At 44.2% G+C, this 59,379-nt stretch overlaps 2 protein-coding genes across 4 annotated transcripts; one reads left to right on the top strand and one right to left on the bottom strand.

Moving 5' to 3' along the window:
• Positions 1–8,253: 8,253 nt before the first annotated feature.
• LOC121330042 (G protein-coupled receptor 137Ba-like) lies at positions 8,254–18,118 on the bottom strand. Its single transcript, XM_041276279.1, has 7 exons — positions 17,610–18,118; positions 14,224–14,273; positions 12,792–13,020; positions 12,039–12,188; positions 11,377–11,502; positions 10,632–10,756; positions 8,254–10,410 (listed from the first exon to the last, which is right to left on the bottom strand). The coding sequence occupies exons 1-7, from the start codon at positions 17,994–17,996 to the stop codon at positions 10,146–10,148; spliced, it is 1,332 nt and encodes a 443-aa protein (XP_041132213.1). The 5' UTR covers positions 17,997–18,118; the 3' UTR covers positions 8,254–10,145.
• A 585-nt stretch (positions 18,119–18,703) lies between these two features.
• Positions 18,704–54,393, top strand: LOC121330041 (thioredoxin domain-containing protein 16-like). 3 transcript variants are annotated; one of them, XM_041276278.1, is made up of 21 exons: positions 18,704–18,813; positions 19,237–19,422; positions 20,155–20,237; positions 20,666–20,739; positions 20,904–20,978; positions 21,553–21,674; positions 22,048–22,138; positions 22,832–22,988; positions 23,405–23,571; positions 23,820–23,880; positions 24,529–24,667; positions 24,992–25,138; positions 25,657–25,716; positions 29,042–29,210; positions 30,665–30,801; positions 32,208–32,292; positions 34,206–34,344; positions 41,412–41,439; positions 41,488–41,626; positions 44,415–44,605; positions 52,865–54,393. In XM_041276278.1, exons 2-21 carry the CDS (start codon positions 19,257–19,259, stop codon positions 53,095–53,097), a joined length of 2,463 nt encoding a protein of 820 aa, XP_041132212.1. In that variant the 5' UTR covers positions 18,704–18,813; positions 19,237–19,256; the 3' UTR covers positions 53,098–54,393. The 3 variants fall into 3 exon arrangements, with proteins under 3 accessions (XP_041132212.1, XP_041132210.1, XP_041132211.1); XM_041276276.1 differs by having other exon boundaries at positions 18,705–18,813; positions 19,234–19,422; XM_041276277.1 differs by lacking the exon at positions 18,704–18,813 and adding an exon at positions 18,920–19,105 and having other exon boundaries at positions 19,234–19,422.
• The last annotated feature ends 4,986 nt before the right edge of the window (positions 54,394–59,379 follow it).

Raw genomic sequence — 59,379 nt, 5'->3', positions numbered from 1 at the left:
ATGAGGATTGGATTCATTATTGGTGCTGGATGAGGATTGGATTCATTATTGGTGCTGGATGAGGATTGGATTCATTATTGGTGCTGGATGAGGATTGGATTCATTATTGGTGCTGGATGAGGATTGGATTCATTATTGGTGCTGGATGAGGATTGGATTCATTATTGGTGCTGGATGAGGATTGGATTCATTATTGGTGCTGGATGAGGATTGGATTCATTATTGGTGCTGGATGAGGATTGGATTCATTATTGGTGCTGGATGAGGATTGGATTCATTATTGGTGCTGGATGAGGATTGGATTCATTATTGGTGCTGGATGAGGATTGGATTCATTATTGGTGCTGGATGAGGATTGGATTCATTATTGGTGCTGGATGAGGATTGGATTCATTATTGGTGCTGGATGAGGATTGGATTCATTATTGGTGCTGGATGAGGATTGGATTCATTATTGGTGCTGGATGAGGATTGGATTCATTATTGGTGCTGGATGAGGATTGGATTCATTATTGGTGCTGGATGAGGGATTGGATTCATTATTGGTGCTGGATGAGGATTGGATTCATTATTGGTGCTGGATGAGGATTGGATTCATTATTGGTGCTGGATGAGGATTGGATTCATTATTGGTGCTGGATGAGGGATTGGATTCATTATTGGTGCTGGATGAGGATTGGATTCATTATTGGTGCTGGATGAGGATTGGATTCATTATTGGTGCTGGATGAGGATTGGATTCATTATTGGTGCTGGATGAGGATTGGATTCATTATTGGTGCTGGATGAGGATTGGATTCATTATTGGTGCTGGATGAGGATTGGATTCATTATTGGTGCTGGATGAGGATTGGATTCATTATTGGTGCTGGATGAGGATTGGATTCTTATTGGTGCTGGATGAGGGATTGGATTCATTATTGGTGCTGGATGAGGATTGGATTCATTATTGGTGCTGGATGAGGGATTGGATTCATTATTGGTGCTGGATGAGGGATTGGATTCATTATTGGTGCTGGATGAGGATTGGATTCATTATTGGTGCTGGATGAGGATTGGATTCATTATTGGTGCTGGATGAGGATTGGATTCATTATTGGTGCTGGATGAGGATTGGATTCATTATTGGTGCTGGATGAGGATTGGATTCATTATTGGTGCTGGATGAGGATTGGATTCATTATTGGTGCTGGATGAGGATTGGATTCATTATTGGTGCTGGATGAGGATTGGATTCATTATTGGTGCTGGATGAGGATTGGATTCATTATTGGTGCTGGATGAGGATTGGATTCATTATTGGTGCTGGATGAGGATTGGATTCATTATTGGTGCTGGATGAGGATTGGATTCATTATTGGTGCTGGATGAGGATTGGATTCATTATTGGTGCTGGATGAGGATTGGATTCATTATTGGTGCTGGATGAGGATTGGATTCATTATTGGTGCTGGATGAGGATTGGATTCATTATTGGTGCTGGATGAGGATTGGATTCATTATTGGTGCTGGATGAGGATTGGATTCATTATTGGTGCTGGATGAGGATTGGATTCATTATTGGTGCTGGATGAGGATTGGATTCATTATTGGTGCTGGATGAGGGATTGGATTCATTATTGGTGCTGGATGGGGTTTTGTCTGTTAACTAGACGCTGTGTATTATGAAAGCCAAGCCCATGTTTACAGGAAGATCCTGCTGTTGGTTCTGTACCGTGCAGCATGCATTTCAGACACTGTAGCTTGTTAATGCATCACCACTGTCACTTAATGCAAACTTGCATGAGGAGCTTTCACCTCGCTGGCTGTGTTCTTTCATAAAGTCAGAAAAAAACAACATATGAATCCAAATTATATATTGTATTTACAGTATAATTGTAAATCTCGAAAAACTACTCGCTTCTAAATCTTTTGTATTCCGTCATTTTTGTAACTGTGTGTGTGTGTGGTGTCCTGCAGTTAGTATAAATACATGTTAATTTGGATTCATATGTTGTTTTTTTATAATAATAAAGACTGACTTTATGTGAACGAAAAGACACACATTTGCCCGTTTTCCCATTGGAAACAGTGATATTTTTAAATATCACTGCCCTGGTCACAAAAGCAAAGTTTGTGGGGAATAATAGCCATTTTCTATACTTCTGAGGCATAAGCAATTAGGAAATAACACTTACTACCCAGGAACAAAAATTGTGTTACATAGTGTTATTTTCCACAGCAGATACTACATTAATCAACCACTAGATGGTGCCATACACTATATAATAAAGAAAAGTAACCTATAGAAAGGGATTGGATGAGGTGTTTGAGATTTGTTTGCACCTCAGTATCATTAAAACGAAGGATCCACAAAGGTGATCTGATTGTGTACAGTAATCATTTCCCTGTGTCTTTGTATTGAACCTGTGATTAATGACGCTGCAAGGGTCTGGCAGATCCTCCTGCACTGAAAAAGCCTTCTTGGTTTGTTTAAAAAATAGTGTAGTTATCTCTGGGTTTTTTTTTGTTTTTTTTTTTGTGTATGTTGTATCATGAAAAGAATCAAATACAGCTTTTTGTTTTTTGTTACCACATGCATCCTATTTAATTCATTTTGTTTTAATAAATGATGGTTGTGGTCAGAACTTTCTAAAATGCACTGAATGAAAAAGTGGTAATTAACCAATTATTTCAATAGTAATAATAAAAGTTGTCAAGCAGTGTTGAGATAGTGTTACAAAACCAGAAACAAAACAGTGCTGTTTTAAATTGAAGGATGCATGCATGGAGCAGTACCTTGCATTGTAACTGCCACTTGTCTACTAACAAATAAATAATAATTAATAATAATTGCACATTTGCAAACTTGTGAGAATACATTCTAAAGTCAGGACAATGGACACAATGCAGAATTAAAAAGGGAAGTGATTTGTAAGTTTCCTGAATTAAAAGAATGAACAATTCATTTTAAAACAGTGCAATAAAACTTTATTGAAACACGGTAGTGCTTGCATACAGATTAGTGAACTATGAAATCTAGATAAATCTGTTACATTCCTCAGGACACACATGGTAGAAAAAAAACAATGTCAGAGATGACAGAAGCTGATGTGACAGTTAACTTCACAGAAACGAATCAATCTAAAACTTAACATTTTAAATACATAGCATATAGATTGGGAATATACTGTACAGGTTTGAGAATGTTTGCAATTTTGATCACCTCGATGATATTGTAGTACATGGGAAGCACAAGGCACAGACACCCCCCCCCACCCCACGCAACCAGAAAGGGCAGCACTGCCTGATAGCGGCATCCAGACATGGGCAGCACTGCCCGATAGCATGACAGCAGCCTCTCAACTAAGGGATTGTTTTGGCTGTACTTTGACTAGAATAAAACCAGTCGAGCTCTCTAACACTCAGATTATCAGTTCAACAGTTAGGCAAGTAAGTGGAATTCAATATTTGGTCCCTATGGCACCTCGGTAGCGGTCCTGTGAATGGGTTAGTTGAATTATTGCACTGTAAAAAGAAATGTGAAATCCAAGTTTCCACTGCCCAGGTGGGATGCCTCCTCACAGAGTCAGCACGGATTGTTATTTCATTAGATAGGGGGCGCGCAATATTACAGTTCAGGTCAGGAATGGGACACCTTTTTACTGTTCTGGAAAAACGCTACGTCATGTGCAGTCACATGACCTGCATGAGAATGCTTTAATAAGCATTCTCCACACAAGACCTACATGAGACGGATTCCTGCCGAGGGAGGGAGCCAGCAGTCACTGCGCACAGAGAGCAAGATCTGGGCAGTGGAAACGCAGCTCCTTTCAAAACAACAAATATATATATAGAAATAAATAGTTGTTTAAGGGCCAACTCAATTTCATTAACAAACACTGAAATACTGCACCTAACTTATACACTATTCCCAATCTGGAAATGGGACAAAACTTGAATCCTGCAAAATGAAATGGTCACAGTCTCTGAAAATTCAAATTAGAATGTGTTGACTAGTTTTCTACTCTTGTTTATCACATCATAAACACCGGCCTCTTTGAACAGGGGTGCCCAAACCCAGCCCCTAAGGCACAAGCTGTCCAGGTTTTTGTACCAATGAAGTACATTTTAAAGCTGCATTGCTTGCTAGTACCTGAAACCTGGAGACGGTGCCACAGCCCTCAGGCATTGCATCCAGACACCCACTCAAATTCCAGATCTAATTCAGCACATCCTCCGCTGCGTTCAGCACCATCAGGACGGCAGCTCTTTTTCTTCCCGCTGTCCTAAGTTTGGCACGACAACCAACAAAACCAACTGAAAGCAGAGCGTGCAACTGAGGACTGGATCCCCCAAACCTAGGCACGTACCCCTTTCTATTTTTTAATTTTCTAAATTTGGAACATTCTGTGCAAGGGGAATGCTTTTTTCTGCCCTCTGCTTTTCAGTTTTGTTCGCATTTTAAAATATCAAAACAAACGTACATTCTTTAAATCACAGTAAAAGTGCATTCAGATGAAAATGGGAGAATTACGTACCACAAGACACAGTACCCTCAAACCCTGCACATGTGCAGCGGACCAGCCTGTGAGAAACTGAACAACAATAAACACATAAATAAATTAATCAATAAATAGACAGCCCTACAAACGGTCTAAACAGGAACCCAGCAGCTCCCTCAGCCCGCCCGGCTCCTCCACACACTCACACATTTTTTTAAATAAACCAGGTTCTCCAAGTCACAAAACACTGGGATCAGTGGAACCCGTGAGAGAGCAGCTGAGCTTGTGAGCTGGACACCCTACTCTCCGAATTAGCCAGGGCATTTCCATTCCAAAGAGGGGCTGATAAATTTCATTATTAATAACCCTTGAATGTTATGAAGTTCTTATCCTCAAACTACTTCACTGGAAACCCAGACAACTCTGCATTCCAACCGATTCTATAAAATACATTCTCGAAATGCAATGCGGCTACCCAAGAGGAGTGAAAGACACAACCTGCAACCCCTGCATTTATTTATTTGTTTATTTTTTAAAGCCCTCAAGAGGTTTGTGCAAACACAGCTTTATCTACGCCAGATCATTCTCCAGTTTGATTCAGAACCAGCTTTAATACGAGCACCAGTCACACCCAGCTAACTCAAAGAGTTTGCACTGATTTGATCAATTCAGAGCTGTACCAGTTGCAAGGGGGGGGGGGGGGGGGGGGGGGTGTACCATGCTGAATTGTTTACTGTGTCAATGAGTTCACGAATGACAGAGACAGTAACATACGCAGTGCTTGCAGAGCTGCGAGGACAGACTGCTATTAAAGGCCAAGTGCTTATTGAAGGTGCTAAGGTTACTTGAGGGCTGACCGGGACTCTGCACTGTTTCTTTTAAGCATTTTCTACTGATCCAGGGTAAGGTAAGGAACGTAGTGATGCTGTGCTACAAGTCAGGGTCCCCAGCCTAGTCACCAGAGGATGCGGAGGATCCTGCACAGCGGCTCAGACCCCAAGGTGTTTGAACAGTGGCTGCTTTACTCTCCTACAGAAGCATGCGAGTTGTGTTGCCGATTGGCTCCATGATTTCATAAGCCTCGAGACATTACTGAGCCGCCAACAGAGAACATATTCTGATATCATAAGGCAGGGGTGTCCAATCACAGCCCTGGAGGGTCGTTCCACTCCAGGTTTAACAGGTACAATGAAATAATGAACGGCTTCAGGGACTGGATGGAGGTTTAATTAGTTCAATGAAACGACTTAGTACAGGGTTGGAACAAGGACCAGAAGTGGAAGGGTCCACTTTGGCCAGCCCTGGTGTAAGGTGCCCATCAGAATGTCTTTCTACGTCTCTAATACAGGTTAGCTAACATGGCAGTGCAGAAACCTAGTTTTTGAAAGAAGGCAACATCGCTGCCCAGAGCTTACTTGAGACTAACCGAGCTGAAAGTATTATGATTCTTCTCCTCTATCTCAATCTTATGATTGCTCTCCTTTCTCATGTATAAACATGGCTTCTCTTGACCGAAATGCTGACATCACATTTCAGCCTCAGGGCACGGTGGCCCGTCACCATGGAAACACAGTATTTAGGGGACAGAACCACACCCTTCTTAGCCCTCTCAGGCTAAGAATAAGATAGGCTAAGATATTTTCACTGTGCATTGCATGTTGATATGTTTGTTAGTACAGAGTTATTTTCGCTTTTTATAGGAATGAAAACATTCTTATTGCGTCCTCAAAACCCCACCCACCCCCATGTTATACACCAGAGCTCAATACCAAACACCAGAGCTCAATACCAGACACCAGAGCTCAATACCAGAGCTCAATACCAAACACCAGAGCTCAATACCAGAGCTCAATACCAGGCACCAGAGCTCAATACCAGAGCTCAATACCAGACACCAGAGCTCAATACCAGAGCTCAATACCAGACACCAGAGCTCAATACCAGAGCTCAATACCAGACACCAGAGCTCAATACCAGAGCTCAATACCAGACACCAGAGCTCAATACCAGAGCTCAATACCAGACACCAGAGCTCAATACCAGAGCTCAATACCAGACACCAGAGCTCAATACCAGAGCTCAATACCAGACACCAGAGCTCAATACCAGAGCTCAATACCAGACACCAGAGCTCAATACCAGAGCTCAATACCAGACATCAGAGCTCAATACCAGAGCTCAATACCAGACATCAGAGCTCAATACCAGAGCTCAATACCAGACACCAGAGCTCAATACCAGAGCTCAATACCAGACACCAGAGCTCAATACCAGAGCTCAATACCAAACACCAGAGCTCAATACCAGACACCAGAGCTCAATACCAGAGCTCAATACCAGACACCAGAGCTCAATACCAGAGCTAGAGCAATACCAGACACCAGAGCTCAATACCAGAGCTCAATACCAGACACCAGAGCTCAATACCAGACACCAGAGCTCAATACCAGACACCAGAGCTCAATACCAGAGCTCAATACCAAACACCAGAGCTCAATACCAGACACCAGAGCTCAATACCAGACACCAGAGCTCAATACCAGACACCAGAGCTCAATACCAGAGCTCAATACCAGAGCTCAATACCAAACACCAGAGCTCAATACCAGAAACCAGAGCTCAATACCAAACACCAGAGCTCAATACCAGAGCTCAATACCAGACATCAGAGCTCAATACCAGAGCTCAATACCAGACACCAGAGCTCAATACCAGAGCTCAATACCAAACACCAGAGCTCAATACCAGAAACCAGAGCTCAATACCAAACACCAGAGCTCAATACACACAGAGCTCAATACCAGAGCTCAATACCAGAGCTCAATACCAGACATCAGAGCTCAATACCAGACACCAGAGCTCAATACCAGAGCTCAATACCAAACACCAGAGCTCAAGCCCAGACAGACACTACTCCAAATTCAATCTAGATTGGTTTAACATTTAATAGAATAATAACAACAACAACAATAATAATAATAATAATAATAATAATAATAATAATAATAATAATAATAATAATTAAAAAAACCCAAAACAGGCACACAGTTGAGCATCAGCTGAAACCCACGCTCATCGCACACACGCTACAATCTGTCAATTCTTTTAAAGCTTACACAGTGGAACGCTAGTCAATGTAAAAAAAAAAAAAGGAAAAGGAAAAAAACAAAAAGCTTTGGGTTCGGTTTGTATGCAAGGACAGAAAGAAAGAGAACCCACAGAAAACCCTAAGCTCAAAACGGGATTCTTTCTTTAGTGACTAGCTTGTCTTGTATTAAACACTGTTCAGTAACTCAAGGCAAGAATCAGCTACAACCTCAGAACCTGACCCTTGACCTGACTCTTACTCCCCAGTTCACTGGCCCTCCCCGCATCAGGTTGGGACCTGGGTCCGCATGCTGATTGGCCCTCCCCGCATCAGGTTGGGACCTGGGTCCGCATGCGGATTGGCCCTCCCCGCATCAGGTTGGGACCTGGGTCCGCATGCTGATTGGCCCTCCCCACATCAGGTTGGGACCTGGGTCCGCATGCTGATTGGTTCATTCTATACACATAAAATCAAGACGTCTAGATCTACAATAACAGAAAGGACCTTGATGTTTGGTAAATCTGCAGCACAACTAGCTGCTTGCAACAATCCCTTTTCACCAAGCTGCTGAAAAAAAGAATGGCTAGAGCTTCAGCTTTGCACGTAGAGAACATTTCTAGAAAATATCACTTCAAACAAGTTGCTTTGAAAGCTGCCCTGTGTTACAAAGCCTAAATAAAAAGGCTGCCAACCATTTATAAATGGTAATAAAGACACATTTTAAATGATAAGACAAACCTTCTGCCAGGGTTGTATTCAGTATGATATTTAGCTTATCCATTATTGTTTTATCATACAGTGCACTGGTTTGCAATAACAAAAGCTCTGTTCTAATGGCACATTTTCAGGTGCTCTGAAGTGACGGGATCAACACTGTAAACTGGAACACAAGGGAACATGGGCACACACAAGGCTTTTAAACTGGCAGGGGTGGCGGGTCCTGCCTCTCTGATCTGCGCCAGCCTTCCCCTTTGATAAGGTAGAGAGACAAATAAGGGTCTCTACTCTAATTGTGTAGGCAACATTCTTCTAGCTGATAAAAAAATAAAGCAGAAAAAGAAGAAAATGTTTTTTCTAGCATTCTTGACAACCAAACCCTGTTGGTTAGTTTAAATAGCTGCTTGAGTAAGCCGTTTCATTCGGGACTCCCTCAAATTAAATTCTGCTGCACTGCTACAAAATTCCAATTTATTACACATCTTTTGCCCACCCTTCCAAATGAAGCCTCTTTTGTGCAGCCCTGAATGAGTTAGGATGCTGTCAGCTCATTCGCGGCGGGGGCTGCTGTCAGTGTGGGCCCCAGCTTGAAGAGACTTGCATCCTTTCTCCGTTCTGCTGGAATGTTTCTCTGCACGGACACCTAGCTGGAAACACCTTGCGATTCCCTGCACAGTAAATGCAGGCTTTCCCACGCCAGAATCAGGCCTGGCTGAAACTCGGGCTATGCATTTCTCAAATCACAAGGACAACATTGGCATGTTTTTATATGTACTGTACACAACATTCCTACAAAACATGTAGAAGAACACCAGAGGGAAGCCATGAGAAGAAGGACGGGTGGTTTGGATGAGTCTGACCAGACTGAATGTGCAGGATTCAAGTGCAAATTCACATCCCGGCTTGTAAGTGTTTCTGTAGAGGTGCACAGGAAGCTCTGGGGTCAGCCACACCTCAGACAGACAGACCGCAGGGAAAGCTACAAACCTCCACACCTGCGATCAAGTACCGTACGGAACAAGAAAAAAAAAACCCTGACTTCTCTTCAGTTTAAAAACACCTCTTCAGCAACGATAGAATTCAGGTGCCTCAGAGTGGAATGTTCATTTCTCATCTCCACTCGACTCCCTGGATACAAGGAAGTCGAGTCAGCACACAAACTCTTGTCTTGTAAACAGTTCCAGGCATAGCTAACGTTCCAAAATGCTACAGGAAGTCCGCTCTCTCCCACCCCCATGCCCAGGGATGGTTCGGTGGAGTGCAATGGTACCAGTTCAGCTCCATGGTGCAGACAATTTGCAAAGTGGAGGAGAAGAAGAATGGTTTAGCAGAATTGTGTAGTTTCTGTTTTGCAGAGTGGAGTAGGTAGCCTAGCTGTATCTTCTTTCCGAGGAGTGTAGTCAGTTGACTCGGCATCACAAGTCTTTGCTGAGCGGACCAGAGCAGGAGTCGTCAACAAGCGGACCGTTCGTATGTTCTGAACGGACTCATGCAGTAACAAGTCAGCAAGGAAGGCAGACTATTATAAAAGCAGTTCTGCTAAAAAAAATTTAAAAAATATTCCTAATAAACCAAAAAAATATTCTTTAAACCTAGTGATGAACTCTAAAACCAGCAACAACATGTCTAATATAACTATTTGTGTAGCTATGTGTGTGTTTGAGGATATGGTTATAGCAGTCCATGCGAAAATATTGCTGCAGATGCTGACCTTGCTGTAACCATGAATTTTCTTCACATTAGAATCAACTACCCCTGGACCAGAGCGGCTGGGAGCGACACGTTCTGCAGAGCGGGGAGCTGGTTTAGTTTGCAGAGCTCTGCAGGGTGGAGAGTGGCTCTGCAGGCTGGGGCTGCTAGATCTGTGGGGTGGAGCAGAGGTTCTGTGGGGTGGAGCAGAGGTTCTGCGGAGTGGAGCAGAGGTTCTGCGGAGTGGAGCAGAGGTTCTGCGGTGTTGAGTAGTAGTTGTGGTGGCTGTTCTGCAAGTTACCATAGGCCAGTAGAAGCGGGGCTGTGGCAGCGGGGGGCCCGTTCAGCAGGTGTGGCACCACAGTGAAGCTGCCGTTCCTCCGGATCGTTCCGTACCAGCCAGATCCCAACTGCGGCGTAGAGGACAGTATACTGAGCAAAACACAGCGAAAACACAGAGAAAAACATCACAAAAACTACCAGGAAACTGAATACGAGGAACGCTTCCTTACAGTTTTTAATACATAAACTTAAAACAAAAAACTTTGCTGAGCAGAACAAACATAGTTTAAGAATCTCCTACCTACCCAATATTACAAATACATATTCTTTAAATAATCCTTTATACGGGTCAATCCATAAAAAGCTCTCACTTGTTCCTCTCTCCCCGGGACCCCACACTCCGAGACAAGTCGTCATCGCTGTCGTAGCGGCGTGGGTTATCAAAGAAATACGCTCTGGAGCTGAAACTGTGGCTGTTTATCATTCCTCCGGACGTCTGCAACAACAACAAGGCTTCAGTGTAGAACCCAGAAACACACATCACAGCTAATCAATGCAAATACTCTCTTTGCAACATTCTGTACTGCAGACTGAAGGGCTCAACTGGCAACCCTGTAGAGCGCAAAGGCCAACTCAGTGCACCCTGCTGGGTCCCAGAGAACCAATATTCAAACCAGCGACTCTTTTGAGAAGATGATGATGTCAATCAGGGTTGGGTCAAGTCCTGTTTATCAGTTCTAATTCCAATTCCTTTGAAAAATTGTATTTTAGACACATAATAGTGATTGTTTGACTGCTTTCACTTGAAGCCAATTCAATTGACTAACAGTGACTTCTCAATTTAAGTAAATTTGTTGCCACTTTGAGAAGCTCATTTTAACAAAATACAGCCAATTGCAATTATGATCAATTATGTGTTGAAATTGATTACAAGGGAACGGAATTGGAATTTGGAATTGATTTTAAAAAGGAATCAGAATTTAAACAGGAATTGACCCCACCCTGATCCGACTAGTCCCGCCCTGTCAGTCAGTTGGCTGGATTGACCCCACCCTGATGCGAGTAGTCCCGCCCTGTCAGTCAGTTGGCTGGACAGACCTGTAGAGTGCATCTCACCAGGTTCTGATTGGGCCGCTGCACTCTGAAGAAGACCACCACCAGGCTGGTAGGGAGGAGCTCCCAGAAGAAGAGGATGATCCCGAACACCACGTAGGCCTCCCCGCTGATCTTCTCCACATCCGCCTGCACAGGAAACAGCGGCAGCGTTACCAACACAGAACCGCATGCAATCCCATCACTGTACAGCATTATCAACACAGAACCACATGCAATCCCATCACTGCACAGCGTTATCAACACAGAACCACATGCAATCCCATCACTGCACAGCGTTATCAACACAGAACCACATGCAATCCCATCACTGCACAGCGTTATCAACACAGAACCACATGCAACCCTATCACTGCACAGCATTATCAACACAGAACCACATGCAACCCTATCACTGCACAGCGTTATCAACACAGAACCTCATGCAATCCCATCACTGCACAGCGTTATCAACACAGAACCACATGCAATCCCATCACTGCACAGCGTTATCAACACAGAACCACAAGCAATCCCATCACTGCACAGCGTTATCAACACAGAACCACATGCAATCCCATCACTGCACAGCGTTATCAACACAGAACCGCTACGGTACATATAGCCGGAGTTTCCATGGAATGCAACACTTTTGGCAGCTCCCCTGCACCCCCCCTGGGACCCACCTGGTCGGAGATGTTGTACCAGCCGTAGTTGAAGGAGCTGGGCCGGTCCTCGGGAGACAGAGCCACCACCACCAGGTTATAGCAGGCTCTGGAGGTGTAGAGCAGGATCACTGCCGCCCCTGTTGCAGTGGCTTGACACACAGATGTGCCCTGCAAACACAAAGAGATACAGCAAGAGACACTGGATCAGCACGGAGACGGTCTCTTTACAACCTATTACAGACTTAATGGGACTCAACAGGCGACCCTCATAGTATAACACACCAATTCAGCACGAGAGCCAAACCCGCGACCTCTCGACCCCGTGACTCGCTGCAGTGCTCGTTTCTAGGTGCACTTGGGGACCTGTGTATCTTTGCACCCTCCAAATTTTAAAGTTTATTTTGTATTATATTTGTTTTTATCATAGTAAATCATAGTATAACGCATGCATTTATCATGAAAAGTGAAATAAAAATGTAGCTACTATCTAGCCCAAAATTATTTAATGCTAGCACAAGGCAGCTAATTTTACTTGCCAAGTTCCAGGACTCAAGTACTCAATTTGTTTGTTACTATCTTTAAAAATGGACAGCTTTATATTCCTGTCACCAAAACCGGCGCTAGATCCATCCCACACTGAAACCTGCCTGACACCGTTTGCAGCAGTGGGTGGTTAACTACAAGCTTCCTTGAAGTTCAGGAAACCAAAAAAAAAAAAAAAAACCTAAGCGAACTGCACTACAGACAAGCTCCTGTTACAGGGGCTCTTACTTTGGACTCGAGGTAGACGTTGGCAGAGGACATCTTGGCGATCCTGAAGATGCAGACGGCGAGTGAGACAGCGCAGAGGATGAAGAGGCTGTCATTGATGAGCACCCTGGCCAGGACGGCGTGCCTGAGCTCCCCGTCCGGCACGCTGCCCTGCAGCACCATGGCACACGTCACGTTCACCACCAGGAAGAAGAGGCTCATGAACAGGAAGACCAGCTGCAGTGGCACCCTGACGAACACACACAATCAGACAGGGCTCCCAGACCACAGTCTGACCAGGCTGCCAACAGACTATTCAGACTGTATTTAATGTACTATTTCATGTATTATGCTATCATGCATTATGCGCTTTCCACTGTAGTTAATGTATTATGCTTTTTTATTTTCTATACTGTCTATGAAGTAGACAGTATTTGAAGTATTATGGATCTTGTAAAGCGCTTTGTGATGGTGCTCCACTATAAAAGGCGCTATATAAAATAAAGATTGATTGATTGACTGAGCTCTCCATGGAAAGCCGGTGCTGACAATCAGGTGAGGGTCAGTGCTGTTGATTGGACTAACTCACCATTCCAAGTGGAATGAGTGAAGAAACAGCTGCTTGGGACTGTGCTGATTACTGCTGCTTTTCAGCCTCTGTGGTGATCAGCAATCCACACAAACCCCAGCAGCTGTTTCTTCAGTGGTCTCTCTCAGAATGGTAAATTAGCCCAGTCAACACCAATGGCCCTCACCTGTGGAGAGCTGGATCTCTATAATTGAGTAATGGGTTTGTGACGCTATATATAACACAATGATAGCAAACATGCAAGCTGGACTAATCCCTGCATATCAGTCCTGGAAGAAGCAGTGTGATACTAAAACTGGACTGGGTACAGTCAGCCAGTCGGTCAGCCCATTGGACAAGGTTGCTTTTTGTTGTTATTAAGGGGGATAGGAGCTTTTAAATGCAGCTTTTGTTCCAGCCACAGGCTAGCCAGCACAGCACGCTGGAAATCAGATTTAGATGAGCTGCTCGACTCAATTAATTTGAATTTGCAGTCAGGGCAGAGAGAGAGAGAGAGAGGAGAGAGGAAAGAGAGAGAATCAGCTCCCCCAGTATCACATGCTAGCTGTTTACTGGATTTCTCAGTCACAAGCCTGTGGGATGAATGGGGCCAGCTGTTGTGAGTGCCATCTATGTGTCTGAAAAGCCTGGAACTATAGATACGGGAGAAGAGACCCGATTTAAAAAAAAAAAAAAGAAACGAAACACACCCGCCAGCTGCTGCATAATAAACAGGTTGGACCTCATTCTCATAAGCGCAAGGATAAACAGCCAGGTCTCCAAGACACATATGAACAAATCTGAATGCAAAAAGTACAGCGTCATTTATTACAGTATTACACGTAAAACATTTGAAAAATAATAACAGTAGTAATTATTTCTTACTTGTATTTGTTGAGCTCTGGAGAATATTTAGCTTTGGCTTTAAATATGACCTGAGAGAGAGAGAGAGAGAGAGAGAGAGAGAGATAAACACTTGTTAGAGGTGTAGAAGAGGTGCCCAGGGCAGTGGGACGGCAGCATCCATCTCTGCAGCAAAACTACTTTCAAAACCACTTTAAACTAGCTCTCTGACCAGCTTAACAAGGAGGCTTTTACTTTATTTTTTGGCTCACTCCAGTGGCATTCCTCAAGTGGAGGGATTACATTTAAACTCATGAGACCCACATTAGCCTCAGTACAGGACCACCCTTAATAATGAAGGAGCATAATCAATACAGAAAAACAGGCAGTCCTTTAAAAGCGCTCACAGCCCTGTTTTCATAATGTCTCCAATGGACCCTGTTCATTCACTGCTTTCATGGCTGAGATCACATGCAAACAACACACGATTTCACTTTGCATTTATATTAGTATAACGCAGTGCACATGCCTGCATTACATCAAACTGAGTGATCATTGGTCTACAACAACAGTGCAAGTACTTTACAAGCCAAGCTGAAAAAAATTAATAATAAAAAAACTACTGTTGAGAAGCTTTTGTTATCTAGCAGATATGCCCCTTATTCAAGATGATCCTGATTTTGTATAGAAAATGCTAATATGATTAAATGGGTTTATAAAAGAAAGCATCCTAGTAGACATTATATTTTTAACACTGACTGCAGGAGGTCTTGAACACGTGATCAGTCTCAAGTTCTCTTTCTATGTCTCTGTGCTGCGGTCAACACTTGTGTCAACAGGGGCTTCACTGTACTGACTGGGTGCAGGTTGGTTTCACTTCCCTTATTTACTTACTGTAAGCATCTTCAGAGTTTTGCTGTGGCCTGAAATCGGACCGCTCAGAGAATCCTTTGTCGTGGCAGTGGGTAGTGTGTAAAAAGGAAGAGTCTGCAGTACAGACTCAGGGTGCGCACCTAAACCCAACGCTGAATAGCAACACCACAAAAACCGTTCCCAATGATGACGGCTGTCGACTTGCGGGGCTGGCTCAAAGCTGACTCAGAGAACTCGCTGACTAACAGCTGGTAGTCAAAGAGCATGCCCTACACAATGATCACGAGGGATGCGAGTCACCGTGCATCAATATCTAAAAGAGCAGAGTTACACAAATCAATTCAGCATTCCTTCAGCACTCCATGAAGGCTTGTGGGCAGCTTTCAACTTGGACCCCAAAATGTTTAGGTTTTAAAAACGAACTGGATCCATCTAGCACTGTATATTAATGGACTAATTAGGATTTAAGAATGCAAAAAAACAAACACATTTGAATGAAACATTGTGTTTTTGTTTTTCTCAGCTGACACCAAAGGATTGCCAGAGATGCAGCATCACTCACATTATAAGCTCCTTTTGGGTTTAAGATTGCCAGGTGATTTGTGGTGATGTTCGTGCACATGTGTGTTGCAGTTAGAAAATGCTCTGCCTCTACTGGGATTAAGAGAGTCCACGGTGAGTGGAGTGAGGTTTAACACGGATTTAACCACGGCTGCTGTCTTAGGGTTGACTGATTGATGGATCTGGGACAGCAGAGTGATGATGACAGCATTAGATTTCATTCTTTTATTTAGAAATATTTACCACAGTAACCCCCTACGGCCCCACACCTCAATCTTCAAGACATGTTACTTTTGGGAAAAAAACAAGAAGTCAGGGTTCTCTCTATCTCTTTCTAAAATAGTCATTATATATTAGAAGCTGTTACTGTCACAGCATTTAAAATTAATTAGCTCACATCTGACCTGGGAATCATTTGGAATCGCAAAGTTGTTACAATTATTGTATAACTGTAATTGTAATGAACAAAAAATGTCCACACAGCTTTTTGAGTGGAGTAAACTCCTCCCTTACAGTATCTCCCACCCCAGTGCTTAGTCCCTCTCCTGCCCTTCTTCAATCCCAGAGGGAACACTGCAGATGTTATGTTGGTTCTCTTTCAGGCATGGAAATAACATTCCCATTGCAGAGCAGTTTGATCTATTCCTTGTTTTGCTAGGAGTTTAATACAACACATCTAAGTTTGTTACCTATAAACTGCGGCTAATCAAGCTCGTAGTAAAACCTAGAATGGGTGAAACTGCTGTGCAACAGGAGTCTTAATTCCATCCCTGTCTTTACTGGAAAACCCAGCTTTTTAATGATTTAAATTAATTAAATGTGGTAGAGATTAGTAATACAAATAAAAAGCCTCAGCTTAACTAGTAACTACTGGAGCAGGCTGCAATAATAAAAGATACAATTACGATGTTGGTGCCTGCCAGGTTCTAGTTTTTACTCAGGAACGAAATTACTGTCAGTTCTGATTTGCATCAGTAATAATGGTGGACATTTAAAAACAGAGACCGTGCTGTGAACTTGCTCCATTCATGTAAAGGTTACTTTACATAATAAAAAACCCGCAGAGATTACTCATGAAATGTCTATAAAGTACTTTACTAGCAGAGAAATGTCTGCATGAATGAAAAAACAGAATGCGCCTGCCACACTTGTGAAGCAATCTAGTGGTCTTCAGGTACAGAAAAACGTGGCATGCTCTCTGTCCCTCTTGTTTTAACCATCATTAATTACTTGTTGTAGAGTTTTTCTGTAAGATAACAAAAGGTGAGGCTATTCATAGCAGTCTGATCCATGCCTGGTTTTACTATGAGTTTAATAACACACACCTGACCTGGCTGCTGTAGCTAATCAAGTTTGTCACAAAGCCTGGAACGGATGAAATTGCTGTGCAATGGAAGTCTTCCTTTCGCCTTTGCTATTGTAGGTATGGTAAAGCCTGGTCTAGCAGAGGATGGAAGACATGACATCTGCCATGTGGCTAACTGAATCAATGCGTCAATCAATCTCTTGGCTCCCAGTCAATCATATGAGTTGCAACTGGGCAAACGAGTAATAAGCCAATTGTTTCATAGTCATGTGACACTGAAGGTATCGTTTGGTTTTGTATATATATATATATATATATATATATATATATATATATATATATAAACAGGTATGACATCACGACTTTCACATCATAAAGAAAAACACCACTATAATGTATTACATTATTAACCCTTAACTGCTGGGGTGAAACAAACACACACACGAACAGCGCCTTTCATGCCAAGGCATCGAAGCGCTGGTTACCGTGCAAGTACTCCAAAAACTAATGGGTCATTTTATATTTATTTTTTTTTGTAACTGCTGAGTATTTTGCCAAATCAACTAAAGGGGTAAAAAGTATTATTCTTATTTTTTGCAGTATTTATTCCTCCCTCCTCCAGCACTTAAGGGGCTCGGATAACAACGCGCACTGTAATATATTCATTATTACAGAAGACTCCACTTACCTGTGCAAAATAAAGGTTGAGCAGACATAAGGTGAAGAACTGCAAGCAGACGGGAAAGCAGTACAACAACCAGAAAGGGACGGGCTGCAGCTGGTTAGCCTGGACTACGTTTTTGAAATAAAAGGAGAAAAGTGTAGTCCTGAGCGCGGACCAGAGCAGGCAAAGGAACAAAAAAACGCTCTGGAAACTGAAGCGCCTGTGGCCGTAATGCAGTATCAACCAGAGCTGCAAATAAACAAATACAAACAGCAGCGAGTAGAGGCTGGTGTAGACCACCGTCAGCCCCAGCTCCACCGCCGGCGGGACCGCGGCTCGGACGGGCTCATCCGCGCTGTCTGGCACTGCTGTACAAGCACTCGAACTGACCTGGGTGTCTGTCAACAACATAGCAATACAGCTTAAAAAAAAAAAAAAAATAGAAAAAAGATAATAACGGCTATTTAAAAACGAAGAGGGCTTAACTTTTTCAATTTAAAGCCTTTTTTTTTGTTTGTTTTTGTGGAAATTAAAAAAAAAAAAAAAAAAAAAAAAAAAAACAAACTTGTCAGTATTATTTAAAACAACAACACAGCAGCAACAAAAACAACGACGGTGTTTCAAACTGCAACAAAAAAAAAGAGGTGGAGGCGAATCTAAACACGTAGAAAGATTATCATTTAATACAGGGAAATAAAAAATAATAACCTCTTCTGTGTTACCCCCAACCTCCCTGCAAAAAAACAACTGAGAGAAAAACGAGAGGGGGTGGAATCAGCTGAGAGAGACTGAGGTCTTGGGACCGCCCCTCTACACCAAAAATAACCGTGCTTAGAAACTGCGCCCTTGTGAGCCATTTCGGCTCCACGGCTTTAGAAACTACAAAGCGACTACCTATTGAACCCAGCCAAATTTAAAGAACACTTTTACCTGCGGTCTCTACCCGCCTGCCTATTGGTCCCGAAAGATCCCGCCCTTAATTGATTCATCTCCGATAGGCTTGTGATAACATCAACTCTGCGCCTCACGCAGACAGAGGCAAAACCATTGGTTAGTTTAGATGTCACATTTCCTGGCTCCTCCTTTATTATCTTCCCGAACGCCTTCTGATTGGCTGTGTTCGCCGTGTGAATTTGCGCGTCGGCTTTTCGTCTTGGATTGGGCGGTGTTGCAGGAGGTCGGGTTGGAGCATGAAAGCGGGGCTGTGTGCTGGGAATCGTGCGGGATTGTAAGTAGCGTGTGTATCGCATGCATTTAAATGAAGCATAACTACACCAGCGAGCTATTATTTTGCGAAAACTGTGTTGAATTTGTATATTACGTTGTGCAGTGGAAAACACAGCAGCATTCACTGCAAATTACACTTTGTTATTTATGACTCCGTTTAAAATAACAGACTAATAAATATAACCAAACCAGTGCAAATCTGGAGAAAACACGGTCACTGCACATCCATCCTCGCTGCTCACGCGAATCGATACAGTCAGTGAAAATCGGGTTCCTTTTTTCTTTATTGGATGGTAATTGGTTTTAAAATAGACATCTATGTTTTTTAATTTGTTTACAAGAACAAAACAACACTTCAGTTCATTTGCAAAGTTTTTCTTTTGAATTTTTTAAAGAGTGCTTGCAATATGCTGTTTTTCAGCAGTGCCATTCCACCGATTAAACATGACCAGACAAGCAATGCCCACGATGCTGCTGCTGCTGCTGCTGTGTGTGACCGGGGTGCGGGGCAGCACAGAGGCCGACTCTGAGCTCACAGAATTAACATCAAACGGTTTTATCAAAGTATTGGACTCCGGGAGGGCTGCTTTCATATATTTTGGCGATGCAGGTGAGCGAGGTCGTGTGTTACAGGTAAAGGTGGTGACTCAAGTCACTGCCCTTTTAGTTGGAGGTGGGAATGGTATAACCGTGCAATCATTGCAAGCTGTTTTGCTTTAGATTGCATTAATACCTCACTGTTGTTTTTTGAATGTTAAATCCTAACAGTGCCCCCTATTTACATGTGGACCGGCTGTGGTGTGTTTAGCTATATGGTCGCTCTTGTGTAAATCATTCATCGTAAATAAAGTAATTGGAGCTGACATAAATTAATAGTTATACCACAAGCATGACAAATAACACATGCATATCAGGAATGGAAACAAGACTTGTTGCGTAGCAGTTTGACTCATTCCAGGTTTTACTATGCGCTTGATTAGCCACAGTGTAGAGGTAACAAGCTCGGGCGTGTCTTAAACTTCTAGTAAAAACAGGAGTGGATCAAACTGCTATGCAGTGGGAATCTTAATTCTATCCCTGCATGCATATTGTAGATCTGCAACTTTCAAGGGTATCCTAGCAATTAAACCAAATAAGTTCCACAGACTATGAATTCTCAGTTAAAACTGCCATGGGAGGATTCAGAAGTTCTGTCTAAGTGTAAAACACTGCTTACATGTTTTTAAATGAGATGCCCATGCTTTGGTGGCCCCTGGCTTGGCATGCTCATTCCAGCAGGGAATCTGAAAGGAGATGTAGAGCTGCTGTGTGAAACTTAATTCACCTGTTGTTTGTTTTTCAGTCAGCCCGATCCTCGCCCTGTTCCTCAAGCAGTTAGAGAAATCAGTGGAGGTGCTGGAGGATTATGGGGTCCTGGTTGCTAAGGTACCCAGCCAGTGTTGGTGACTGATGCTTGCCCCCCAGCCTTCCCCCTGGAATCCAGTATTGTTTTCAGTTCTGCACACCTTTCCAACATTGCCTTATAGGGTCACTAGTGAGTTATCAAAGGTTTTATTCACAAGTGAAGGGAGCTCTTAACTTTTTGACCCTGATGTGGATTGCTATGCAATTGAGAAAGTATTATTTTCTTCAACAGGTTTGAGAACAACAAAGTGTAGCCTCCACGATTACACTTTAAAATAGCTTGGAATGGTTAACAGACAGATGGCACTCACAAACTAATGCCAAACTGAAAGCATGTACAAAAATGTGTTTGTCAGCATCCCTTTCATAGTGTTAAATGAGGCTGCATTGACATGCCTTGCCTGGTGCTTCTGAAATGTATTTATTTATCTTTCATTCTTGTTTTGCAGGTGAACTGTGCCAAGGAGCAAGTACCAACATACTGTACAATTGAAAAAGTATTAAAGAAAGTGTATTTATTCAGGTAGGTAACGCAATGCATAGCAATCATGTTAAAATGACATTTCCCTCATGCATTGAAATACAGAAGCACATAAGAGAACTGTCTGTGCTTGTGCAGTGGATAAACAGTCTCTAACCCTCTTCATGTCCCTTTAGTGGAAAAGTTGAAATCTTTTTTTCTTCCAGAGGTGGGGTGGTGCTCCGAAGTTTCACCACAGACACGGTTTTCGACGAGAACGCCATTGTAGCTCACGTGCTGTTGTGAGTACCGACAGCACAAGATTTCTCTTGGCTGTGCTTGGCCAGTTTCCAAAGAGCCCTCGTCTTGGATGTGGGAGACAGTTGGTGAATTCAGTTAAAATCTTTAAGCAGAGTTGAGCAGACTTTAAGCGGATTTTAGAAAGGTACTTCTTTTCATTTGCAGGACTAATATAAAAAAGGCAGGTCCTGCTGGTTTAGTTTAGACCTGAAAATTGTGTTTCCTTTTTTTTATTTTTTACTTAAGCACTTTGCATTGCACAGCCCTCTGTAAAATTCTCAACAGCAGGGGCCCGTGGAATCTTTTCAATAGATGAAAATAAGTAATGGGCAGGGATGGAAATAAGGCTCCTATTGCACAGCTGTTTCACCCTTTCCAGCTTTTACTACAAGCTTGATTAGCCACAGTGTTTAGGTAACAAGCTCATGTGTCTTAATAACGCTCATAGTAAAAACCGGAGTGGATCAAACTGCTATGCAGTGGGAGTCTTAATTCTACCCCTGCAGCATGCCTGCCTCTTGATTTGCCTGTGGGCTGGTTTTTATACACGGTCTGTATGCTTTGCTCTGACTGCAGCGCTCTTCTGTTCAATGAGGTGAAGTATGTGCAGACACCCGCAGAGCTGCAGAACATCGAGAAGGCAGTGAAGGGGCGGGCGGACGTGGTGCTGGCCCGCGTTCAGGCATTGGGAACAGCAGGTAGGCCCTCGCTGAGAGTCATGGACACACAGTGTCTGCAACAGAAACTGAAAAAAACTATACGAAACCCAGCAGAAACCTCCACGCTGTACTGAATAATGGAGGGGGGGGGGTTTAACGGGTAAGAGGGCATTGCAGTTGAAGCTGTTTCAGGTTTTGCAATGACCTCAGCCTGTGTGTTTCAGGTGTGGCAACTCTGAGGTGTGAATGAGGCTTACAGTAAAGCTGGCAAGCTGCTCTGCAGTGGGAGTCTTTTTGTCTGTGTTCCTGTGCTTCTCTCAGTCCCAGTACACTGCTGCTGCTGCTGCTCCTGCTGTCAGGATGCTGCTTGGCACTCCCCTCTCTCTGACCTGTATTTCTGTTCCTCCTCCAGAGCACAGGGCAGTGATGGAAGCTGCTTTTGTCTACGGAGCAGAGTACCAGTTTGTGTTGACGACGGGAGGGATGGTGCTGCAGCACATGGGGTGAGCGAGCGAGTGATTCTGCTTCACTGCGGGGAGCGAGAAGCCTTGCTTCTGCACCAGCAGACAGAGGCTCCAGTACACAGAGCATGTGCTGTACAGAGGGGCTGGCACTGAGAGCATTAGAGATCAGCATCGCTCCACAGTGGAGATCGATTAATTAATCAGTTACTCAGGTGAAGAGGGGAGTGAAGCTTAAGGGCAGTGAAACGGATTTGATTTCTGCCACCCGCCTGGGAGTCTGTGTAAGGTTTTCATTGTAAATGTTCCAGGTTAAATACATTCTGTGTTAGCCCTTGGGTTTTATTGAGAAAGTTCCCTTAGTGACCCTTCATGTAAACTCCAGTTTAGTTTAGTTTGTTCACTGTGTGCTGGCCAGAGCCAACACAGGTCTCAAGAGTGCAAGCACCAATGCAAAGAGAGACCGGATTCATCCAACACTCCAATAAAACATAGTAACAATGCAGCACTATAATATATCAAGCATGCACAAGCTGTACATATTCCATATCTATATTTCTGGTTTATTCTCCGCTTGCATTTGTAAATATTCCACGTCTGGTTTACCCTGTTTGAATTTACTGAAGCAGAAGCGAGCTATTTTCCTCCAGATTGTGTGTGTTGCGCTGATTCCTGCCCCTTGTGCGTGGGGTGCTGTTGTCTTGACCGTGTGCTTGTGCTGTTTGTACTGTGCAGTGTTGAGGAGTCAAGCAAGCTGACCGCTGGACTCTGGTTCCTCCACTGCAAGCTGGTGTCCAGGAGGTCCGAGCCCTGCCGTCACAGCGCCCTGAAGAAGCCCCTGAGCACTGTGCAGATCTACACCTTCCTCAAACTCATGAGCGCACCACTCCTGGTGATTACATCCTCCGGACTTGAAACTGTCATGTTAATGAAGCAAGGCTGTGCAGTTTCTTTTTAATTGGATTCGCATCAGCAATGTAATCAGATTGCAACAATCATTTCCAACCATCATTTTGTGTTTTTTTTCACAAATAGTCGGCTTGTAATTTTTATCATGCACTATGCCTGTTATTAGAAGGTCTCAGATGCGCAGGAAGATCAAAATAATTTGTAGTGCTTTGCTGTCCCCTTCTGTGCAAAATGGATATTGCAGTTACTTTTTGATACTTTCCAGTTGAATGTTGGACAAGAGTGATGAAAACCAAATTCAATATCCCAAAACTAAAATCTGTTCTCATTTCTCAAATGGTTTAGATTGTGATCCGAATGTGTAAGAGGTGGTAGAGTTTTCTTTCTTCCACCTTTCAGATGGAGGTCTCTGCAGACCCTGCTGATGTGAAGACTGTGCACAACCATCTCCAGTGCCCCGTGCTCTTCCTGTTCACACAGAGAGAGACGCTCGTGCTGGACAGGAGCACTGCTGAGTCTGTCGCCTGGAGACTGAGGGGAGAGGCGGGGGTGGTGCTGGTGCACAGGTAACATTGTCTGTGTGTGTGCCTGTGTCTGTCGTGGTGTGTGTTTGTCTGCGAGTGGGTCTGGGCATGTGTGTTTCTGGGTGTGTATCTTTCTTTGTGTGTTTCTCTGTATATGTGTGTGCATCTGCCTGCCTGCCTGTGTGTATCTTAGTGTCTGTCTGTCTGTTTAAAGTTCCACGCAGCGCCTGTGTGAATGAATGAAGAGTGTTTTTCAGAGAGCAGTGATTATATTCTCCATGTCTCGACAGGGATCACCCAGGAGTGAATGTTCCTGCAGGACACAACGTGGCATACCGGCTGCCAGCAGAGGTGAGCTCCCCCCAAGGGCACGGTCACGCCCCCTCCAGAACGCCTGGCACCCATTGCTTCTCTGCAGGCACTGAAGAGAGGCACTGAAGTGAAGCTGTCAGTCTCTCACACGCAAAGGAGGTCATTACCACACAGGTCACAGGAGTCCTGTATACAGGGACTGGGGGTGGAAACCTTTAAAACGTCTGCTCTCACTTTTATGAATTCAGCAGTCCAGAGCAGGAGTGGATTATACACAAACATGTTTCAGGACAAGTTTGCCTTCCTTTGTTTTTAATCTTCTCACGTTAAAAATAGAACGGATAATACCAGACGGATACACTTTTGCTCAGTTTCTACCTGGAGATAAGCCGAGCCTCTGTTAGTGCTTTGCTCAAACTGGTAACAGAACCCCAGTACAATAAGTATTGTTATTGATTTTTTTACACAACGCAGCCTTCGTTTTTAATGAAATGCACAGCGGTAGGTCCTGCTCGCCGTGTGTTCTCAAGGCATGCTGCCCATGCTGTGACTGTGTCTGTGTGAGGCGTTGGTCCGCAGTGCTGCACCTTGCATGGGCAGTTGTGTTCCCGCAGGGCTAGAGAGGATGAGTAAGCAAGCCTGGAGCTGTGTGTTTTGAAAGCCGACCTTGTGTGTTCACTCTTTCAGGGCTCCCGTGTGAAGTACCTGACCCTGCAGGACGTGGAGGGGGTGGTGAGGCTCTTCACAGAGGGGGACAGGGTGGGGGAGGAGGAGGAGGAGGAGGAGGAGGAGGAGGAGGAGGAGGAGGAGCACTGGTCTGTTTTAGGTGAATACATTATTCCATTTATTTTATTTATGTAGTGCCTTTCACACCACAGTATATCAAAGTGCTTTACATGTCGGTTTAAACAGAAATAAGTCTGCCATACCAAGAAGTAGTAAATATTACAAAGTAACAATAAATAATTATAGTAATAATATCAATACAAGATCACCCCCCAGGCACATCACCATTCCACAATTTTCATTTATTCAAGGCACAAAATGGTCATGCAACTTTCCACTCGCAGAGCCAGATTTATAATGGGCTTGTACAGAAAAGGCCTGTCTCTCTAGTTTTTCTAAAAGGTCAATGCTGCTCCTTCCTCAGATATTTTGGATGACGAGGTGTCTGAGTCTGTGTATAGGGACAGGAGTGTCAACCTGGAGTCCCACCTTGTGCCAGCACTGACTGCTCAGACATTCAGCACTGCAGTGGCAGCAGCAGGCCACACGGTGGTGCTCTTCTACCATAGTTGTAAGTACAAATTTGTTCATGTCAGCCAGCCAGCCACTGCACTGAAGTCAGTGATTCGCCAGGGTGATCGAAACAGTAATCTGTTGTGAGGGGGGCACGGCAAGGCAATGAGGTTTACCGGCATAACAGTGCAGAGGCTGGGTGCAAACTGGTGGCCCCACACACCTCAAGCAAGAGTCTTAACCACAGTGCAAAAAAGCTGGGCTCATCTGCATTCGTGGGTATAGAGCTTTTAACCTCATCTCACTGACGGGAATTACAGAATCTGTAACGGCAGTGCATCTCACAACACTGCTCGTCACACAGAGTAATATAATACATGCCCACCTGGAAGGGAATGTCTTCTGTATGCTGCAGTCTTGCCATTTCTGTTTGCACTTCCACAGTTTTCAGTTTTGAGTTAGTACCATATGGCAGCGGAATAAAACACCAAGCCTGGGAAATCAGCCTCCAAAGTACAGTGGAGTAGTGAAGGATGTGGTGGCACTGAACCTGCTGTTTCTGTTTTTGACCGGCAGGGGATGCTGTATCCATGGCCTTCATGCAGTCTTACCTCGAAGTAGCCAGCATGATGCAAGGTAGGGAGCTGTCGGCACTTCATTCTGCCAGACCTCATCTTTGCCTGCTCTCTACTCTGGTGTGTTTCCTTCGTTGTGAAATAAGTTTGTTTCTGGGGTGGGGGGGGTGGCTCAAAAAAACCCCAAAAAACTTTCTCCCATCCCCTTAAATGTTTGCACGTTAAACATGTTTGAGGGGGCAGGAGGAGACCATATTCATGTCTTGTGGATTCCTGGCGTGCATGTGTCACGAGGGGTTAATAGCCATTTACTGTAAATTGGCGATATAATCTTTGGTTATTTTATTATATTTCTTTTAAGAGTTCTAAATGTATTGCTATTGATTGTTTAATAGTTCTGGGTAATGTTAATAATTGGGCAGCAAATCATTCTGCAAGGAAACTTCCACTGAATCAATACAGAGTGTCATGAGAGTCTGGGAAGAAGGACATTTTACTGGAGCAAATATTTATCATGTGAAAACAACAGTACGCATGCTCGGCACTGGCAGCAGATCACAAATGTATTTACACAAGAAGGGCTTTTTATCAAAAGGGAGTTTCTTGCATCTCACAAGTTTAGATACAGAACCCTACTGTGTGTTCTCTTCTCTCTGTCTGTGTATCAGAAAGCGTGGGTCATATTCGGTATAATTAGCTCGATTTCCCAAACTAAGCTAGTTAAGAGAATTCCGATTGAGTGTCCTGGAAATTCTTCACAGTTAACTGGAGAGTTTATGATGTGAATTCAGCTCCTGTTTACTCATGCACTCTGCATCCAGGTCAGTAGTCTGGGTTGCGGTGCCCAGTGCCTCTCCTAGTAGCAGTTCTGCAGTTTGGAGTGCTGTGTTTGAAATCTGGTTGCTCAGAGTTGCCTTTGTGCTCCCATCAGGTTTAGGGTTGCGACTGTGCTGGGGATACCCTTCTAAAAGTTCACCATGGGATTTCTTCACAGACATTTTGCAGTTTTCCAGTGCTTTTCCCCTGGTTATACTGTGCATGTAGCCTAATTTACCACAGTTGTGCTGTGTTTTTTAATGCGCTTTACCATTTCTCTCTGGCCATTACAATGCTTGCCTGTGCATTACCTTGCTTTCACTGTGCTGTATCACACTGTGCTTTTACCGTAGGAGGCTTTTTTACGAGGGTAGTTTTCCTGCTCACACTGCTTGGCCCTGTCTCGCTAGCTTGGTCACATTCAAGGTGATTTTGCATGACAGAAAGCAGGCGTGGAGGTCAGCCGTTAATCTTCAGTCCTCCTGATCGTCTGGACAAACGACCAAGAAACAGACTTTCACCTCAGTTCTTTCCAGACATCATGCCACACGTTTCTGTCAGAGCTGCACGTAATGAGAGCAGTGTGTAATGAATCCAAGTCAAGAACAGGAGATTATTTTGTTAGCTAGAGTTTGTCGCAGGTCTGAGGCAGTTTCTTTCTATTGCAGTTGTTGCTTTTTGTTGCTCAGTGAAATGCTTATTATTCATAAAACTGCATTGTTATTGGAAATTGATAAAAAACAGCAATAATAATGAAGGCAGTGCCCACTTTTCAGTGATAGCACTAGCATGATTGGCTGTATGTATGTCATGTGACTGGTGCTTCCTTACAGTATTTTCAATGGACAGCTCTCCAGCATACCGCTCTGATTGGCTGAACAGGCTTTGTTTTTATGCCAGGATACAGTTAGTGGGTATAGGTTTCTGTCTTGTCATTGATGTTTTATTACTATATGCATCACATGTACCTGTATAGCCGCTGTGGAAATCTCGGTATTGATCAGTCACTTGCTGATTTACGAGCAGCTGCGTCTCGTGCTTTTGATCCTGTATCGTGCTGTAAGGAAACATCACCACACAGGGTTACACCATGCCAAAGAAAGACTTTGAAAAAGAGTTTGCGTGGACGCGCTTGTCATTGACTTTCCTTTAGTGTCTCTAAATTCAGCACTGACCAGTGCCTAACAGTTATGCGTGATCCCAGACTGTAATCCCGGTTTTGGATGTAGAATGCATCACATCTGTGGAACCAGTGTTTGCCATTGAAAATGATACTGCTTCTAACAGTTTGTATTTAAAATCTTCCACCGCAGCGCAGTAAATAAATCAGCTGGCAGTTTAGCGAGAGGGCAGATTGTTTGAGATGGAATTGTTTTGAAAGCACAGTTCTGACTGCAGGGTCTGCCATTTCTGTTGCAGACCCTTCTCATTGGCCTTTCAGTGTAATTATTGTAATTGATCACGGCTCTTGGGTTTTAAAGTTGTTTGTTTTTTATAATATAAATAGGGTTATAACCACTTTTTTCAGGTTTTATTTTTGATCACGACACCCCTTTTCAACTTATTTTGAGCAGATTCCATTTCCTAATTAAACTCAAACAGCTGTTCATTACAAAACAACGTCACTTGTTTTTACCTTCATGTCTTGACTGAACCTGATTTGTGTTTTGCTTCATTTTGATTTCAAACAGACGGGCAAATTAGGTTAATTGCTCATCACTGAAACTAATTGCATTTCATTCTTCGCCTAGTTTATCGCTGTGCCTTTCTCATTTTCACTCTATTTTCTTTTCATCATAAAATACCCAGTCCAGAATGAACACTGATGACAAGTCCAGCATTTCAAATCTCCTTGATTTGTAGCAGAGAGAGAAAATATCTTAAATACAGTCTTCAGTTAGTAGTTTTCTCTTGATTTAGGATGTAGAGACAGCTTAACAATGACTAATGACCATTTAAAGAGGAGGGGGAGGGAGGGGGGAGAGATTTGGAAATTTAAAAAAGTTCAAGCCCTTAATATAAACCATGAGCCAGCGGAAGCACGCAGTTTTTATTTTTCCATCGCTGTTTATCAATTCAATCAGTAACTTTTTAACCTGAGAGTTGGCGTTATAAACTTCTTGTGCAGCAAACAGGATTGTTTTTTTCACAGTTTGAACCTGGTTTTGTTCTGGTTTGATAAAAGATGTTGCAATCAGTCAGAGCTCTGAATGGAGTCACATCAAGGATACATCCTACCACCACTGTGGCTCTGGGATAGGAAGGGTTAACCCCCCAGAAAACCTTTAAACCCCCCTTGTCTGTTATTGAACAGGGAAGGAAATAAGACTCCCATTGCATAGCAGCTTCAGCTAGTCCTGGTTTTACTAGGAATTTAATGAGACACACTGATGCACCGGGGATAATCAAGCACATATTAAAAGCTGGAATGGATGAAAGTGCTATGCAACAGGAGTCTTATTTCCGTCCCTGTTGAACAGTGGGATGTGTTTAGCTGATGCAGTTGCTGGTCAGAATGGTGTTCCAGCATACCCTGTTGGCTGTGTTCCTCTGTACGCTGTCTCTCCTAGACGTGGTGGATGTGTCACTGGCCCGCGTGAACTGCGGTGACTGGACGGAGGTGTGCACCAATCAGAACGCCAGCCAAATTCCTACGGTGACGCTCTTCAGCCCCGGCGATCGACCGCGACGCTACAACGGCATGCTGGGAACAGAGAGTCTGCACAGCTTCATCAGATTGTGAGTGCGCCTGCCTGTGTGTGTGTCTCACTCTCTCTCACTCACTGAGATTCATCTTCTTTTACAAGACTTTCCTGGGTAAAAGGACAATGGAAAATGTCATTTGTTTTGATGAGTCAGGAATGCAAAGCGGGAGACAGTGGGTTTGTTTCTATCGAGTGCTGTTTCATATTAATTAACATCATGGCCAGGACGTTTATAAAGGTGTGCAGCTGTGTTTTTATGCATAGTATTGTTGCGGTTTTCCCTCGTTTATTAATATACCGTCCCGTCCTTGTTGTTCTTAACAGTGCTTACCTACACTTTGCTATGCTTTTACTGTGGGAAGCTTTTTTTTTATAAGGTTGTACTCAGAGCAGTACTGTACAGTAACTTCAGTCGTGCTGTTCAAGAAAAGTCCTAAAACAAACAGGAACGCGGAGGAGTGCAGCAAGCCACTCTGACTGCATGACTGGAATTTCACATTTGGTAGAGTAAGAACAAGCCGGTGTAAAGCAGCGAAGCCCCATGCCCTTTGATAAACTCTGCTGCCATGACAGCATTTTTAATTACCTGGCACTCGCCTCTGTCTCCATTGCTTCGCTGCACCTAAGAAAACACACTGAGCCAGCCGGGATTTGAAATAGTAAAATAACAGGGTGAAAGATAACATTGTGGTTTTGATTTGCATTCACTCAAACACAAGTGTTTGTGTGTGGGAGAGCATGCGTCACCCAGCATGAGACTGCGACAGGCATGGACTGTTTTGATTTACAGGAGCTGCTTCTATAACAACAAGATTTGCACTATAAAACCAATCGCTTATTTATTTATATGTGTTTGTTTGCTTTCCTTCTTGGCCTCCTAAAAGGTGCTATGTTTGGTATTAATCGATGATGATGTTGTTGTCGTCTGTGTGGAAGCCTGTGGTGTCTCGGTAATGGAGCCTGGCTCCCTCCCTCTTTCCTCTCTCCAGCTGATAAGCGCTAGGAGATGTCTGATATTGTTCCACAGCGACTGGACTGCATGGAAGGTCCTGCTGCATTTCTCAGCACGGCCGAGCTTTCTTAATTCCATTTTTTGTCTTTGTAAAGCACATTTAGCTCCCGTTTCCAGTGTGAATGACTGAGGTCTGCCTCGTTCGCTCCTAAGTGAGTGCTCTTGCTTTTAGTGAGGTCCCAGGTCTTTATATAGTTCTGTAAAGTAGCCCTCATACTGCCAGCACAGTATCTTTATCAGCTGTAAGAAGTGAAATCCTCATCACAATTTTTTTTTTTTTTTTTTTATTCCAGTGAAAGCATTGTAAAGAATTGTGAGAGATGGTAATGCATGTTAATAAACATGGCAAACCAGGGTAAAGGCACAATATAATCATGAGGAAAAGTGAGCTGAAACTGCAAAAAACAGTGTGCAGAAAACCCCCTGGTAAAGTTTTGTAAGGGGTTTCAGATCTTGTTGTTTCTTCGTGGTTTCAGGAGCAGGATGCCGGCCCCGCTGCACTTGTCCTCAGAGGACGAAGCAGAGTCCTTCCTCCGAGGGGACCTGTCCCACAGCCTGACCCCCCACACCCCAGTGCTGGTCCTGGGCTTGTTCAACTCCAGACTGGAGCCAGGTACTGAGGAACCTGTTCAAATACAGCATCGATAGCATTAGACTTGTTATCCCTGGCACCCCTTTCTCGCTTGTCTTCTTCCCTTGTTTGTTATTGCTGCAGGTCCACACCCCAGTGCTGGTCCTGGGCTTGTTCAACTCCAGACTGGAGCCAGGTACTGAGCCAATGTCTGGCAAAGACAACATTACATTAAAACATTATGAGTTTTAATTCTAAATTGTATTGCAGTTGCTCCGTGGAGTACTGATGGTCTGCAGCAGACCTGGGGTCCATTCCAATGCAGTCGTGCAATTCAGAATTCATTTCCATTCCAATGCAGTCGTGCAATTCAGAATTCATTTCAATTCCAATGCAGTCGTGCAATTCAGAATTCATTTCAATTCCAATGCAGTCGTGCAATTCAGAATTCATTTCAATTCCAATGCAGTCGTGCAATTCAGAATTCTTTTCAATTCCAATGTAATTGTACCTTCAGTTAAACCTTGGCACATCTGTGTCGTTGTAATTCTACCATAGTACTGATTGAGTTACAGTTACACGTTATTTGTCATTCTATCATTATTCTTGTATTTTAAACCCTATTTGTTTGAAAAATAAGTTCTCTATTCTGTGTCTGTACCTGGGGTTATTGCTGGGTTATATAGAATAAACACAGTAAACCCGTGAATGCGGGTAGTTGTTTATGACATTTGAGGATGTTGAAAAATACTTTGTCGAACGTTTCTCATTGAGTTTGAGTATTTAAGTGCAGTCCTATTAAGTGTTTATACAATAGTTTGAGTGGCTGTGTTTCAGGACGTGTTGCAATTCAGCTTGTTTGCTTGATCTTTGTTTTATTAAGGGGGCAGCCCTCCTGCAGAGAATGCTGTTAGATGAGATGTTGTGTCTGAAGCGGTCCATTGTTTTAATAAACACGTTATCAGCTCTACCCTAAGCAGGCTGTTATTGTGTAATGTGGTATGTACAATTGCTCATTCCCCTGAGTCAAAGCCCGCTGGCATCGTTCCAAATCAGCATCTGTTATCCAAAGCCAGTTTGTTTAATCACCTGTGGAAACAGTGAATCTCTAAAATCATCGATCCAATAGTCACGTAATCCAGACCTGCCATCAGTGTGGCATGCTGGTACTGGCCAGGCCCTGTGGCTCGGGGCACGGGTCCCGGTCTCAGATTCCAGTGGTACGCCTGGCAGAGGCAGTGGACGGTCCGTGCAGCAGACAGTAACAGAGGTGAGGTGAGGATCTCCTTGCGTGATTCCAAACTCCTGTGGACAGTGCTGGGCATTCTACCATTCTCACCCTGACATGCTACCTCTTGTAAAAGCTGAGCACACTTTTATGAGGATTATACTCTGCATTTACTGTAGGGTGACCCCCTGATCTCCTCTCCTGTTGTCTTCTCTTCCAGGCAGCATTGTGTTCCAGGAGGCTTGCCTGGCCCTGAGAGGGGAGCTTGTGACTGGTATCTTCGCTGAACCACAGGCATCCCAGTGGTACTTGACTTAATTTCCTCTTCATGTCCCAGAGTCTGGGTAGAAATCTGAACTCTTGTAATGGTTCTGCTCTGCTTGTGAAGTACCCAATAATGAATTTGTATAATTGCAATGATACAGGAATAGAGGAGCTGGCAAGAGAGAGGAACACAACTGGAAAGTGGACTGCTTTCCACTGCACGTGATGTATTGTGTTTTGCCTAGCATTAGCATTCATACCTCGTTTGTAAGCTAAAACATTTTCCCATGTATTAAGAAAGGGTTTAGAACTTTGAAATTTGAATGCCTGGCAGCTAGTGGTGGTAATCTGCTTGGCTGCTTCTCTGAGAGGTCATATAAAAATAAAGGATTATTTAATAAATGTGAGAATATAAACCTTGGATCTTGGTAGTTAGATTTCTTATGATTGTTGATCATATAGTCTTTGTCATCACAAATAATATTGTAGATATCGTAAATATTTTACATTTTAACAGAAAGCCTAAATTGAATTAAATCTTTAAGTTAATTTGTCTTTGGTTTGCCTAGCGATAACGATTGATCTAACCCCTCGAATTCATTAGGCAGTCAGGGAAACAAGGCTGCTCAAACCCGTCTCTGGAATTGAATTACACAGTGTAGGGAAGGGGGGTTTAGCACAAAGCCTGCAGTAAGACAAAAGAAAGAACAAGGAAAAAAAGATTAAAATCATCTTAAAGAAAACAAGAGATTTGAAACAATTTAACGTCGTTCTTGATTTAAATTCACTAAAAATACAAGATGCAAGCGTTTTTATTCTTAAATTGCCTGACAAGCATAGAATAACGCAGGTAGGAAAAACCTAAGTAAAGCAAAACTATGCGATGTCTAGCCAAAGTCGCAACCCGACATATAATGTAATTTCTTATGGTAAAATAATAGGAATTCGGAATACAATCTGAATGATTTAGCTAAAATGATGTATGTTTTAAAAGTTTCCCCTTTCTAAATGATGAGAATGAGCTCATGAAGCGAGAGAAAGAGGGGGGCAAGCAATCAAGGTGGGGCCCATTCAGACACACACTAGCCGATCGGAATGTACAGCGGGATATTAAACTATCCCTTTGTTTGAAAAGTATAAAGCCGACTGTAACCATTAGCTCCTTGCTCCCTGATTTCTGCCCCCTGATCCCTGGGTACCTGCTCGCTGCTACCTGCTCTCTCGGATTCAAAGAAACTACAAGACTGCACCACAAGCCCTTGGCTCTCAGTATTTATCTGTCAAGGTCAGGGGCTCTGACACTCGGAGAAACACAAGGTAACAGCATGGTGAAGCGTGACTGCCTCCCAGGCTAGGTAACAATACTCTTAAATATCTCTTCAGGTATTGTGCGATTCCTTGTTAGTGTCACTTTGTACTAATATTTCATTGGCAAATTGTTGTTTTAAAACCTTGGTTCTCATTGTAGTGCTTTTAACGTGATATGAAATGTATAACTGTTTTGTGGGATTTTCAACTTAATAAATACCATCTTTCTAAGAAGAGATTCCCAGTATTGAATCGTTCACTCATGTTGAACAAACATGATTTATGAACTTTCAACAGTCTGAAATGTGCTCTGGTTTTGGCTTATTGCAAGGTGTAACTTTTTCCATTGTTTTCAGAGAGCGATGTTGAAAACAGATGTGTGCATTATAACAGGATGTGGTTATTGTTTTAATAGTAACTGTCTACGATAGTACCCTGTGTAAAGATGCTGATAATTGTATGGCAGCCAGGTTTGGACTGCGTCACTGATCAAATGAATGTGCCGTTTTGCTTGGTGAGTGCAGAGAGTGGGAAGAGAGAGTCTTAACCTTTTTCCAATGCGGTATGCTTTAACAAAACAAAAACAGCCTTGATACACAAAATGTCACTGCATTTTTGTAAGTGAGCGTGTTTCCCCTGTGTTCAGGGCCCAGCAGTACACTGCCTCCCTGCCAGCGCTGATCCTCTCCAGGACCCCCAACTCTCTCATCCACACCCTCCCCCTCCTGAGCTCCAGCACAGAGGAGGTCGTCTCCATTGTAAGGAGGGCCGCCCTGCACCCGCTCGTAAGTGTGAACTCTGTAGTTGCGTCCAAATGGTTTGCATTCCGCCTATAGAATTAACACATTCTGCTTCATACAGTTCAGTGAAACCTGCTGAATAAGGTTATGTTAACATACTGAATTACATGCTACTTTGTAGTTTCTCCATAGAACGGGAAAGAAACTGACAAAAATGTGACATTTCGAAATCTAACAAGAAATACTGTCCTACTAAAACTTTTGCAATCTCATTGTGTAGTTTTTGATTTACATGGTGTTCAATAAAATATCTAAATAATGTTCATATATTTATATATGGTCTCCATCCTAAAATTGTAGGTGATGCTAAACTTTTTCACCATAGCTGTACAGTAGCCCTGCGCTAGCACAGTAGCCCTGCGCTAGCACAGTAGCCCTGCGCTAGCACAGTAGCCCGTAGCTGTACAGTAGCCCTGCGCTAGCACAGTAACCCGTAGCTAGTACAGTAACCCTGCGCTAGCACAGTAACCCGTAGCGGTGCAGTAACCCTGCGCTAGCACAGTAACCCGTAGCGGTGCAGTAACCCTGCGCTAGCACAGTAACCCGTAGCGGTGCAGTAACCCTGCGCTAGCACAGTAACCCGTAGCTGTACAGTAACCCTGTAGCACAGTAACCCGTAGCAGTAACCCTGCGCTAGCACAGTAACCCGTAGCTGTACAGTAACCCTGCGCTAGCACAGTAACCCGTAGCGGTGCAGTAACCCTGCGCTAGCACAGTAACCCGTAGCGGTGCAGTAACCCTGCGCTAGCACAGTAACCCGTAGCGGTACAGTAACCCTGCGCTAGCACAGTAACCCGTAGCGGTGCAGTAACCCTGCGCTAGCACAGTAACCCGTAGCTGTACAGTAACCCTGCGCTAGCACAGTAACCCGTAGCGGTACAGTAACCCTGCGCTAGCACAGTAACCCGTAGCGGTACAGTAACCCTGCGCTAGCACAGTAGCCCGTAGCTGTACAGTAACCCTGCGCTAGCACAGTAGCCCGTAGCGGTACAGTAACCCTGCGCTAGCACAGTAGCCCGTAGCGGTACAGTAGCCCTGCGCTAGCACAGTAGCCCGTAGCTGTACAGTAACCCTGCGCTAGCACAGTAGCCCGTAGCTGTACAGTAACCCTGCGCTAGCACAGTAACCCGTAGCTGTACAGTAACCCTGCGCTAGCACAGTAGCCCGTAGCTGTACAGTAACCCTGCGCTAGCACAGTAACCCGTAGCGGTACAGTAACCCTGCGCTAGCACAGTAACCCGTAGCGGTACAGTAACCCTGCGCTAGCACAGTAACCCGTAGCTGTACAGTAACCCTGCGCTAGCACAGTAGCCCGTAGCGGTACAGTAACCCTGCGCTAGCACAGTAGCCCGTAGCTGTACAGTAGCCCTGCGCTAGCACAGTAGTAGCTGTACAGTAACCCTGCGCTAGCACAGTAACCCGTAGCCAGTAGCCCTGCGCTAGCACAGTAGTAGCTGTACAGTAACCCTGCGCTAGCACAGTAACCCGTAGCTGTACAGTAGCCCTGCGCTAGCACAGTAACCCGTAGCTGTACAGTAACCCTGCGCTAGCACAGTAACCCGTAGCGGTACAGTAACCCTGCGCTAGCACAGTAGCCCGTAGCTGTACAGTAACCCTGCGCTAGCACAGTAACCCGTAGCTGTACAGTAGCCCTGCGCTAGCACAGTAACCCGTAGCTGTACAGTAGCCCTGCGCTAGCACAGTAACCCGTAGCTGTACAGTAGCCCTGCGCTGGCACAGTAACCCGTAGCTGCACAGTCCTGCTGACCAGAGTTCTTGGAGCCACTTCTTTTCAGGAGTGTGCAAGAAATTCAACATTGACTTTTCCCTTTAGGATCATTGCTGCTGTTCAGCTGGCTGCCAGTGGCTCCCTGACAAAAAGTCTTCTTAACCCTTTCAGTCCTGGCTGGGACCTCGAGGTCTCTGGTGCCGCATGTTAACATGCTGCATGCTGTTGGAACCTCACGGAGCTCTCAGGCCCCAGTCTCGGGTACTGTAGAAATAGATGCTCCTTTTTCAATTGTACGACTTAATTTTGCAGTCTTCAGCGCGACAAAAACAATTCAGGACTGAAAGGGTTGAAGTAGGTTTGTGCAATTAGTGGGAATCTTTGTACATTCCTGTGCGAACCAGTCGCTGGTTCAGCTCTTGTCCAGGTGATAGAGGTGATACATTACTATGTTTTACTATGAATAATTTCTGGCTTGTGATAACGTTGGTTATGATTTTAAATAGACATTTGTTTAGTGGCACCCCTCGTTTTTATAATGTGTTTATTGTTCGTGGTGGATCAGTATGCCATCTATCTCCACGTTATCGGATTTATCTCTCTCAATTCCCAAGCCCCAGCCTCACCCCTGCTGGCGAATGTTGGAAAATGACTAAAGAAAACATAATGACTGTATAATAAAATGTGTAACTAAATAACTGGAAAGCAGCCCGGGTTTTGGTAAATGAAAATGCCCACTGAAGGATTGATGACTGACTGAACGATGTGCCAGTGCGATGCTAATGGACTGAGACGGCACATAATGACAGGAAATGCAGCAGCTCCACTTGGTGAAGCTCCAATGCAAGACAAACAATCTGGCTGGAGGCAGCGGGTCTGGTCTGGAGGGGGGGTGTTGTTTTCTCGTTTAACCCAAAGCATACAGCTGTGAAGCAGAGATGTTTGTCGGCTTTTCAGGATGGGTTTCTTTGTGTGTCTATCATGAGGGGACTGGTTGGTGCATCTTCTTTTTTTTTTTTTTTTTTTTTTTTTAAATATAAAAGCTTCTTCATGTTTGAGAACCAATGTAAAAACCACTTTCTCGCAGGATTGTTTTGAAACATTGGCGTTCTCGTGTGTGTGTGTAAATTATATTACTACATTATCCCTCTGCCTTTCCCCATCTCACACATGCTGTGAATGATGGTGAAACTCCCTCATTTAAAGCAGTCTCTGAATATCCAAATGCGCAGTCTTCTTTTCTAATATTTCATTCATCATATAGGACTGACAAGGACTTTTTAAAAGTAGCCACTCTCCCCAGAAACGCGAGTGACTTTACTTCCCGCAGAGTGCGCCCGCACAAGAAACTCTCCCATCACGAGAGCTGGTGTGCTGTAGGGCATGTGTTGCTGGTTACTGGCTGAATAGATCAGATTCTCTGCCTGGACTGTGAAAACTCCAAAGGCCAGTTGGAACCTTTTTGTTTTGGTTTATTGTGGAGAATCAGAATGAACTGGACGGCAGACAAGACTGGACTGCAGTTCTGAGCCTTGTCTTTTTTTTTTGTTTTGATTTCTGGTTCCTCTTCTGTAGTTCAGTAGATGGCTACTTTTGAGTTTCACTGAAGACACAAGTCCTCCTTTTACTGTGACCGGGATAACAGACTTCTAAAAAACGGCACAGATTTTAAACCCACTCTTTAAATAGTCCCTATGTGTGGTTTTCTTCTTCATAGATCACACCTAAGGACCTCTGAGTGATATTTCCCAAAACCAGCCCACAAATTCACAAGCTGACTGCCTGCTGAGAAAACATTTAGTGGACAAATGTTTATTTAAAATGTTTTTAATGGGTAGTTGGAAAACTACAGTATTAGGAAAGGACAGAAAGCTGTAGGGTTAACTAACTAAGCATGTACTCTTAATGTGGAAAAGTCTTAATGTTGCGGTTTGAAATGGAGGATTGGGTTCACGAGGGAGTGACTCTTTCTAATGTCTTGATCAGAAACACATGGCATCCCAGAAACGACTCCTCAGGAGATCCATACTTTTCTTACTTCATACAATATTAATAAATTAAACAAGATGCTGCACCTCCACAGATTAATCATCCTGCAGCTTGGAGGAAAAGTCAGAATGCAAGCAGCCAACATGCGTGCAAGATCGTCAATCCTTCTCACTGCGTGCAAGATCGTCAATCCTTCTCATTGCGTGCCAGGCGAGATTGGGCAGAAGGGGTTAAAAGCATACAGAAATACAATGGTAAAGTTCTTAAACTCAGGTGAACTTCTGTTTGCATGTTTAGGACGATTTCTCCAGGCTGGAATATGTAGATCTGTTTGAGATTCCCTCCCACTCCCTTCCACAAACTCACACAGTGTTGGCCTTCGCATCTTCCCCCTTTAGCATCTTCTTGACAAATACATTAAAATGGGCATTGATTTTCATGTTGGCATTGGTTTTGTTTAGTGTTCTGCTCTGCTGTGCTGATTGGTGTTATCTTCTATACTACTAGACTGCTGTGTGGTTCTCAGTTATCTCTCCTCCAAGTTTAATGTGTTGTGTAGGGTGTCTCAGCTTTGCTTTGCTGTTACAGGGATGGAAATAAGACTCCCATTGCATAGCCGTCTGATGCAGTCCTGGTTTTACTAGGAGTTTAATAAGACACACCTGAGCTTGATACCTATACCCTGTGGCTAATCCATTTTTGAGTAGCCGTTATAAGCAGGTTTTGCTCATGCCCCTCAACACAGAGGCCTCTGTCTCACTGCTTTATTCGCCGTCCATGAAAGGTGATATGGGTGTTCTGCAGATTATCAGACTCTGCATTGGCTTCCCTGTGGTGGTTGTTAATTGTGTAGCTGCTTGTCTGGTTTTGAGGAAAACAGGTTGAATATATATATATTTTTTCCTTTGTACTAAATCCTGCTGACGTCACTGCTTAATCTCACCCTGGTGTTTTTGTTTTGTTTACATCTTATCTTAAATGACAGGATCTGTCTGTTAGGGATGTGTGAATGCAAACAAGGAAAGGGACTACGCTGTAATGTGGTGCTGCTGTACCAGCGTGGGCATGCTCCTTATTCTGCCGTGTCTAGAGCATTCAGCATTCAGTCTGCCCTGCTGGATACACAAACGTGACCTTTGAGTTCATCGTCTTTTTTATGCGTCTTTCAAGGCTGGCTGGCGTCTGTGTACAGAAGGTGCCTGTTGCCATGAGCCAGTGCCCCATTCTCTCTCCAGTACACAGAAACACAAATGTTTTCTTTCTTTGTATTTGTGGCAAAGTGGTGAGTACGTGCAGGTGAGTGCAGTGCAGAGCGGATTAATCACACAGGTGAATGATTTACAGGTGCACGAGTGTTTATTAATGATTAATGTCCACAGCCTTATGGCAAAACCTGCAAACAATAACATTGATGGAAGTAGTACAGCGGCATGTATCACTCCTGTTTGTAATCCCACAGGTTTGACCCGGAACCAAAAAGTCCAGTCTTCTCACCCACACAAAAGCACAAACGCAGGCCCAGTTCCGACAGTGCGGGATTTTAGTGCTAGCGGTGCAGACACAGTTCCTGTAGTGGAAAAGGTGACTTGCGATGTCCGGGTTTACACTGGCCTGCAGCTGCAGCTCCCGGATCGTGTTTAGTACTCTTTAGTGAGAAAACAAACAACACAAGGCACACGGTGTTAGTACACAGACTGACAAAACACTCACGGCTTTTGGTCTCAATAATACGGGCTCCTTCTAGGTCGTTTGGTATAACAGAACGGATCACTGAAGCTACGCCCCCCTGTTTATACCCTCGCCCATGACCCCTAGGTTAACGAGGGCATCCGCTCCTCCAATCCTCAGATACCACGCCGTCTGGGTCAGTGAGCTTGGTTGCTGCAGCTCCGCCCCCTTCCTAAATGGCCGACTTCCAACTACCCTACGGAATAAATTGTCTTGCCATTTGCTTAAGGTTACTCTGTTCCTTCTTTCTAGTGCCCTCACAGGTCGGGAAGGAGATCTAACACCAAGCGTCATTTGATCTCTGTCACAGTATTGTACTGATTTTACAGCAGGAAATGTTCTATTAACGGTTGGGTTAGACCATTGGTCCCCAATAAAATGAGCTGTGAATTGATCAGGACCTGGTTTGCATGCTGGCGATAGCTGTAAGACAATAAGCCTGCCCAGCCCATTATTCCACAGCAGAGTGAAGCTGCCTGCATCAGTAGAGTTCAATTCACCTGGTGTACTGAACAGAGTTAAAAGCAATACAAGCACGCAAACAAACATGTCGACTAATGACTCCATCGTCCTTCTGCTGGAGACACTGCCTCGTCTCCCGAGTGTCGCATGTGCGTTTCAGGGATTCGTTTTGATCTCATGCTGTGAAAGGGACATGGGATGCTGCCAAGCAATCTATTTTGTTTAATATTCACAGAGGAAAGGCAAGGAATGCTGGCCAGCCCTGTACAGCATGTACTCCCTTCAGGGGTCCTGGGGCCACTCTGTGGTCTGGGCACTCGAAACAAAAAAAAAAATACAAGAAATGTGGACTGAAGGGATTCAGTTTCAGGAGTGATGCACTTTGTAACTACAAGATGGCAGTGTCTGCAAGTAAAACAGTGTCTTGTATTGCTAAGTGTGTCATGCTGCCATTGTGTCACCCTGCAGCGAAGGCAGTGCTTAGCGTTGCTTAGTCAGAGGGACAGTTGAACACGGCTTTATCTGGATCGCAGGCTGCTTGCTTTCTGGGACCTGTGGAGAGGTGGACCGAACTCCCCACAGTAACGGTTTTAACCCAGATAGAAAATGAGATCTCTTTAAAGATTTCCAAGCAATGTGTAAATATTGTTGGACCAGTCTTAAAGGGAAAGTTATATTCATCCCACCAATTCAAACCTTTTCAGTTGCCCTTGTTGAAGTGTAATAAAATATATTGGCAGCATGGTAAAGCATAGGTAAGCATTGTAAACAAAGAAACTATGTAAATGCATAAATGGCAGCAGCATGGGAAATGTACCTTTTATAGGGCGGAGACCACGCTGCTGATAGTGTACCTTTTATAGGGCGGAGACCACGCTGCTGATAGTGTACCTTTTATAGGGCGGAGACCACGCTGCTGATAGTGTACCTTTTATAGGGCGGAGACCACGCTGCTGATAGTGTACCTTTTATAGGGCGGAGACCACGCTGCTGATAGTGTACCTTTTATAGGGCGGAGACCATGCTGCTGATAATGTACCTTTTATAGGGCGGAGACCATGCTGCTGATAATGTACCTTTTATAGGGCGGAGACCATGCTGCTGATAATGTGTTGTTTTTTTTTGTCGCGCCCACCCTTGACAGCCAGAACTGACTGTGTTAAACCTGCCCTGCTGATAATGTGTTGTTTTTTTTTGTCGCGCCCACCTCTGATAATGTACCTATCTGGAGCTGGGCCGGCCGCTACTCATCCTGTTTGTGGACAGGGACGACAGTGAGAGCGTCCATGCGAGACAGGAGCTGAGCACACTGCAGGACAGAGGACAGCTGGACCACTACATGCCCTGCTGGATACACCTGTGAGTCTCCCCTCAGACACAGAATGAGACACACACACACACACACACACACAGGCACAGAGCTGTAAGTCTCCCCTCAGACACAGAATGAGACGCACACACACAGGCACAGAGGCACATGTCCTGTTTTGTTGTTGTGTTTGTGGTTTCTTTGGATGTAGTCTCATTTGTTTGTTTGTTTTTTTTGCACACAAACCATTGCGGATGCGCCTCACTTTTTTATCATAAGAAATCAGGTGCCATCTCCACCACACAGCAAGAATTTTACACTAAATATAGCCTTGAGAATGAGGAAATGCATCAGTTTTATAATATTGCATCTTTTTAAAAACACAAGCACTAAGGAAGGAACAATAATCGCCAATATCGATAATCGCAGTATTTATTTTTTTCAGCTATAATTCAATTGTGTTGAAAATTTTTTAGCGCTAATAAGAATGATAGTCTGTGACCCAGTGAAGCAGAAGTCAGCTCTGCATCGAGCAGTAAGCAGCACTGAACTGTCTGTGTGAGCACAGCGCATGTTGATTTCAAACAGTATGCTTCTGACTTTACATCATGCTTTCAATCTGATGATAATTGGTTCACTGGAAAATCATGTGTGGTTTTCTAACCTAAAAACAGAAATATTGTTGTTTGTAAAATAAAATGGGGGGAAAAAAAAAAAAACGCTAGCTCACTATAAAATTATTGTAGAAAAGTGGAACTTTTTACTATTAAACATTTTGACACAAAATTGAATGCAATTTGCAAAAAAAAAAAACCACAACAAGACAAAATAAAGCACACCCACATGGCACACTTCTTTATTGTAAACTACAGTGATGACAGTACTAGAAGCGGATGCAGCCTGGGCACCGCATGGGGAGAATAAGCGGGTGCTGAGATCCCTTGTATATATATCTGTTCCCATAGCGCTGCTAGTGTGGAAAAAAGGGTAGTTGCGTAAATAGACGTTTTAGCTTTTAATGGAAGGATAGGTAGTTTACTTTATTAAACTGTCTGCATACAAGCAGCTGTGTGCGACTCACTATGTTCCTAATAGTATTCTTTCTATTCGTATATTTGGTGGCACTTTCTTTTATGAAAGTAAACATTCTTGAATTCTTGTTTAAGAAAAATATATGTATTATTTTAAAGGGAAACTACATCATGTATTAATATTTAAATTACAACAGGGGTATTTTTATACTCATGTTTTCTGGGACCCACCAGAAATTTTAAAGCTCGCCGTATGAACTGTCAAGTTTCTTTTTCTTCTGAGCTCAGTCTATGATGTAGACTGGCCGTTGTCATGCTGCTCAAGTGTAAATTTGATCAATTACAGGACTTTTTAATATTGTATTTATTCAGCCAGTAATCACAATTATCGTGATCATTTACAGACGATAATCCACAGCTGAAAATGTCATTATCATCCAACCCTACTTTGCACCTGCCTGTCTAGAACCTCTTGCAAACAAATAAATGAACCCGAGGCAGCGCGACCCCTTGATTCACATTGTGTAACAGGAACAGTTTTAACACCCTCACCCCCACATTGGCTTTAAAAGCTTCATGACAGAAGCCCTGACTAATCCAGAACTGATAAAGAGCGATTCTGTGCAGCACAGGCTCGGTTTGAGCTGCAAAGCATCTCCTCAGTGCAGAGCTGTGCAATGCAGAGCCAGCTTCTGCACTTGAGGCTGCAGATCTGAACGCTGATAACCTTTCCGGTAGGGGTTTGATCTTTTAAAAGGGGACGTGGGTCGTCTCATTTTGAGCTCTTGCTCGATTTGTGGTTTGATTTGCCCGGGTTTTATTTTTGAGGGGGTGTGGGGATAGCTTTATTGGGTTTCATTGAAAGCTGTTCTTTTCATTTGACACCAGTTACTTTTAAGAAGCATGTGGAAACTGCATCAAGGATAGGGATAGGGAACTAACCTGGGAAGGTTATGTTTAATTTATTGTCTTTACATGGCTTTATCAGTTACTTAATGATCAGTTTTTAGTTGCTAGAAAGAGTGATTTACAACATCAAAAACAACCTAACCTCCCTCAGCACTTGCATGTGTGCATGTATACCGCTCTGAACAATGCACAGAGGTGTGTGTACTAAGCATGTGTGTGCAATCGATGTCAGGCACATCTGGGACCCCCTTGTCTGGCATTACCAGTTGATGGTAATTATCCAGCATTACAATCATTTTGTTGAGCTGAGGCGTAATTACAATGCAGGGCTTGGAGTTTTATAACATGCACGTTTCTTAGTATCTCTTAATGGAAGCTTTCGGAGCCGTAGACTCTCACTCGAACAGCAGATCAGTTTGATACGGCCAGTTAGCAGGATTGTATAATAACCACTGGAAATAACCAAAGGGAAAGAGCAGCAGATGGACCCGTGCTTTTAAACCGCGGTCTGTCCAGGAGCCCAGCAGCAAGTTGTGGGGATTTGTTTAGCTCTGGAGTTTTGAGAAACTACGTGCAGCCAGCCCGCCTATTTTAGAAGATAAGTGTAAGGTAATTGTCCTTTTCTCTAGCCAGTTTTAAGTGTGCAGATTAACATTCTGCTGGAGTTTGTTTGCGCCAGCTCCCACAGAATTTTACTGGAAATTGTTGTAATCAAACGCTGATGGGAAGAAGTGTGGCTTGAACTGCAAGAGTTAGGAGGCGGATCCTCCTTTCTGATTACGTGACGACAGCTTCTTCCACAGCATCTCTGTTCCACACTCTCACGCTTCTGCATCCCAAGCACCTTTCTTGTTTGGTTGTTTGGCGTGGGCAGTGATGTGCGCTTGTTGTGTTGCAGGGCTCGGACCCCAGCAGGCAGGGCTGTGTTGGAGTCGCTCCTGGGCTCTGTCCCCCAGCTCCCTGCCCTGGTCCTTTCTCAACTCGGCTCAGAGGGAGAGGTCTTCCTATTTGCAGCACAACAGCCCCTGCTGGCTGAGACAGTGCAGCGCTGGCTGAGCAGAGTGCAGAGCAGGGAGGAGGAACCCTCTGGTGAGTGAAGCACTTCTGTACAAACACACACACACACTCTTGCACAGGCATTCTCAGGAATGTTTAATTTTTCAGTCACCCTTGAATGTTTGTGAGAAATTTAATAATTCTGTAATTGAGCCATCAGGAATTAATCTTGTATACTTGTCAGGAAATGTATGAAATTAGATAATTTACTCTGATTTCCAAGAAATGTCTGTTGTCCAGACTAACACTGCTTTTCATCAGAAAATGGTAAAAATGCCAAACTTCAAATGGAACTGAAAGTCTTATTCTTCTTTGATACACTAACTCAAACGCAAGATATTTAGCATTGTGCGAGAAAAGAACGCAATATATTTCTATAAAAAGGACAAAAAAAAAAAGAGAACTTTCATCTGTTTCTTTCCAATTTGCAACAATCTGCTTGGCTGTGAGGGAAAGTCGGTTTTAAAACTCGCTGAATTATAGCGAACAAAATAAACCAAAAAAGCATTAGGCAGCATAGCTCTTATGAATAATGACTTAGAGCATAATGCTAGCTTCCAAAACATCGACGTGCCTTAACTGTTTACTGCAGCCAGAAAGAATATCCAGATCTGGGGGTGTGCGCCTCTGCCACGGTATCGTACCTAGAATTATCCATCGGGACTTCGAGACTTCTTTCTTTAACGACATGTAAAGCGCTTTGAGGTGCTGCGGTATGAAAGGCGCTATATTAATAAAATGAACTGCAGTTGAAGTTGAATGCCCTGCGGTTACAGTGACACCATGCTCCTGCCAGTAGCCTAAGCTGTTTAAAGACAAGCAGCATGTTCCTGTCTCCATTTGTTTTGTATGGTGGTTGGCTGGGGAGCAGGCTGGAACTGGTATGTTCCCTACAACGCTGCATTGCTGGATTCTACAGCTTGTTTCAGTTGATTCAGCATGTTTAAGGTTCAAATAATTACTCCTCTGAAAGAAAAGATTATATTATTGAAAGAATATATATATATATATATATATATATATATATATATATATATATATATATATATATATATATATATAATATACAGTGCGAGTCATAAATATCTGTGCCACACAGTTTTGAACATTTCATAAGAATTGTGTAATGGTAGCAGATGTTTTGGATTATCACACAGTCGTTTGGTAGAAGCACAGACATAAAGGTTAATAAATGCTTTCAGAATCTGTAATATCTCTCTCAACACATGCTCAGCATATTTTGTTAAATGATGCAAATGCTTAATCTGTCTAAATCGCACTGTAATATGTGGGAAAGTTGAGGGGCAGATACAGACTGCCAGTAAAGAAGGTTTCCACTTTTAACCCTTACAATAACTGTTTACACAGTATTTTTGCAGATTGACATTATTATGATATTCCCACAGTTTCCTATGGCTTGCCATGTTTTTAATATGCCTTACCACACCTCTGTATAATGTAGCGTGCTTGTCTGTTCTTTACCATGCTTTCACTGTGCTTCACTACACTTTGCCTTTACTGTGGGGAACCCTTTAGAAGGGTCGTCCAGGGATCGCTGGAATCAGCAGCATTGCAAGGTTCATTAGGAGAGTTAGGGCTAGGGGTGCACTGAGGCTGCAGCGGAAGAGCTCGCCAGAGCATCCGTCCTTTCCCTGGCCACGTTCGGTTCTGTGAACAATTTCTTTAATTTGTTTATTTGATTTCTACCCAAGGGATATATTTTGCCATCTGGCAATAGAAATTGATTAACCCCAGTTCAAATTAAATAATATTTCTCCCACGCACTCTGGACCAAATTTAAAGGAGTTTTCTTTTTTTAAGTGTAGTTGTACTGTGGTCTTGAGCCAGTGGTGGACATGCCAGATAGAAACATATTTCAAGAGTGTTTTTTCATGTAAATATTTACCAGAAAACGTTAGGTACCCCAAAAAAAAAAAAGATCACATTCAAAAAAACCGGACAACAATCAAATAGTCAGGTAAGGTAAACATTTCTGTTTCTAGTGTAAGGTTGTTTGGCATGTTTTAGTGTTCAGTCCTTATGTATGTATGTATGTATGTGTGTGTGTGTTTGTGTACTGTAGGAGAGAATTCCATCTAGGTGTGTGTGTGTGTGTACTGTAGGAGAGAGTTCAGTCCTGTGTGTGTGTGTGTGTGTGTGTGTGTGTGTGTGTGTGTGTACTGTAGGAGAGAGTTCAGTCCTGTTGTGTGTGTGTGTGTGTGTGTGTACTGTGTGAGAGAGTAGTGTGTGTGTGTGTGTGTGTGTGTGTGTGTGTGTGTGTGTGTGTGTGTGTGTGTGTGTGTGGTGTAGGTAGGAGAGAGTTCAGTCCTGTGTGTGTGTGTGTGTGTGTGTGTGTGTGTAGGTGTGAGTTGTGTGTGTGTGTGTGTGTGTGTGTGTGTATCCTGTAGGAGAGAGTTCAGTGTGTGTGTGTGTGTGTGTGTGTACTGTAGGAGAGAGTTCAGTCCTGGTGGGTGGGTGTGTGTGTATCCTGTAGGAGAGAGTTCACTCCTGTTGTATGTATCTGAGTGTATCCTGTAGGAGAGAGTTCAGTCCTGTTGTGTGTGTATCCTGTAGGAGAGAGTTCAGTCCTGTGTGTGTGTGTGTGTGTGTGTGTGTGTGTGTCCTGTAGGAGTGTGTGTGTGTGTGTGTGTGTGTATCCTGTAGTTCACTCCTGTTGTATGTATCTGAGTGTATCCTGTAGGAGAGAGTTCAGTCTGTGTGTGTGTGTGTGTGTGTGTGTGTATCCTGTAGGAGAGAGTTCAGTCCTGGGTTGTGTGTGTGTGTGTGTGTCCTGTAGGAGAGAGATAGAGAGAGTTCAGGACATCCTCTCTCAAGTAGGAGAGACCACTCACACACCACACACACACACCACCCTGTAGGAAGTTCCCACACACAACCAACACATCCTATAGGAGAGGGACTGTTGTGTGGAGAGTTCAGTCCTGTTGTGTGTGTGTGTGTGTATGTGTGTAGGAGAGTTCAGTCCTGTTGTGTGTGTGTGTGTGTGTGTGTGTATCCTGTAGGAGAGTTCAGTCCTGTTGTGTGTGTGTGTGTGTGTGTGTGTGTGTGTGTGTGTGTGTGTGTGTGTGTGTGTGTGTATCCTGTGTGTGTGTGTTGTGTGTGTGTGTGTGTGTGTGTGTGTGTGTGTGTGTGTGTGTGTGTCTGTAGTGTGTGTGTGTGTGTGTGTGTGTGTGTGTGTGTGTGTGTGTGTGTGTGTGTATGTGTAGTGTGAGAGTTCAGTGTGGTGTGTGTGTGTGTGTGTGTGTGTGTGTGTGTATCCTGTAGGAGAGAGTGCAGTCCTGGTGTGTGTGTGTGTGTGTGTGTATCCTGTAGGAGAGTTGAGACAAGTCCTGGTGTGTGTGGTGGGTGTGTATCCTCTCTCAATCAGGAGGACACACCAACACCAGATAGTGACATCCTCCTGTGTGTGGGTGTCCATAGTGTAGGAGAGAGTTCAGTCCTGTTGTGTGTGGGGAAAGTGTGTGTGTGTGTGTATATACTCTGTAGGACGTGTATCCTGTAGGAGTGTGTGTGTGTGTGTGTGTGTGTGTGTGTGTGTGTGTGTGTGTGTGTGTGTGTAGGTGTGTGTGTGTGTGTGTGTGTGTGTGTGTGTGTGTGTGTGTGTGTGTGTGTGTGTGTGTGTGTGTGTGTGTGTTGTGTGTGTGTGTGTGTGTGTGTGTGTGTGTGTGTGTGTGTATCCTGTAGGAGTGTGTGTGTGTGTGTGTGTGTGTGTGTGTGTGTGTGTGTGTGTGTGTGTAGTCCTGTGTGTGTGTGTGTGTGTGTATCCTGTAGGACTCCTCTCTCAAGTCAGTGTGTATCCCTGTAGGAGAGAGGGAACACAACACACACATTAGTCGTCAGGTGGTGTGGTGTGTGTGTGTGTGTGTGTGTGTGTGTGTATCCTGTAGGAGAGAGTTCAGTCCGTGTGTGTGTGTGTGTGTGTGTGTGTGGGTGTGTGGTGTAGCGTTCCACACACACATAGGACATCCTCTCCTGTAGGAGACTGTCGAGAGAGTCAGGAGTGAGGAAGCCGCCATTGTCAGTATCCTGTGTGTGTGTGTGTGTATGTAGGAGAGAGTTCAGTCCTGTGTGTGTGTGTGTGTGTGTGTGTGTGTGTGTGTATCCTGTAGGAGAGAGTTCAGTGTGTGTGTGTGTGTGTGTGTAATGTGTGTGTGTGTGTGTGTGTGTGTGTGTATCCTGTAGGAGAGAGTTCAGTCCGTGTGTGTGTGTGTGTGTGTGTGTATCCTGTAGGAGAGAGTTCAGTCCTGGTGTGTGTGTGTATCCTGTAGGAGAGAGTTCAGTCCTTGTGTGTGTGTATGTGGGTAGTCTGGCTGGGCACCTCTAAGCTGCCCAGAGCTGCATTGTCCTCTGGCACTGTAGCTCCGGGGCAGCTGCATGGTGAGTCTGCAGTGTGTAAAGAAGCGGTCGGCTGACAGCACACTCTTCGGAGGACAGCGTGTGTTCGTCTTCGCCGCTCCCGAGTCAGCACAGGGGTGGTAGCGGTGAGCTGAGCCTAAAAATAATTGGATATTCTAAATTGGGAGAAAATAGAAAAAATAACTGGCGACTACTAAATTCTATAATTAAATATAGATGGTATATCAATCTGCTAAACCTGACTCCTAAACAACTTCCTTTACCGTCCTGACCTCGTATTCTCCTAGATCGCATGTGGCTGTGACAGTACAGTGTTTGCAGAGGCTGCTCCTTGACATTTGTCTATCAGGTTGATCAGATAATTAAAATAGGGGAAATTGAGTTACACTGGGCTTGCCCTACATTACAGGCACAGGAAATGAAGGCAGGCTGTGTCTGCTAGCTCCAGCTGCGATGCCCAGCTTAGGTACCATAAGCACCACTGTGTTCTTCATACCCTGGGTAAATAAACACACTGGCTTCCTGCTCGACTGCACCGCACTGCCATAGGAAACAGTACCGGAGCAGCGTTCCTGCTCGACCGCACCGCACTGCCATAGGAAACAGTACCGGAGCAGCGTTCCTGCTCGACCGCACCGCACTGCCTATAGGAAACAGTACCGGAGCAGCGTTCCTGCTCGACCGCACCGCACTGCCTATAGGAAACAGTACCGGAGCAGCGTTCCTGCTCGACCGCACCGCACTGCCTATAGGAAACAGTACCGGAGCAGCGTTCCTGCTCGACCGCACCGCACTGCCGTTCCTGCTCGATAGGAAACAGTACCGGAGCAGCGTTCCTGCTCGACCGCACCGCACTGCCTATAGGAAACAGTACCGGAGCAGCGTTCCTGCTCGACCGACCGCAGCGGAGCAGCGTTCCTGCTCGACCGCACCGCCTATAGGAAACAGTACCGGAGCAGCGTTCCGGAGCTCGACCGCCACTGCCTATAGGAAACAGTACCGGAGCAGCGTTCCTGCTCGACCGCACCGCCTATAGGAAACAGTACCGGAGCAGCGTTCCTGCTCGACCGCACCGCACTGCCTACAGGAAACAGTACCGGAGCAGCGTTCCTGCTCGACCGCACCGCCTATAGGAAACAGTACCGGAGCAGCGTTCCTGCTCGACTGCACCGCACTGCCTATAGGAAACAGTACCGGAGCAGCGTTCCTGCTCGACCGCACCGCACTGCCTATAGGAAACAGTACCGGAGCAGCGTTCCTGCTCGACCGCACCGCACTGCCTATAGGAAACAGTACCGGAGCAGCGTTCCTGCTCGACCGCACCGCACTGCCTATAGGAAACAGTACCGGAGCAGCGTTCCTGCTCGACCGCACCGCACTGCCTATAGGAAACAGTACCGGAGCAGCGTTCCTGCTCGACCGCACCGCACTGCCTACAGGAAACAGTACCGGAGCAGCGTTCCTGCTCGACCGCACCGCCTGCCTATAGGAAACAGTACCGGAGCAGCGTTCCTGCTCGACCGCACCGCACTGCCTACAGGAAACAGTACCGGAGCAGCGTTCCTGCTCGACCGCACCGCACTGCCTATAGGAAACAGTACCGGAGCAGCGTTCCTGCTCGACCGCACTGCCTATAGGAAACAGTACCGGAGCAGCGTTCCTGCTCGACCGCACCGCACTGCCTACAGGAAACAGTACCGGAGCAGCGTTCCTGCTCGATTTACGCCAGTGTGTGAGCAAGTCCCTGACTGCAGTACACTGTGTGTGTTTAGTAAGATCCTTGTTTTTAGAAATATTAACCATCAAGTAACCAGAAATGTAATCTAAGCACAGTGAAATCGCTTGCAATACCACAGACACTCTGAAGCTGCACTCCACCGGCAGACTCCGGGCCTGGGTTAGAATCGGACATGCTTTTGCCATCTCCCCAGTCGTTCGGTGGAAAATGAACAGTGTCTGACTGTCGCCATCGGCACAGACCCCCACCATTGCATGCCTCATCAATCAAACATAACATGCTGGAAGATTCTGCTGTTCTGGATTCCAGATTCCTTCTTCACTGCACGATATAGCTTTCTAGGTGGATCTGTCTGGAGTGGGATCTCCTTTATTCCAATCTTTCTGCAGCTTGTTTACTTTTGAAGAAAAAAACAAAACAAAACCGAAAATGGCTGGAATATTTACCAGCGGGTCCATAAGAGCAGAGATGTAGCATTTAATCAGCCTGGAGTTTGTTCTGATTTGTTTGGATGTTTAAAGTCAAACTATTCTTACTCCAATTAGTAAGGTACAGTTATTTATTATTATTTTTTTATATGTCAGTATTTCACAGAATGATATCAAATGTTTTTTTGTTTTTCTTTCACTTAGTTCGATAAAGAGTTACAAAATATCATTACATGTACCGCAAGTTTTGGGGCAAAATGCCAGAACCACAATCTTGTTCTAAATAAAGCGTTTCTGCTGGCAGCACAGAGATGCAAATAAGACTCCCATTGCATAGCAATTTGATCCATTCCTGGTTTTACTACACACTGTGACTAATCAAGCTCAATCCCTCAGGCACTTTGCGAGTGTGAGTCTTGGGGATGCAGTATCACTAATCTGCCTCAAGAGGGAGCACAAGTCTTTAAATGAGCTGTGAATGCATTGTAATGGTTGGTCTCCTGAATCACATAGAGAATTAAGTTATTAACCCTGTGAGCCCAGTTCAGACAGGCAGATGAATGGCAAAGTTGAGGAAAATTACATTTTTATTGAAATTATCACTCCACCACAGTAGAAAAATGCTGTGAAATTGTGTTTGTTTGTCTTTTAATGTGTTCATCATAATTTTGTTCTTTTCAACTTTCTCCTCATCAAAGTGAGAATGTGGCCCCCATCTGCTTCTTTGCCCTTGTAAAATTCCTGTTTGTCCTCTGTTTTTCCTCTGTCTCCTGGGGATGCACGAAGCAAAGGAATGCGTCAAATTTCTGAAGCAAGCGCTTAAAAATATTCCTATTCTTCATGCACACAATGACCACTGCCAGCCTCTTCCTTTTAAAAGGGAGTCAGCAGCCAGTGCAATACCCAGGGCTGCTCAGGCTGCAGAGCCCAGGAGTCTCAGAGTATATTGAGGAGGGCGTGTGTGTTGAGAATCACTCCTCCAGTGTTGATCTTGGTGTGTGCATTCTTTAGGACACCCTTAGGGAGGAAGTAGCGGTCATGTTAATAGATTTTGTCCTTTGCTATTTCTTCGTGGTGTTTGCTATCGTTCGGAGTGGTTCTTGGTTGATATTATCATTTTCTGGGGATCCGGAGTGCCTGAGCATTCCAGTCCTTTCAGCTCTGCTCGAATGTTTTCAGGGATATTTGCTGCTTTTTAAAAGGTATAAAATATTAAAACCTAATGCTAAAACCTTCCACTCACAATTTTAATGTTGGGAAAATGTTGGGAATTCAGCATTCTAATCATTGGAAATTCAGCACCCCAGTCAATCTCGTCCTGTCGCAGTGCCCTGCACCCCAGTCAGTCTCGTCCTGTCGCAGTGCCCTGCACCCCAGTGTACAGCAGTGTAAAGATCATTCAGCTGGCTGTACTGCAGTGTAGAGATCATTCAGCTGGCTGTACTGCAGTGTAGAGATCATTCAGCTGGATGTACTGCAGTGTAAAGATCATTCAGCTGGCTGTACTGCAGCTTAGTGACAGGCAGTTTGTGAGACGGGACAAGAACAAAGACATAGAATACCCGCACACTAGTTAAGCTCCAAAATACATATTTTAACAGTGTACAACCATTCCCATTTGTGGTGTTTTCTGTAACGGTCTCTTTTTCTGGTTTGCATTTGCAGTGTTTTTTTCTTTTGTTTTTGAGAGCATTTGCCTTTTGCCTAAAGTGTGTACAAATGAATAGATCTGCTGCTCTCTGTCTACAGGGGTGCTGTCGGACGAGCAGTGGGGTCCCCCGGTCCCCCTGTTTGATTTCCTGGCTGTGATGGACGAGGCAGTGCCGGGCTTCGCTGCCCAGAGGACTGAGGAGGAGGAGGAGGAGGAGGAGGAGGGAGAGAGAGCAGACCCAGACCCAGTCCCAGAGTCCAGCCCGCCAGTTTCCACAGCGCGGCCTCCCCAGCGATCAGACCTACCCAAGCACACCCACACCGAGCTTTAGCTGCACGCTGCGGACAGCTCCATTCGCCCAGACACCGACACCCACTCCATATTAAAACACTTTCAGCCAGCATTACCCTGGACCCCCTTTGGTAATGAGGTGCCGGTGGGTTCTCGTCCTGGTTAAATCAAACTGAACATAACCGACCAGATTCTGTTCAGTTATTCCTGTGTTGTTGCAAAGTGCCGGTATTTCAGAAAAAGTGCCTTAGTTTCGATGAGTTGTATGGACCTCCAGCTTGTTCTGATTGCTGATCAGGTGGTGCAAAAGAAAGATGAAAAAAAACAAAAAAAATAACTGAATGTGTGTGTGCCAGGGGGTTCCAATCAGCTGTGTTTGAGGTGGCAGGCCCTTGGCTGCCTCTGCACTGAAATTAATACAGGAACACACTGCGGGCAACAAGACTGCAAAATACACACGAAAAACAACCAAAAACACCACCATTAGGTGGCGCCGGTGCAGCGAGTGCTCTGCTGTTTCATCACTCGCAGCCTGTAGACGAGGAGTAGTGTTTTCTGCCGTGCAGAGCAGGTATAACAGCAGCAGCAGCCTCTGAATTGGGGTCCGGGTCGCTGCACAGGCATCGCAGTTCTTGAGATAATAAAGTTTAACTAGTAAAAAAAAAAAAAAAATTACCATATTTTTACAGTAACTTTACCTTAATATTCACTTAATACAACTGTATTTGTAGATTAATTCTAGTGTATATTTCTAGTTCTAGATAAATAATTAACGTATTTTACACTAATATTGAACAGCTTTTACCATAATTTGAAGCGTTTGCTGAGACATCTTGCATTACAGCCATCTGTGAAGAATGTGGGAAAGTGCAATGCTCATTGCCAAATCTTGTTTCCTGAAACCTTTCCATCTGGGAAAGAAATATACAATTCAGGTTGGCTCGTAGGTTGCCAAAGGGAAAGAATCCTGAAGTAGTATCCTGCTGCCTGTAGACTGGTAAAAGAAATAGCTTTCCGTAACTCTTTCAGGGCTGTAGCTTGAGCTCAGCGGAGCACTGCGCTCTCTGTGTGCGGATTTTCCATGCTGACCATGAAACGGTGCAATAGAATCCAAATGCTGCCTCGCTAGGAGTGGTGTTTATCTGGTATGATAGATTCTGTAAATAGGAAACTATTATTTAGTGTGTTATAAATAAACCATTGTCTAAAAATGTCATAATTTGCATGCAACCCATTACTGATTTCCTGTACCTGAATTAAGATGGTCAGAGATGTTTTAACTGTGGATTAATCAAATAACTTTTCTTAAGAACATATTAAAAATTAATTGATCTAGGATCCTTGATTATTTTATCTTGTAGCCGATGCTGTAGCTATCCCAAATGACAGGCTAGGAATTGCCAACAAGAACCAGCCCTACTGTCCCTATTAAACATGATTCTGCAATCTGGTTTTAGTGACTATTAAATAACAGGGATAGAAATAAGACTCCTGTTGCAGAGCAGTTTCATTCCATTCCAGGTTTTACTACGAGCTTGATTAGCCGCAGTCTTATATCTGTAACAAGCTCAGGTGTGTCATATTAAACTCGTAGTAAAACCAGGAATGGATCAGACTTCTATGCAATGGGAGTCTAATTACCATCCCTGAATTATCTGTATATGTTCACCTCCCCCTCCATCCTGACCATGTCTAACTGAAGATGGGAAATAGCAGCAAGGTTTGGATTCACTGTAATGGAACACAGATGCCGCTGGCTCAGGAAAGCTTCTGTGCTTCCAAATTATATTTCTTAATTCAGAGTGAGTTAAAACTTGCTAAATGCAGTCCAATAAAGAATAAGGCTTCCTAAGCCCACGAGGAAACAAGCGCTTGTAATCAAGAGCTTGAGGAACATTTCCAGTCTTGGCTAATTTTCTCAGTTGTATGTCTTGGCAAAGACTCAGAGCTGGAATCTCTTATTCTCTGTGTAAATTCTCTCACACTCGCACACATGCACACGCACACACACTCGCATTCAACAGTTTCCTGAACAACCCTATTGCCCTCAAGAAGGAAACTCAGTTTCACATAACGGATGTTTCAAAAGCTGCCTGATACAGGCCCTAGGGTCAGTGCCATCTGCTGTGTTTATTCTTTCAGAGACGTTGATTTGGATTTAAATGGCACCACAGGAAACGTCTGCCCCTATCACAGCCAGATTTCATAAAGCTGTCTTCCTGGTAGGTCAATTGCCCAGATAGCTGTATTAAGCCCTGTTGTCAGAATTATTGAAACACAGGAGCTGTTTTCAATCAAGGCACATCTGGCTGCAGTGTCCGACTCAACTGGCCTTTTCTTCCCCACATGGGAATATCAGAAATTGCATAACAGTTTGACAGAGCAATTTGTGTGAGATGAATCGACATTAGAGACAGGTATCATATCTGTCTTCATTATAAAAGACAATACATGATAATAACTCATGAATCTGGTCTCTCCAGCCTCCAATAAGGCATGCTAAACGAGCCAGTAGCATTAGAGTCCAGGCTGCATTCCAGGATTTTATTTATTTTCTTTATTTACATTTTTATATCGCCTTTAACCAAGGAGCTTTACAAATTTAAACAAAACGGCACAATCGAGAAAAATATGTGAAGACAGAATGTAAGGTATTGGGCTGGGGTAGGGAGATACGGATGAGCTGCTAATATGAAAGCAGAGAGGCAGAGGCTAGGTCAGGGTCAGGCAAGCAGGGTCATAACAGGAGGTCAGGGGCCAAGGGTATCAGTAGGATGGGGTAGGGAGAAGTGGAAACTACGCAGTGTGGGTGACTGTTTTATGGTAAGCTGGACACAAGGAGAGCATTTACTGTTCTGTTTAAATTACCAGCGAGTAAACTCAGAAGGGTTTTTGCTTTTTCAATACAAGTGAATTACAGGTATGTTCAGGAAGCAGACACACATGCACATGTAGAGGTATTGATTTATTAACAACAGTGACATCGATATGCAAGCTCTCTCGCATCGACTCTACCTCCCAAACCCATCATCGATATGCAAGCTCTCTCGCATCGACTCTACCTTCCAAACCCATCATCGATATGCAAGCTCTCTCGCATCGACTCTACCTCCCAAACCCATCATCGATATGCAAGCTCTCTCGCATCGACTCTACCTCCCAAACACATCATCGATAGGCAAGCTCTCTCGCATCGACTCTACCTCCCAAACCCATCATCGATATGCAAGCTCTCTCGCATCGACTCTACCTCCCAAACACATCATCGATAGGCAAGCTCTCTCACATCGACTCTACCTTCCAAACTCATCATCGATAGGCAAGCTCTCTCGCATCGACTCTACCTTCGAAACACATCATCGATATGCGATCTCTCTCGCATCGACTCTACCTTCGAAACACATCATCGATATGCGATCTCTCTCGCATCGACTCTACCTTCCAAACCCATCATCGATATGCGATCTCTCTCGCATCGACTCTACCTTCCAAACCCATCATCGATATGCAAGCTCTCTCGCATCGACTCTACCTCCCAAACCCATCATCGATATGCAAGCTCTCTCGCATCGACTCTACCTTCAAAACACATCATCGATATGCGATCTCTCTCGCATCGACTCTACCTTCCAAACCCATCATCGATAGGCAAGCTCTCTCGCATCGACTCTACCTCCCAAACACATCATCGATAGGCAAGCTCTCTCGCATCGACTCTACCTTCCAAACTCATCATCGATATGCGATCTCTCTCACATCGACTCTACCTTCGAAACACATCATCGATATGCGATCTCTCTCGCATCGACTCTACCTTCCAAACCCATCATCGATATGCGATCTCTCTCGCATCGACTCTACCTTCCAAACTCATCATCGATATGCAAGCTCTCTCGCATCGACTCTACCTCCCAAACACATCATCGATAGGCAAGCTCTCTCACATCGACTCTACCTTCCAAACTCATCATCGATATGCAATCTCTCTCGCATCGACTCTACCTTCGAAACACATCATCGATATGCGATCTCTCTCGCATCGACTCTACCTTCGAAACACATCATCGATAGGCGATCTCTCTCGCATCGACTCTACCTTCGAAACTCATCATCGATATGCAAGCTCTCTCGCATCGACTCTACCTCCCAAACACATCATCGATAGGCAAGCTCTCTCACATCGACTCTACCTTCCAAACCCATCATCGATATGCGATCTCTCTCGCATCGACTCTACCTCCCAAACACATCATCGATATGCGATCTCTCTCGCATCGACTCTACCTTCGAAACACATCATCGATATGCAATCTCTCTCGCATCGACTCTACCTTCCAAACTCATCATCGATATGCGATCTCTCTCGCATCGACTCTACCTTCCAAACTCATCATCGATATGCGATCTCTCTCGCATCGACTCTACCTTCGAAACACATCATCGATATACAACTCTCGCATCGACTCTACCTCCCAAACACATCATCGATATGCGATCTCTCTCGCATCGACTCTACCTTCGAAACACATCATCGATATGCAAGCTCTCTCGCATCGACTCTACCTTCGAAACACATCATCGAAATGCAATCTCTCGCATCGACTCTACCTCCCAAACACATCATCGATATGCAAGCTCTCTCGCATCGACTCTACCTTCCACACACATCATCGAAATGCAAGCTCTCGCATCGACTCTACCTTCCACACACATTTCAGAGTGCATGACGTTGATTGAGTGTCAGTGCTGGCTGTACAGTCTCTATCACCCCTTTCTCACTCCATTGTTGAAGCCTTACGTACATAATTATTTTGTGACAGTATGTGATGGCAGCAGCAGAAAAGGCTATGCAAATGGAATTTAATAAAAATGAAATGAATAAATTAAATGTTGAATTTGCTATAGAAAATATTGGTGATGGTGATGGCAATGGGGACCAGTGTAGACCAGGTTCAGGTGTAAGGGGAGACAGTATCCCTACTAACAGAAATAAACCTGAAGGTTATTAGGACACAGCAGAGGCTGGGAATGCGCTGTGAACGTTTCTGTTTCACCTCAAGTTCCTTCAGGGTGTTTTAACCGGATGCTGCCAGCGACTCAGAAACTGAAAAAGTATCCTGTGTGCTGTGCTGTGCAGGCCAACTGAAACTCCAGCATGCCTCCTGCTCTGTGACTCAGCTAACCACTATTCACACAGCTACTCACTTTCACCCAACTCTCACTTTAGGAGATAGTTAAATATCAGTTGTTTGGTTTTTCCCCTGTAACTTACTGTAATGAATGAGTGTGCTGTATGCTGTACTCATTATAACAGGGTGATTATCTGAAGGTCATATGCATTTGAATTAGTGGGTAAAGAGCAGACTGTTTCCCATACCTCTTCTACAAACAAGCTATAACAGCAATATAATCTTATAAAGAAATACCATCTAGGCAAAGGACCCCGAAGAGATGGGTAATTGTAGGTTTCAGGTCAGTTCCGTGCTTGAAACAATTCTTTCAAATGATCAGTCACAGGCAATAAAGTGTGTAGCAGAGCCACAATTAGACTTTTGAGCGTGGGCCCCTCTCTCCTCCTCCCTCCTGGCCCCTGCGCGCTGGATCCCTTCCACTGCTGCTTTGATTGGAAAACGACTTTCACTTAGGAAAGAAACAAATCGCTTTCAAAATTCACAAAGCAAACTAAAGGGCCTAATTATTGCTGTGAACCTGTGAAAAGGTAACGACGGTACCGTTTTATATGAACTGTTGATGTGGAATTAAAAGCAGTCGTGAACCAGGCTGTGCCACTTCAAGCCACATATCTCATGTGCAATCCCTTTATAAGACACTAGAGGCACCGGAGAGCAGAGGGATGAGATAACAAGCTCTCAGAGGAGCGATCGAGTCTGTGCTGCTGCTGTTGTTGAGTGCTTTATACATCAGACATGCTAATTAAGATCTGCCATGTTCTCCAAGAATGGTATATCCCTTGTGACTGTTCCTATAAACTGTTGCTTCCAGAATGGATGGTTTACTGACCCAGCTGAAGCTGTTCTCTTGAGTGCACAATCCACCCTGGAAACACAATCAAAAGAAAATGCTAGAAATGTCCAGATGGTTCTTTATTATCTGTGCTGTTTGTTCCCATTAGCAGCAGACTGAGATCAAACCAGTTTCACTTGAGACCCTGACAGCCCCAAATATCATTTATAATTAGGGCTATTTTTTTAATTTAATTTAATTAGAATGTTTCAGTTCAGGATAGAGTTGAGATGGAACATCTGTCTTTTTTGGGTGTCGGTGTCACAGAGACGGCTGTAGTGGGTGACATCAGAACAGA

Source organism: Polyodon spathula, chromosome 17, assembly GCF_017654505.1.
Source record: "Polyodon spathula isolate WHYD16114869_AA chromosome 17, ASM1765450v1, whole genome shotgun sequence".
Lineage (NCBI taxonomy): Eukaryota > Metazoa > Chordata > Actinopteri > Acipenseriformes > Polyodontidae > Polyodon > Polyodon spathula.
The sequence above is the reverse complement of the archived record's forward strand: the minus strand, read 5'-3'. Positions and strand labels throughout refer to the sequence as shown.

Coding starts and splice junctions, on each gene's coding strand:
- LOC121330042 (XM_041276279.1), bottom strand. CDS start 17,996: ATGTTGTTGACAGACACCCAGGTCAGTTCGAGTGCTTGTACAGCAGTG. Junction 14,274..17,609: donor TCAACCTTTATTTTGCACAG/GTAAGTGGAGTC, acceptor TCTCTCTCTCAG/GTCATATTTAAAGCCAAAGC. Junction 12,189..12,791: donor ACGTCTACCTCGAGTCCAAA/GTAAGAGCCCCT, acceptor TTGTGTTTGCAG/GGCACATCTGTGTGTCAAGC.
- LOC121330041 (XM_041276278.1), top strand. CDS start 19,257: ATGACCAGACAAGCAATGCCCACGATGCTGCTGCTGCTGCTGCTGTGT. Junction 30,802..32,207: donor CAACTCCAGACTGGAGCCAG/GTACTGAGGAAC, acceptor CTTCTCTTCCAG/GCAGCATTGTGTTCCAGGAG. Junction 34,345..41,411: donor GGGCCGCCCTGCACCCGCTC/GTAAGTGTGAAC, acceptor CACCCTTGACAG/CCAGAACTGACTGTGTTAAA.